Source organism: Wyeomyia smithii, chromosome 1 (assembly GCF_029784165.1).
Source record: "Wyeomyia smithii strain HCP4-BCI-WySm-NY-G18 chromosome 1, ASM2978416v1, whole genome shotgun sequence".
NCBI lineage: Eukaryota > Metazoa > Arthropoda > Insecta > Diptera > Culicidae > Wyeomyia > Wyeomyia smithii.
Window position 1 is genome coordinate 57524961 of NC_073694.1, and position 53142 is coordinate 57578102.

At 38.7% G+C, this 53142-nt stretch overlaps 2 protein-coding genes across 3 annotated transcripts; both read left to right on the forward strand.

Annotated features, from left to right (window-relative positions):
- Window positions 1-12505: 12505 nt before the first annotated feature.
- On the forward strand, window positions 12506-38513 carry LOC129717017 (cytoplasmic dynein 1 light intermediate chain 2). Its single transcript, XM_055666866.1, has 8 exons — window positions 12506-13180; window positions 34678-34868; window positions 34936-35139; window positions 35422-35621; window positions 35808-36037; window positions 36104-36215; window positions 36275-36463; window positions 36624-38513. The coding sequence occupies exons 1-8, from the start codon at window positions 13104-13106 to the stop codon at window positions 36897-36899; spliced, it is 1479 nt and encodes a 492-aa protein (XP_055522841.1). The 5' UTR covers window positions 12506-13103; the 3' UTR covers window positions 36900-38513.
- An 11185-nt stretch (window positions 38514-49698) lies between these two features.
- Window positions 49699-52600, forward strand: LOC129717023 (uncharacterized). Of its 2 annotated transcripts, none has more exons than XM_055666873.1 (3): window positions 49699-50229; window positions 50963-51236; window positions 51301-52600. In XM_055666873.1, exons 1-3 carry the CDS (start codon window positions 50110-50112, stop codon window positions 52596-52598), a joined length of 1692 nt encoding a protein of 563 aa, XP_055522848.1. In that variant the 5' UTR covers window positions 49699-50109; the 3' UTR covers window positions 52599-52600. The 2 variants fall into 2 exon arrangements, with proteins under 2 accessions (XP_055522848.1, XP_055522851.1); XM_055666876.1 differs by having other exon boundaries at window positions 50995-51236.
- Window positions 52601-53142: the final 542 nt, after the last annotated feature.

Consider the following 53142-nt stretch of genomic DNA (forward strand, 5'->3'; position numbering starts at 1 on the left):
CATTGATTCTGGTACCAGCGTTTCTGGTACCCACTTTTTGGTTGGTATGCCCTAAAACAAGTGAAATAGAGTAAACGTCCCATTTTGTCGGTAGACTTATTCTCGAGTAATGCTTAAATCCAATAAAGGGGTATATTCACTCTGTGGGTTCTAAAATATTGAAATTTTCTTTTCAACATTCTCTTATATAAACCAAATAATTCGTTCTGAATTACTTGGTCTATAATTCAGGCCCGAAGCTACCTTATGGGCTAGGGAGGGGGGGGGGAAGGGGCTCACCCTCCCCCACGCGATTGCTTTGCCTTTTGTGCAGTTTTCCTATTTCGTATAAATGCAGCGAATTCATTAACTTTACATACTTTTCAGATTAGCTGCTGTATATTTAAGCTAAATGTATTACTTTCAAATTACTTCCTTCATGAAAACATCAGAAAAATTTCTTTGCCCCACCACACAAGACAGAGTAGCTACGGCTCTGCTATAATTCTGTCGACTGTGCTTGGGAAAGCAATTAGAGATCGAAATTGGCGTATTGACAAGGCTTGACAATTTCCAATAAAATAATAGTTCGAATAATAAAATTGAAATTTTCTGCATTTGGGAGCAACGAAAACTAACTGGTTTATTAACATTTAAAATTAAACATATTCTTAACTTTTTCCGGTTTTAAATTATCTTTTATTTATTCCAATGTAGCAACTCCGTGTCAAATAAATGTTATGTGAAGAAAAAAAAAAAAAAAATTCCAATGTAGCCGAACTTCCTCAGAGACGTAGCTCTACGTCAGAAAATATATTTTAGCAATAAGATACCACGCTAGTGTACAAGTGACGTCTATTTGTGGTTCTAACATTTGATACTTTTCCAGTGGCGGGTAGATGTCGTTAGCTGTATTTTTATCTACGGTGGGTGAAATTGTGTGTTGGCATGACGGCTGAAGCGGTTTTTAGTTTTCTGAATCGGTTCTTAGCACCTAGAACGGTTCTTGGTACCTATCTTGATGGAAGCCTTCATTAAAAGATTCGTTATTATAACTCATACAGATTCAATTTCGTTATCAAAAGCGTATGGGAAGATACAAAATCGTATCGAAATTGGTTATTTGGATCTCGTGTTGATAGAATTTTGTAATTTTTTAGTTATGCTCTTCTGATCGGGTGTTTTTTAGATTCGTCGCAGTTGTGGAATATCTCTCATGGAATTAGCCCAGCCGTATATGACAACAGCAGTTCCACAAACATTGTTCACCCCATTCCTTCTCAGAAGTCTAAAAATGTTTTTGATGTGAGGTCTAGACCATTTTAAAAGACGTTTCAAAACTTGATTCATGAGTTTCGACAGGTAAAACTGAACCGACATAACGCATGTAAAAGCAACATCAATATCAGCAGATTTCATGACACCTGTCAGTTTATAAAATGGTCGATTGATTCTTCGCAGTAAATAATTTTTTCAATACTAAATTACTTCGGGTTGTGATTTAAAAAAAGTTTATAGCACAGACAGACTAACATACCAATGATAAGAAGTGTGTAAAAAAGTTAATGTGCGCAAAAATATTCCTTCCGAATCATTAAAATTATTAAAATTCCCTCGTCATGCTGAATGGTAAAATAAGGTGTGATTTGGCTACCGTGACCGTGAAGCAACTGCATAGCATATCCGGAGTGATTCGCGATTACGGCGCAACTAACAAAATGTAAACAAATGGTTTTATTACACTATTGGTTTCGAAAAGACTTACGAAATTCATGGCAAGAATCCTTTCTTTTGTATAAATCGATAAAATTATTCAAATCAAGCTTTTAGTGAAGGGCGATAAAGCAGTTTACCCAAAACAAAAGATACTTTGAAACTAGGCCCTTTACATTGTTTTGAAGCAACGGGCTTATTTGCGAAATATTTCGTAAACAGGCGACAGTAAAGGGCAGATCAACTTTTGTTTTCAAAATAAAGGCGCATTTAAAGGGGCGCAACTGAAGAAAAAATAAAAACAAGGCGAAAGAAAGATGGGCGTATCTCGTTGTCAGAATGCTTTAAGGCAAAATAGAGGTGGGCGTATCTCGTTGTCAGAATGCTTCAAGGCTCATTACAAAAAGGTTAGAAGAGAAGCGCAGATTTAAGCCATAAATGCACAAATTTAATGTAGTATTGTTAGGAAACTATAAGCAAGGTTTATTTTACGTCGATTTTTGGTATTGATGTTAATGTTAGTTACTTCCTTTGAAATTACGATTTGAAAATGTACTTGCAAATTTTCAAACTGATATTCCCCAATGTTTATCTTTTGCCAGTTGCGCCCTCATCGCAAATCACTCCGGATATATATTTCAACTTCAGTGCCAAAGGGAGTGAAATGTTCATACACTAATGAATATGAAAGTTGTTTAGCGACGGTAGCGACATCACACTTTACTTTACTATTTAGCATGACGAGGGGCCTATGTCGGAGAATATTTCGTGGCACATCTGCACAATTTTACACACTTTTTCAGACTTTTTGTTCATCGCTCGTTAGTCTGTTCTTTGTGCTTATAACATAAAATGGTATCTCTAGTGCATAGAAATATCTGCAATGCTTCAGCCAGATCAAAAAAGGTCCGGAAACTATTGTATGGAATTGATCAATAACAATAACAAAAACAAAAACAATAACAATAACAATAACAATAACAATAACAATAACAATAACAATAACAATAACAATAACAATAACAATAACAATAACAATAACAATAACAATAACAATAACAATAACAATAACAATAACAATAACAATAACAATAACAATAACAATAACAATAACAATAACAATAACAATAACAATAACAATAACAATAACAATAACAATAACAATAACAATAACAATAACAATAACAATAACAATAACAATAACAATAACAATAACAATAACAATAACAATAACAATAACAATAACAATAACAATAACAATAACAATAACAATAACAATAACAATAACAATAACAATAACAATAACAATAACAATAACAATAACAATAACAATAACAATAACAATAACAATAACAATAACAATAACAATAACAATAACAATAACAATAACAATAACAATAACAATAACAATAACAATAACAATAACAATAACAATAACAATAACAATAACAATAACAATAACAATAACAATAACAATAACAATAACAATAACAATAACAATAACAATAACAATAACAATAACAATAACAATAACAATAACAATAACAATAACAATAACAATAACAATAACAATAACAATAACAATAACAATAACAATAACAATAACAATAACAATAACAATAACAATAACAATAACAATAACAATAACAATAACAATAACAATAACAATAACAATAACAATAACAATAACAATAACAATAACAATAACAATAACAATAACAATAACAATAACAATAACAATAACAATAACAATAACAATAACAATAACAATAACAATAACAATAACAATAACAATAACAATAACAATAACAATAACAATAACAATAACAATAACAATAACAATAACAATAACAATAACAATAACAATAACAATAACAATAACAATAACAATAACAATAACAATAACAATAACAATAACAATAACAATAACAATAACAATAACAATAACAATAACAATAACAATAACAATAACAATAACAATAACAATAACAATAACAATAACAATATCAATAACAACAACAACAACAACAACAACAACAACAACAACAATAACAATAACAATAACAATAACAATAACAATAACAATAACAATAACAGTAACAGTAACAGTAACAGTAACAGTAACAGTAACAGTAACAGTAACAGTAACAGTAACAGTAACAGTAACAGTAACAGTAACAGTAACAGTAACAGTTACAATTACAATTACAATTACAATTACAATAGTGAAATCCTGTAACCTTGTTTCTTTAAATTCGAGTAGATTTATGTGATGATTCGCTCGTTGGGTGTTCCCTAGTTGGGCTGTCACCCAACTAAAAGCACTCTAATGTCAGAATTCAACGTCATTCAAATGCATTTCAGGGGTCCAAAAAGTGAATAAAATATTACTAAAATAAAATTATATTATGTATTGTAAACAATTTGTAAACATGTTTAGTTATTACGCTTAATCCATTCAGCATTGATAAGTTTGTTTCTTAGCGCTATTAGCTGGATACTTCGTGCAGATCATATCTGGCATAATCAATCGCGTAATTTGAAAAGTACATGTCATACATTTACAACATTTTGTGTGTAATTTAAAGGTTTATTGTTCGGTTGTTTGTTCTTTTATTTCTTCAACGCCTTCACCGGAAATATCCAGCGTAGCGATCCTCCATTTTCTAGGCAAGAAGCAGAGTGATGTGCTTGCGCTTCATCGTTTTGCTTCTCGTTGGATTTTTTGTATGAAAAAGTATTGCCTAAATACATAAAATATTTACTACAGCAGCAAGACAGATGAGCAAAGTTCATTTTCTTTGACAAAGATTTACCGCAATGAAAACGAAAACGATTTGCTAGTTGGGTGGCAGTCATGTTCTAACCAACGAATTTCGGCTTTACTTTTATTTGAAATTCTGAAAAAAATCACCTTAAAATCCATAAAAATAGATATTATTGTACATTAGGGTGGGGAATCGTTATATGGGAAAAACGAAACTTGATAGCAGAAAGCCAGAACCAAGTTTTTTTTGTTCTATTCGAAGTCCCAAACAATCCTAAATTTATCGGAAGTCGATTGGTTTTGCCTTCGCTTGGCGCATTGCATTTCAAATTTATATGGAGATTGGTATGGAAAAACAAACTTTTTTGCATTTCCCATTCTAAAGGGCTCAAAATGGCCCAAACCTAAGCTGACCAACCGTACGGATTTTTTCCGGACGGTCCGGATTTTCAGAGGTGGTGTCCGGACTAAATTTCTGTCCGAATTTTTTGAACTGTTCGGATTTTCCCAAGATTTTTAACATTAAACATACTAGAATTAACTATCAACGCTTTTGATCAAGTTTGAATGCACCTCAGTTTTTTTATGGGGATCTGACAGCAGAGATTCGATCTTTCGTTAAAATGTTGCAGTTTCCATAGAGTTCTCCAGGTGCGTTTGCCAAGTATGATGACAGTTCTACAAGGTATGCTATTCACGTCGATGCATTAGTATTAGTGATCGTTATGAACTTTTTCCAATTTTGTATGAAATTTGAAATAATTTTGCATTTTAAACTAAACTTATAAAACATACTTTCCTGGAAAGTTATAGAAATGATGTTGAAACATGTTCTATTTGTGGGGAATACATAAACATGCTGCGGTTTAAGTAAAATATGCTGTTTTTCATCAATTTGCCGGTAACCTTTTTGCACTTTTCGTTATTTTCTTGTACTCTAATCGCTTCTAAATAGAGTCGCTTATGTTTTATACAGTAACAAAAGTCATGAGCTATGACAATGACTAAGATTATGCTCCAACTATTGAAAATATAGCATTTTTATATATTTTATTTCGACATATTGTCGCAATTTTTCACACTAAATCTAAATTAATATCAATTTCTAGTGTGTTTCAACTGGAGATTCACTCTCCAACAAAAAAAATCAGATATAAAACAACATAAAACGAGAAATTTCCAAAAACGTTCTGAATTCCATACAAAACGCGAAATTTTTCATAACGAGATTTGTTTGTGTGCGTGGATAGACAAAAATGTAGCATACCTTTTAGAACTGTCATCATACTTGGAGAGTTCTCCAGGTGTGTTTGGATTAGTGCGATGTTCACGATTTCTCGCGTAATTTTTTAAATCGGCGTAAGTCGCAAAATGTAAATAAACGGGGTTTTCATATTATAATATTAGCTAAGATGTAATTTCGGCAATAAATTGATGGTTCTGGCAAAAATAAACTTTTCGACACTTTTAAATAATTTTGGCAAAACGACCGAACAACCCTACCTGCAATTTTCAACCTACACCCTTTTGTTAGCATATCGACGAATATGTGAAATGAGCTGTCATGTCAGATAGGCTCTCATAATTTCGGCGAAAGTGAGGCGATCATAAAAATAAAAGCATCATTCACTTACACCATTTTGATTTTACTCATGATCTGTTTCGTGTGGCTGCTGAAAAATTTTAATACTTTCTATCGGATTTTGTTGTTAGAATAGGAAATAAAATCTGAAATGTTTTCCGGGTTGGAGATGCTTCAAGGTACGTATTATTGTGGTAGTTGGTTTTTGTCTTGCAGTATCTTTACAAGAATAAAGTTAATAGTAATTTATTGACATTTATTATTGTCAACTAGATGCAGCCACCCAAATGGAAAAGAGATGTCTGTCGGGTAGTGATCCGACAAGTGAACGGAGTTTCGAATTGGATGTAAGAAAGTCGAGAAATCAAAAAAGGTGCAATGATCACCAGTATGCCAAGCAACCGGAATCGTCATTTGTGCACACCGGAGCTAATGTGATGTACACAACCTTCCCCTTTGGATCAATATCAAATTCGGGCATTGTAAAACGGTTTCCGTTTTCCGACATTTTCAGTGAGTATTTCCTTGCTGCACACTTCGATAAGCTTGGTAGTAACTCACCGATATTTAAACAGAAAAACTTTCCGGTACTTTGTGATCTTATAATATTTTCTAGAAGATCGTAGCAACCTGTGGAGGAGGTGAATGCAAATATTTTTAAGTTCATGGTGCTAAAGTGCTTCAAAAGCTAAATAATTTTTCTGTTTTGAGCTGCCGTCTTCAATGTTTTCTGTCTTTCCGGTTTTTCGTAGTTGTCTAGTGATAAGGCCTGCATCTAGTATAATAGCTAGTTTATTATATCCCCAAAAATCGCGGGCTGCTGCTGCTATACCTATAGCTCTCCTGTTTTGTGTGGATGGAAACCTCTGGAAATTTGACTGCATTGATTGTGTATGTTCGGAAAGACCAAGAAGAAGACCGGAAAATAGCACGTGAGCACAGAAGGAAAGTGCAGTGCATCATTCTGGATTTGCAGTCCCATGATCTATTCATCTATTTCTATTTAAGATTAGGTATAAATATAATTGTATTCACACAATACAGCTGTTCTATCTTTAAATACGTTGCATTCATTAAAAAAAACCTGACTTAGTAGCGTTAGGCAAAATACCGACAAAAGACCGAAGCTTGAAATAGCTTGTTTGTGTTAAATCCAAATTTCAATAAACATTATCGGTAGATTCCTTCTTAAGTTCATTATTCAGTTGGTGGCCGTCTTCGGCTCGTGTTGTTTGCATCTCCTTGCTGTACGTCCGCCCGTGCTTCGAGAAACATACACAATATTTAAACTTTTCAGTACAGTGACGGCATCTGATAAAAAGAAATTAAAATCAATTCACCTGAATTAGATAATCATGCGAACAACTTTTACGAATTGGTCACAATATCCGAATGTTTCAGCCGATGCTCCTTGCTGTGTGCAGCACACGCGCCAGGGACATTCCGGGCACTTGATGGGGCTTGCATGCATCCGAAAATTTGAACGACATTGACTAAACGATGTAATTACAATGACGTATATGACATCATGATTTTCAATATGACACAACATTTTGACGTAAATAACACACCAGCTAATTACATACCGTTACGCTCAGACGCATGTAAAGCGCTACCTGACATTATGACTTATGAAACGACGTATTTACCTCTGAAAGAAGCAAAACGTTGCATAGTTTATTTTTGCTGAGAATTCGTTTGTTTAAAAAAAAATTAGAATCTGCAAGATAGTAACGTTGAACATTAGTTTAAGGTACCGTTTAACAGTATCCACTTGAATGAATACTGTTTCGTTCTCAAATAGGATTTATAATATTGAGAGAAAACATTCAAAGTTGATTCTCTCAGTTCGATGCGAATGTTAGATTGGTCTATTTGAAAAATTACGCGAGATTTATTTTTTGTTAGCTGTAAGAATTTTTTGTCACCTGTGAGAACTGTCATCTGAAAGAGAGCATAAAAAACTACCGAGTTTGATTCACACTCTCACAAATTTCAATATACAGTGTAAAGCGGGCCGTGTCGTAGTGTTTGTGTGTTTTCGCTTGGAGAACTCTATAGGTTCCTTTCAAGTTTAATGTTGACATTCGTTCAGTTTACGAACATCGAATCACCACTTGCGTTTTCAGAAGAAGAAAAAAAAGTAACGTTTTGGTTCCTGAGGCGTTTAGAAAATTGCAAATTTTTATGTAAAGAGCCAGAAGAAAATGTTCATTTAACGACCACCTGAAGAAAGAATTTCCTTTCCTGAAAAAAGGAAGCACAGATTGTGATATTGAGTGTACAATTTATAGTGCGCGAATCAACATAGCCTCTGATGGAAAGTCAGCTATCAAAAAACACATTCTTACTAGCAAGCATCAAAGACCCAACCGAATTTATTGAAGAAAATTGCATCGCAAGAAAAGTATACATTCCGGCAAGATGAAAAAACTATTACATTTTAAAAACAGGTTTTAATCTCTAATTTTTATTCTGTTTTCATAAAACTTTAAATAAAAGGTATAACGTTTGACAAAAGTTTGGGTTTTATTAACTGACTATCCAATAAGGTTGAGTATTGACGAAATGGTCCGGATTTTTTTCACTCAGGAGTTGGTCAGCTTACCCAAACCATAGGTTTCATGACTCAGATGGTAGGTTTTTTTATGCCTAACAACTTGGCCGAAGACACTTAAGAGCTAGGGTGTCCCAAAAAAATACTAGAGCTGTTCAAAATTGAGTATGTCGAAATTTATGTTGCAAATCATTTTTTCTGCCAACACTGCCAGTGTACCGGCGTCAGTCAGATTTTCATCTGAAGTAACCTCTGAAACACGTTGTAGACTCTACCTACGCCTAGAATATTTACCTAAATTTGTTTGCTTGATCCAGTTGAGTGTATGAACTCGTTACGACAGGTTACTTCTGATGGGAATCCTACTGACACCGGTGCATTGGTAATGTTGGCAGAGAACAAGATTTTCTGCATTTAAATCGACATACTCAACTTTGAACAGCTATTGCTCTTTTTAGGGACATCCTAGCTCTTCAGTGTCTTCTGCAAAGTTGTTAGGCATTTGAAATACTATACTTTAACATAATGTAGTGCATTATTACAGCATTATTGAGCTTTCTAGAAAGGTAAATGCTAAAAAGTGGGTTTTCCCATATAAATTTTCATACAAATTTTTAATGCAATGCGCCAAGCGGAGACAAAACCAATCGACTCCCGGTAAGTTTAGGGGGCCCCAAAAGGAACCAAAAAAACTTGGTTCTGGAAAATCTATCATTTTTCCCCACCCTATTGTACATAGTCATACCACTAACATTTAGCATTACTGTTTATTGTATTTTAGCATTACTGTTTATTGTAAATACATCAAATATCATCGTCCAAAACAACAAAAATATGTTTTTTTAATTTTTACCACGGAAAAGGGGGGTTGCAAATTTTCAGGCATTTTTTTCATTTACAAGACAATGACAATGTTTTTCATGATAAATTTATTGTCGGTGGTAGACTCAACAACAAAAAAACGTTGTTTAAATATGGTAATGACTACCCGCATAATATATAATCATAAACGGATGACAATCCATATGGTTGAACGATAGCCCATACAGTCGTGACTTTATCCCGAACTAGTTATTAAGCAGATTTTATAGTAATTGACAGGCTTCGGAATGGTCACGGTAGAACCTCTTTTTACTGCTCGCTGTCTTAATACATCCTTGAACGAGCATGTCAAACGAGCACCGCCACCACGTGGTATTTTTCCTCAAACGAATTTGACATTTTTTCTAGAAATGAGAATTACGCACGTTGGGCGCGAATATTTCGGAAATGTGAATCTCTTTGATGGCCGAGTGTCGAATGACCATCCCTTTCTTTGTTTGAAAGGCGACAGTTTTTATACATTTACGAGCGAAAACCGACCGCGATGCACGATGAGGAAGCGAGACCAAATGAAAATGCTGACCGTTTCGAAGCCTGGTTATTGATTCTACGGGTGGGAAGTTCACAGTAAAAAATAACATGTTTTTTTATAATTACAATAAAAAACAATGTCCATTCTCGTTTTTTTTAAATGTTGAAAATCATTGATTGAGTGGAATTTACAGATTATACAGCAAAAAGAGACATTAAACATTCGAATCGACAGTAAGCATGAAGTAACATATGCTTATTTTTTATGGTGTCCCGCATAATCAAAAACCATTGCTGAAGCGGTAAGGATTTTAACTGTACTTAATCAAAAACATCATATCAAGAAGACTGGGAACTCTGCCTGGGATTGAGCGACAGTTTTAGCAGCGCAGTCTTTCGAGTAAAAGTGGCACTGATGCATGCTAGTGTGCGTGCTGGCGATGCGAATGCGAGCCGAACGCACAGGTTGGACCACCACATACGCCCACTCTGTCTTCGCAGCGATGCAAACCTCCACCTTTAATAGAGGGAGTGCGCTGTTTGATTTGACGCTTGTCATTTGTATGGGATCGATCCAAAGATGCCAGTCTTCTTGATATGATGTTTTTGACTTAATGTAGTATGGTAACTGTTCGTGATAATGTCCCTCATCAGTTATTACTGTACTAAACTGAGTGACTTAAACTATTTATATTCAGTATCCCCAAATAGGATAGTGGGCACTGTTTGTCCGCCACACCTTCAACTAGTCAGCCTATACACCAGAGAGACGCCGAGACACTCACCGTTAAGGCAGCTGTCAACATCAAAACGGGCGATCTGTATAATTTTGCATTGCCGTTATCCGTTTTGATGTTGACAGTTGCCTTAACGGTGAGTGTCTTGTCATTTCTCTAATGTATAGGTTCGCTACCTTCAACGGTTGAAGCTCCATCGAAAAACGAAGAGATCCAGTAAACGGTGTAGTCGCAGGTGTTTGTCAAACTATAATGAAAGGTAATCAAACTGGTCACAAATCTTTCGGCTTTAGTATTTATACAATCCTTTTTTCTATCCAGTATCTCCGAGCAGAACGATGTTGAAGTCCACATTGCACGACGACAAATGCAAAACAGCGCCCCTCGCAGCCTGGAAGAATACAAATATGACCAGTCACAAAAAGAAATGTGCAAGATGGTTGGCAAGTGATGATATCTGCAGCTGAAAAACAAAAACATGATTTTTTTATATTCAAAACAATATCACGACTATTCCACGAACGGTTATCAGAATATCAATCAATATAAATATACCATTCATGAAATGATACCTGAACAACTGGAAACTACTGCAAAATAACATATTCATACTATTTGAAGAATAGTTTTAGTACAAAATTTTGGATTATTAGTTTACCATATATATAGTATAATATCGAAAAAAATATGTTCGGGAAAATCGCTGTTTCTGAATGGTAACCATACCTAATGCCTAGTTCACCAAATGGTTATTTCTCAGTTTACTATAAACTAGATGGTCAAAACTGAAGCTGATATGGTATGTAAATGGTTATGTGACTGTTTTATAAATGGTTAAGATAGTATACGGGAAACAATTCGTGTATGGTATTTGTTTATACGGGTACCTAAATCAAATCAAATTCTAGATTTCTTTTCTAGAAAATATTTCCTTTAATCTCTCGAAGCAAAAGCTGCCTTTCTAATGGTAGTTTTGATTTATTTTATTTGGTTTTTACATTTTCGAGATAATCAATATAACATAATTTATTATTATGTATGTATGTATAACAAACGCCAACAAACAGTCTAAAGACCTTTTTAATTTATTTCGTCGGCACATGTATTGTTTACAACATACTGTAATAGAAAACTCACTGTTCTAAATGAGAGATATTAAAAATTAAAAAATTAAAAATGGCTCGATTATCCGGAGGATTCGATTATCCGGAGCGAAATGTTTTTCAAAACTCCGGTTAATCGAGTCCGACCTGTATAATCATAAACGGATGACAATCCATATGGTTGAACGATAGCCCATACAGTCGTGACTTTTTCCTGTACTAGTTATTAGGCAGATTTTATAGTTATTGACAGGCTTCGAAATGGTCACGGTAGAACCACTTTTTACTGCTCGCTGTCTTAAAACATTCTTGAACGAACATGTCAAACGAGCACTGCCACCACGACGTTTTTTTTCCTCAAACGTATTTTGAAATGTAAATCTCTTTGATGCGCGAGTGTCGAATGACCATCCCTTTCTTTGTTTGAGAGGCAACGGTTGTTTCACATTCACGTGCGAAAGCCGACTGCGATGCACGATGAGGAAGCGAGATCAAATGAAAATGCTGATTTTGAGTGGAATTTACAGATTATACAGCAAAAAGAGACACTAAATATTCGAATCGACAGTAAGCATGCAGTAACATATGCATATTTTTTGTGGTGTGGAGTATTCATTGTTCTAAAAATCGTTAACAAAATATAACGCCAGCGCCACCGTACAGTTGAACAGCGAAACTTAATCTGACATTTCCATGACGTGCGCTCTCGTGAAGAAGAGACAGCAAAGAAGAAACTACGACGACGTTGAAGGTGTGTAATGTAGAAAAAAAACTTCTGCGTGAAAAAAGAGCAGTGAAACGGGTCGGTCGCGGATTGTTCGAATAAGTAGTGACAAACGGCAACGAAGAAAAATGTTTTAATTCAGCTAGTGGCCATCACTATCCTGCTGGAATTGTTTTATTGCTTACGCTCGCGAGTTCCAGCTAGGTTTCGATTGTGGTGATAGGGGCTAATTGTTCCGGAAGTTGATTTTTCAGTGGCTGCTGCTTGGAGTGAAAACGCGAAGAAAACCTTCCCGACACCTTCTTCCTCTTTGTGTGTGCATCATCAGCCAGCATCAACGATTTGATCTCGTTTGTGTGTTTGACTGTTTTCTCAGTGGAATTCGGCGTTAAACTCGAAGGGCAAACTCGGAAGGGCCTGCAAGCGGTTCGTTTGAACTCCGCTGCGAACTGCATCAGAAAATCTTTGGCTTTTCTTCCTTCCCAGCTCAGTGCACTCCAACCTAGGCTGTTTTGATCAACGGGACGTTGCTACTGCGCTAGGAGTTTTTAGGTTGCCCAAGAAGTAACGTAATCGTAGCATCGAAAAATGGAGATTCTTGCATCTCAAGTGAACGGATTAACAACGCCCCGAAAGAAGGATATCGATCCGAAAGAAAATCTTTGGTAAGTACCGATGTTTTAACTATGGATGACGCACCTGTTGTGTCGATGTGTGCACAAGACTATCATCTGCTGATGGGGCCAGACGTGGAAATAAAGAATACGTCCCATATGTCGTCTATTGCGGTTTCACAATTTACGCAGGCTTCAGGGTGTTTGCTTAGTCTAAGAAGTAATTTCCAGTGATTTTCTATTGTTTAATAATGTTACACGAACACTTATATGCATTAAGCAGTGGTTATGCATAAGTAATTTTCTTCTCGCCCCATATTTGTTGCTGTTTCCGAGCTGCTTACTGGTGGACTCATTCGAAAAGCCACGATCACATTTTTATACATCGATCAATCAAGGGGGGAAGGTGAAAACAGTGAAAAAGAAAGAGAGCGATGGCGCGTACACCTACCACAGCTACAGTCGAACCGTCCGTGTCGTGATTGCATTTTTTGGGGTTTCCTATAGGCTGAGCAGCTAGCCAAAACCCTGCCATGCATAGTGGCTGGTTTTTGTAGCAATATTTTACGAGGTGCATTTTGATTTTGTCTGGCGTGTCACCAATCGATAACATATTTAGCGCCTATCAACCTCAATGCATTCCAAAACAGTCCCCAAGTATGTTGTCATCGATGATTCATAATCGGCTTCGCGATAAATTTCTTCGCCCCCTCCCAACGCCTCCTCATGCATTTCTCCTAAGCCCACCAGTATCGGCAAATCTGGTTTCTCCTGTTTGCGATGAAAACGAGAGCAAAGAATCTATCACCTGTTTATACAGCTGTAAATATTTACACTAGTTCAACAATTAATTTGTGTTGTTGTGCGTACACTTTATAAATTGTTAAGTTTCGTGTGTCTATAAAGCGGTTTTATGCTAGAGATGAACAATTATGTGGTGCATCTGTGAATAATAATACATAGTGCAAGTGAGTGTTTCGGTCGAGAACTTCGCACCAGTGTGGAGATAGGAAGAATTGGAAGAGTGTTTGTTGCATGGATTAAAATGTTGTTTAAAAGTAACGTCAGCATTATGCGAAAATAAACAAAAGAAGTAGCTCTTCTTATGCACAGGAAGAGAAATACATATTTTGTTCTTAAAAGCTATCGTTGCGCTAGTTTTGATATATGTCCAATGAATTTCCTCGAGAGTACGCTTTTTATAACCGTATCACCTTCTGAAAAAGTAGATCGATGCATTTTAATGAACGCCGAAGCGGACGTCAAGTTAGACACAAGTACACCTCCAAGTCCACAGTTTTCTTATGCTTTACAGGGACAAGTGTCTCTTTCCTAAGCTGTTCCCAACAAGAAACTTAACTGCATTATACTGTCAATATAATCCTAATTGATTTGAGAGCATGTACATTTTGAACTAATTTCAAATCATACCGATCGGTATTTATACAACTAGCACTGTAGAGTGACCTCGAAAGTTGCATTCCTGCAATAATACATCCTCCCATTACAAATGCTGGTCATAGTTTTGCCTTCCATTGCCAACAGGCCAATCAAACCGTATCGACAAAACATGGAGAATTATTTGTTTGCCAAAAACATTCGTCAACCGCTCTGCGCGCTACGCTATACACAGCTATAATACCTTGTTGAATGATTTCGCATGAATGACGTAATGTTTGCTCCCTTCTCACCCATCCACCTTGAAGTTTTTCCATCGCCAGTTTGTTTGCTCGGAATCATCTTTCGTCTCTTCTGGTCCATACTAGGATCCATAGCAGCTAGGCACAAATCACCGTTCGGAGAAGTACTTTTTGGTTTATGAACCGATAGCCCTCATTCATTGCAAATACTTCTGCGATCATCGTCGCAGGCGGTGAATGGATCTGGCCTTCAACTGGGAAAGAGCGCGAGTAGAGGGAGAGCGAAAGAAATGTTACGGTACTTATCGGTTTGCACTTCCGTCGCGGCGCTCGTCGCCTTCCAATTTAATGCAGTTCACCGGCTTGGATTAATTGATTTACGGTGGCTTGCAAACATTCCACACTACATCAGTACCATTGCACCTCATAGGTACTTCAACTTTTTTTTCATTCTTTTGCTTTTTCGTTACGATCGATAATATTCACATGTTATTTAGTGGCTTATAGTTTTTTCTCAAATAACGCAGCATGAGTGTAATGTCAATTTGGGGACGGTGAGATATTCAGTGTCACAATCCAACACGGATATCAAGGGATGCGCAAGGAGCGAGTGTTTTGGTTTATGCCCAAGAACTACAAAATTGGATTGGTTTATTCAAGAATATCGAAGAGTTTTTATGAAACTGCGATAAGTATCATTCAAATATATTAAAATTTTTTTTTTTTTTGATGTTCGAAATGACTAGTCGACTAATTTCAAGCGGAATTTGACTGAGATCAAGCTGAATAAGCTGTTACTCAACAAAATTATTTGTCATGATGTCTCATCGTCCATAAAGATACACTGGTTTGGGGTATTTGAAATACCCTCATAAAACTTTGGGGTCTTAAGCTGGTATTAGACGAAGCAAATATTTGCTATTTTTGGTACGGATTTTATTTTGTGCAAAATAGCAAATATTTGCAAATAGCAAATATTTGCTACGTGTAATGTCCGCTTTAGTCTTGGCATGATATTGCAGCTCTGGAGTTTGCTTGAACACTTTCTGCTTTTTGTTTGTTTTCTCTCAATGTGCTCTTTGAAAATAAGTTTTTTATCATAAATTAGTCCCAAGTACATAACCTTGTCAGACCAACTTAAAATAACCCCATTCATCTTGACAACGTGAGTATTGTTTGGCTTGAGGAAAGAAGCTCTAGTCTTATCAGATCAACTTGAACTGTCCTACAGTACGGTCGCATTTTACCAACAGCTCGAGGCTAAGTCTTAGTCTACCGAGAGATGTTGAAATTTTGTTTTTCGCTTTCAACAGGCAATCTTCTTGAAAGACTACCTGTTGAAACGCAAAAAAAAATTTGTTTTCAACGTTAACGAGTGTTTAGTGAGTAAATTTGGTTTGAGATATTTCTAATTAAATTCTATAGTGAAGTGAAAGTGTAGTGAAGTTTTCCAGTTATGCCTGGAGAAAATAAAAAAGCTCGCTTTGATGCGGCTTCAAGGAAACGTGGGGCATCTCTCCAAGTGACACTGAAATTTCGACTAACAGGTATGATATTCTTTCTTCCGTTGGGGATCAAGAAATTCAAACTTCTCATACTGAGCATAAAGCCGTTGTTGCGATAATTGATTGGACACCAAAATTCTGCTAGCTGTTACTTACAGTTTCAAAGCTGCAATTTATTCAAATTCATTTCGAGCTTACAAGGCTAACTAATTAAGTACTCACATTTTAGTGTAATTACGGTGTGTTTTTAACAGCAATTATCCTGATCGGTTTTTATGAAAACGATGAATGAGTGACAATTTATTGATGGCCAAATACTCCTTGGGCACAATTAACCTTTATATTTATGCTAGTGTTCTATTCAATTTCATTTATTAATTTTTAGAACCATAACGTATCAATTTTATCTAACTAATAATTAAACTAACTTCTGCGCGTGGTTGGGTAATCGAAAAGTGCGGGTGTGATCAATTTTGTTTCAACGGTTGGTGTTACTGGCTTGGTCTGTCACTTACGCCGAGGAAAGTGCCGGGAGCACTATCATTCGAAGACAACCAGGGGGTTGTCGCAACATTCCCCGACCCGTGTGACCCGGAACTTGTCTGGACATCTAAGATTGCTAGCTTCGCAGTTGGGCGTAAGATGATACCTGTTGCTGTTTGAACATTGGCTTTCCTGACTTGGCCATCTGTGCCTGTGAAAACCTCCGTAATCCTTCCCCTGCACCATCGATTTCTCGTCGTATCGTCCACCACGACAACAATATCTCCCACCTGAAGTGGCTTAACCGGTTCGAACCATTTAGAGCGTCTGGCTATAACCGGAAGGTACTCTTTAGTCCAACGGCGCCAGAATTCGTCAATCATCCACTGAGCTAACTTCCAACTATCCCTCAAAACGCTGCGATAGTTTGTTGGTTGTACTGCTGGCTGGTTTACTCCCTGCGTTCCATACAGCAAGAAGTGGTTCGGCGTAAGAGCCTCTTGATCCGCCGAATCGAGGGCGATATATGTTAGCGGGCGTGAATTTACGACTGCTTCGGCTTCAAGAACAATGGTTTCAAATGTTTCTTCGTTTGGGTGCCGCAGTCCATTTCCAATAGCAAGCATAGAAGTTTTCACCGATCGTACCATTCGTTCCCACAGTCCGCCCATGTGCGGTGCTGCAGGTGGATTGAAAATCCATTTTGTGCGTGCGTTTGTGAATGTTGCAGCGCAGTTTTCATTGATTTGCTTGATTTCAATTTTTAATTGTCGATTTGCTCCGACGAAACAGGTGCCGTTATCACTGTACACTTCAACTGGCGCGCCGCGTCGTGCCACGAATCGTCGGAATGCCATTATGCACGATTGCGTCGATAAAGTGTGTACGACCTCCATATGTACAGCTCGGATAGTCAAGCAGGTGAACAAAGCCACCCAACGTTTGACTTGGCTTTTGTCCACTTTTATCAACATCGGACCGAAGTAATCGACCCCAATGTACGAAAACGGTTTTATAAATGGAGTCAGCCGTGCTCTCGGTAATGCTGCCATCCTGGGGATCCGGGGAACTGCTTTCGCGTTTTTACATTTTTGGCATGCCCCAGCAACTTTTTTCACCAGCCGGCGTAAAGCAGGAATGTAGAATTTTTGCCTTATCTCGTTGACAACCGTTTCATTGTTGGCGTGAAGGAGACGTTGGTGATAACTGTTTGTGAGAAGAAAGGTAATCGGATGCTCCTTCGATAATATGATGGGATACTTAGCCTCATACGGGACGTATGGGGCAGCCCCAATACGACTGCCCATTCTGATGACACCCGACGAATCCATAAATGGCGAAAGTTTATATAGTTGGCTTGATTTGTCCAATATCGATTCATTCTCTGGCACATTTTCTGTATTTAGACGTATATACTCTCTCGGGTACGCCTCCATCTGCATTTGTCGCCATAGCAAATTTTCGGCTGCTTTAAATTCGTCTGAAGTCAACATTCCTCGATGGTTGATACTCTCGCTGTCTTTCTTGAAGAGTTTCGTCGCTTTGCACACGTATGCTGCTGTTCGTTGCAAGCGATGCCAGCTGGAGAAACGGTTCACCTTGATGATTGGATCGTGTAACTCCTGCCGATGATGATACAAGTACTGTACTTGTTCTTCAGCAGTTTCTTGTGGCTTCCTTTGAACTGGCCATTCCGACTCAGGCAGGTGAAGGAAATTGGGTCCATTGAACCAGAGACTTGTTTTGCTGAGATCGGGACCAGCTTTCCACTTTGTAGCATCATCTGCTATATTTTGTTTTGATGGAACATACCTCCATTCATCAATCTTGGAACTGGAGAGAATTTCTCCAATACGAAATGCTACGTATTGATGGTAGTTGAATGTATCGGAATTTAACCAAGAAAGTACTGTGGATGAATCCGACCAAAATACTCTTCGAGTAGTTGGAAGCGTCAGATGCTGACATACATGCTCCATCAAGCGGGCTCCAATAAATGCTGCCTGTAGCTCCAATCTTGGTATTGACACGGGTTTCAAGGGAGTGACTTTACTTTTAGCTATGATGAGGGAACACTGAACTCCACTTTCGCCTAGTGTCCGAAGATAGATAGAGCACGCGTATGCTTGTCGGCTCGCATCTACGAATGCGTGAAGTTCTGATTGCTTTGTTTTATCCATTCGAGTGCAGCCCAAAAGACATCGCGGAATTTCTATTTCGTTCAAATGTTTCAGGTACCCTCGCCATGCTGCCCAACTATCGAGCAAATGTTCTGGAATTAATTCGTCCCAATTTGTGCCAGCTCGCCAGATATGTTGCATCAGAATTTTTCCGTGGATTATATAGTGCGATAATAATCCTAACGGGTCGAAAACACTCATAATAATCCGCAGTACTTGCCTTTTTGTCGGAATTTCTAACTGGTTATCTGAACCGGAAATTTCTGCTTTTGATGGGGATGTGAACGTAAATACATCGCTACTGGGAATCCAAAACATTCCCAAAACTCTTTCCGACTCCGAATCAAAGTTCAAATTTTTGGTCGATATATCCTGAACAACTCCAAGGTTACGTAACACTTCGGTTGAATTTGATACTAGCTGGTAAAGCTCAAATCCTCCGTTGGCGTGAATATATTTCACCTGCTCCATCAACTCAATTGCCTCGGCTATCGTGTCAACGCTATCGAGATAGTCGTCGACATAGTGGTTGTCAATTATTGCCTTCGCGGCTCGTGGATACTCTTGAGAAAACTCTTCCGCATTTTTGTTCTTTACGAACTGTGCTATACAGGGAGAACAGGATGCTCCAAATATCGCCACGTCCATGACGTAGACCTGCGGAGGATCTTCGGGATTGTCACGCCAAAGGAAACGCAAAAATTGTTTATCTTCTGCTCTAATAGCGATTTGGTGAAACATTTCTCGCAGATCTCCACCAATCGCTATACTTCTCTCTCTGAACCTTATCAGCACGCCTATTAGCGAGACCATTAAATCGGGACCTTTAAGTAAAAGATCGTTGAAACATAGTCCTTCAACAGTTGCTGCCGCATCCCAAATTAATCTTATTTTATAGGGTTTCTTGGGATTTTGAACAACCCCTAGTGGTAGGTACCAGGTGTGATGCTGGTTAACTGAATTTTTTTCACTGTTGGACGCGCGATGTGCATAGCCTTTTGCTATGTAACTTTTAACCAATTCTTTCACCTTAGTGTACAAGTCTTGATTCCGCGATAAGCGTTTTTCTAGGCATTCTAAACGCCGGAGTGCTAAGGAATAGGTGTTGGGTAAATTATATTCATCTTTCTTCCACAACAGTCCTACTTCAAACCCGGTTGGGACACGAACCGTTGTTTTTTGTAGAATTTGAACTGCTCTTTTATTATCTTCTGATTCTGGTTTGGATGTGATACACGAATCTTCGATGCGGAAAAATTGTTTCATCAGATCATGCAGCATTGTGTTGTCAAGAACTTCATTATTTTGAACCGTGTGGAGGTGCAGATGTTCTTGATCTCTGGAACCCAAATGCCGACCGTAAATGCTCCAACCCAACCTCGTTTTAGCGGCTATGAGACCTCCACTACCTCCCTCTCTTATCTTCAGCGTACTGATTAGTGTCACATTATCGACTCCAATAATGAGCTTTGGTCTGATATCGGAGTAGCTTTTTATGGGCAACCCTTTAAGGTACGGATGCATATGACAGATATTTGTATATTCTAATGTTTGGCTCGGCAATTTAAGTTGTTTAACTGTTCGTACGTTCGACAAAGTATATTGTTTTTTCATACTTTCTCCGGCAACACTCAGTTGAATGCGCTGTGATTGTTCTTCCACTCTCGTTACATCACCTGTCCAGCAAAGATGCAATGGTTCCTGTGGACCTTTCACTCCCAGCAGTTCCGCAGTTTCCGCTTCTATGATCGTCGATGTTGATCCGTCGTCTAGAAATGCGAACAATTTAACTTGTTTACCGTTTGCATGAAGTGTGACTGGTAGATAACGCAGGAGCGAACACGCCTGCAGGAAATGATGGTTTTGATGTACAATATTGTTCCTGTTCGTAGAATTATTTGGGAAATCTTGTTGATTACTCTTCGGGGCTGTGGAATGCAACAGCGAATTATGACGTAACCGACAATTATCAATTCCGCATTCTCGTTTCGATCGACATGGCCAAGATTTGTGTGGTACTAAACAAATGCGACACAAATTCTTTTCACGAATGGCTTTCCATCGACCCTCTATGTCTAATCGTTTGAATGAAAAACAATCTGCAACGAGATGTCCACTTTTATTACAATAGGAACATGTTTTTACTGGTTTCGATTCTTTAGAATCTTTAGAACATATCTCTTTGTCACCTGAGCCTGTGCTCGTCTCTGTATGGTGAATGAATAACTTTTCCTTTGAATGATTTTCCCTCTTGTGCTTATCTTGCCTTACATGCGTCGCATGCATGGGATCAACGTGCATCGTCACATCGCTTGCCATTGCGACCAAATCCGTCATAAATTCTGCGAACGTGCTCAAATTCACGTTTATTTTCGTTCGCTTATAGTTTGCCCACTCCAGTTTGAAATTCGGTGGCAATCTTTCTACCAACTCGTAGAGTAACATGGGATTTGACAAATGATGATGCTGTTCCGCTACCACCATGTGGTCTACTAGATTTTGTACTGCCATGCCATATTTAATCAACGTCTTGAGGTCATCTGCCCTCGGAGCTGGCACGCTACGCAATTGGTTGAGTAGAGCGTTTATAATAACCTCTGGTCGGCCATACAATCGCTGTAGAGTGGCTATTACATGAGGAACCGACTCAGGAATCAGGAGTCGGCTCCGCACGGAGTCTAACGCGTGACCCCGCAAGCATCGTTGAAGACGTGCTAAATTTTCTGCGTCGCTGTAACCACATACGTCAGTAGAGTTGCGAAATGAGCTGTAAAATATGGGCCAATCTTGGGGGTCTCCCGCAAAAACTGGTAGTTCTCTTGATATGACCTGTCTAGCTGCTATTTGTATTGCATTCGGTCCAACTGAGTTTATTTGATTGATCTGCCCCGACCCGTGAGAGACTACCGTACTTGGAATGTTTACGCTCCAATCAGGAGGAATTCCTGGCGCCTGTGTTTTACTTAGTGGTGGAGCAGCATTCCTACCAAAATTTGCGAGCGATGCTGTTCTTGTAGACGAGTTGATCGTTGGGAAACTGCATGATACCGGCCAATCCTGCCCCGATGATGGCACTGTGAACATGGAACGATTCGCTAGAGGTGCATTGTAATCCCCTGTCTCGAACCTATATGTTTGGTTCGTATTTGTCGGCATTGTTGTTACATTGTGCAACGGCTCCAATCCATACTTTGGCTGGGTGTAATACTGCGACGGCTCCAACCCGGGTGGTGGATGTGAAACCAAAGGAATATTGTACGAAGGCACGGGATCGATCGTATTTATTATTGGCGTTGTTGTTTCACGACCGTTGTCATTTCTATAATTGTAGTACTCTGCTCTCGTGATACCTCCCGACGTTGACTCCTCATCAATATTGGGGAGGGTTGGCCTCGAATGTCCTCTTGGGTTCAATCTATGTGTATCAAAATGTGAAATTGATAATACAGGCAGCACCTGAGCCGACGATATAGTTGTCATAGCGTTTGTGACTGATTTCGGTGGTAACACTTGTGGTGATGAATGAAAGGTAAAATCATTTGCTTCTACTGAAGCGATCCTGTTAGAAACTGGTGTTGGCACTATTGGTGCCGATAAAACATTTCCGACGATGTTGGAAACCGGAACATTTTGTCCGACGATGTTGGAAACCGGAACATTTTGTCTTGTTGAAGGCACTGTTATTATCGAGTCGACTGCGACAACTTTGTACTGCATTTCAGTTCCCGACGACGGTGTCGGTACAAGCGTATATGATGTACGGCATCCAGCCTTGTGTTCTACTATAGAAACGGTTTGTGATTGAGCGGTTGCCTTATCGACGCTCGGTGGAATCTGCTGGTTAATTTGCTTAATGAACGACGTGGTAGCATTACTGTCTGCTCCTTCTGTCTGTCCTGCTTTTTCAACCCACGACGCAGTATTTTTCCTAACTACTCGCTCACTAACTGCACTTTTCTTACTGGAATCATCTTCTTTGTGATTAAGTGCTGCTTGAAGTAGCTCAAACTTTTTCTTCATAAGTGTTTCCTCTGCTGCCAAACGCATTCGCCGAAATTTTTCCTCCTCGTCGATTTGCTTCATGTGGAGTAAATTTTCTTCTTCTAATTTCTTCATACTTAATGCCAACTGCATCGAGCTACGGCTACTGTGAGATTTTTGACTCGAGCGCCTAGAGACGCTTGATAACAGTTCATCTTTCTCTGCGCACAGCTTACAAACGAAACTGCGATCAGGGTCACATATCGATTCATTCACTCCCGCGCAGCTAAAGTGCAGGAAATGATCACAACGGTCACACTGTACCAAATCATCGTCCGAGTCCGGACGATCGCACAAAGGGCAATGCTTTTCGATTACTTCTTCTGGGTTCTGAGTAACATTGACTCTAGAATCTCGATTTTTATTCAAGCAATCTTGACACTCGAAATTGCGACCCGTTTCAGATATCAAATCGCCAGCTTCTGTGCAACAATTGTGCACGAACTGATCACAGCCGTGGCACCGCAACAAAGCATCTACCGGATCGGTACGCTCACACACAACACACTTCCTTCTGTTTATCTCTCCTGGTCCTGGCATATTCGAACAGACCGTCGCTTTGGGTTTCGTGACAAATAAAATCTTTGAAGAATGTTGCGATAATTGATTGGACACCAAAATTCTGCTAGCTGTTACTTACAGTTTCAAAGCTGCAATTTAGTCAAATTCATTTCGAGCTTACAAGGCTAACTAATTAAGTACTCACATTTTAGTGTAATTACGGTGTGTTTTTAACAGCAATTATCCTGATCGGTTTTTATGAAAACGATGAATGAGTGACAATTTATTGATGGCCAAATACTCCTTGGGCACAATTAACCTTTATATTTATGCTAGTGTTCTATTCAATTTCATTTATTAATTTTTAGAACCATAACGTATCAATTTTATCTAACTAATAATTAAACTAACTTCTGCGCGTGGTTGGGTAATCGAAAAGTGCGGGTGTGATCAATTTTGTTTCAACGGTTGGTGTTACTGGCTTGGTCTGTCACTTACGCCGAGGAAAGTGCCGGGAGCACTATCATTCGAAGACAACCAGGGGGTTGTCGCAACAGCCGTTATGAAGAAGGTTAAAGTTCCACCTATTGTGGTATATGTAGCAAATTTTACAGCATTTCGAACAGAGCTTTCATCGTTTCTGTCGAATGTGAAAGTTAATTTTCAAATTGGCCGCCAAGGCGAAATTCGTATTTTGGCCGAATCTCTTGATGGCCATAAACATCTTTTACAGTATTTGACTGAAAAGATGTATAAATTTTATTCTTTTGATGCCAAAAACGAGAGACCGTTTAAGGCTGTTTTGAAGGGTCTTTCAAATGACCAAACTATTGAGGAAATTAAAGAATGTTTGTCAGAATCACTTGGTTTTGCTCCCAACCAAGTAATTTTGATGAAACGAAAGGCAAATGCCAAAATTAATCAAACTGGAATACACCAGGAAAATTACTAAGTACATTCTGATCGTACCAAAGTAAATAATTTGAAATGTTTGGAAAAAGCACGTGTTTTATTTAACGTGCGAATAAAGTGGGAAAATTTCAAGAGACATGGAGACATCCATAATCTTACTCAATGTCGGAATTGTCAAGCCTATGGTCATGGAACTCGAAACTGCCATATGGCAGCAAAATGTATGATTTGTGGTGACACTGGTCACACGAAAGATATCTGCCCCGTGAAAGAGACCACTGATAGTTTCAAATGTGTAAATTGTGGAGGAAATCACAAATCTAATTTCTTTAATTGTCCTGTAAGTTCAAAAATTATTGCTTCCAGACAACGTAGGAATTCTAAGCAACCTGTTGTCAATGTGGGTATACAAAAGACTTTCAATACTGTCCAGGCATCACCAGCACTTTCATTAGCAGGTGTGTCTGTAGGTAATAATTTAAATTCAGATAACAAATTTCAGACAAAAAATCCTGTTCAGGCAACACCAGGCTGTTCATATGCCAATGCCCTTACAGGTAATATTTCAAATTGAAACAGTAACAAACCATTCGTGTTTGGTGCTGAAAAGTCAGCCAGTATTGATTTAGGTAGTCCAACTCCAGAAAAGATTGAATACCTACAACAATCCATGCTGCAGCTAATGTCCGTTTTGTTGATCTGTAACTCGATGTACGAGGCTGTTCAAGAAGGTATAAAATTTACAACTAATATTGTTATGAAATTGAAATTCAGCAATGATTTTAAATAATGCTGTAAATTTTCTAAATTGGAATGCTCGCTCTTTAAAAGCGAAAGAAGATGAATTTTTCAATTTTTTAACAGTCCACGATGTGCATATTGCAGTTGTGACTGAAACGCTCTTAAAGCCAAATATTAAACTAAAAAAGAACCCAAATTACATGGTTCATAGGTTTGATAGAATTGATGTTGCTGGTGGTGGAGTTGCAATAGTTATCCACCGTCGAATAAAACATCGTGTTTTACCCCATCTTGAAACCAAAGTTATCGAGAGTTTGGGAATTGAAATTGAAACAAGTATTGGCATTTTATTTATAGCCGCAGTGTATTTGCCTTTTCAATGCACTGGTGAGCGAAAAAATTATTTCAAGGGAGATTTGCAAAAACTCACAAGAAATAAGTCTAAATTTTTAATTATCGGTGATTTTAATGCGAAACATCGATCTTGGAATAATGCTCAAAGCAATTCCAATGGAAAAATATTGTTTAATGATTGCTCGGCTGGATTTTATTCAGTTTTATTTCCAAATGGTCCTACATGTTATTCTTCTATTAGGAATCCATCTACAATTGATTTGGTACTAACAAATGAAAGTCATTCATGCAGTGATTTATTAACTCATGCTGACTTTGATTCTGATCATCTTCCCATAACATTTTCTATTTCCCATGAAACTATTTTAAATCCCACTAGATCTGTGTTAAATTATCACAAGACTAATTGGGATAGATATCGTTCTACGCGTGGGAGTCCCCGTGGTGTTGATGCTGAGGTGGAGATAGATGGGGAACGATTTGAAGTGGTTGACGAATTCGTTTATCTTGGTACGCTTGTGACATGTGACAACGATATGAGCCGTGAAGTGAAACGACGAGTTGCAGCTGCAAACAGGGCTTTCTACGGACTGCGTAACCAGCTGAGGTCCCGTAGTTTGCAAACTCGCACAAAACTAGCGCTGTATAGGACGCTGATACTCCCGGTGGCCCTTTACGGACATGAAGCCATCACCAGGCCGCACATTTCTCTACCTAACTCTAGTTGTTTACGTTTTCTGAGTTAAAATTTGCCCCAGTCGTTTACCTAATTAGGTATAAAATTCTTGGGGTTTCGCTATTTTCTCCACAGTCCAAATAAGCACTGACGAAGGCACTATCTCAGTGCCGAAATACGTTTTTGCAAGTGAAAAGTGATAGAATTAAATAGTGAAAGTGAATAAAAAGTGAAAAGTGTAGTGAAAATTTTTCTATCAAGACGCTCGAACATAAGTGAATAAACATGAAGCATGGACGCTGAAGGAAGCTGATCGACGAGTGCTCGGAGTTTTTGAGCGTAAAGTTCTGCGATCGATACGTGGCGGTTAATTGGAAGGTGGAGTGTGGCGCAGACGCATGAATCACGAGTTGTACCAGGTATACAAACATGCTGATATAGTGATGGTAATACAGCGGGGCAGGCTTCAGTGGGCTGGACACGTAGCCAGGATGCCTGACGAGAGAGCCGGCGAAACTATCTTCAGTAGAGAACCAGGAAGAGGCCGTCGACTCCGTGATAGGCCTCGCACGCGGTGGATGTGCACGGAGGAAGAAGATGCACGATCTGCCGGTGTACGGGGAGACTGGAGAACGGCTGCACAAGACAGAAGAAGCTGGACATCTCTAATTCGTTCGGCCCTAGACCGGTGAACGGTCCGTTAGCAAAGTAAAGTAAGTATCGTTCTACGATCGAAGAAAATTTGAATGATAATATTATTTTACAAAATACTGCTGACATTGACAGAGCATTAGATAATTTTAGCAGCTTAATACTCAATGCCCGGAATTTATCAGTTCCTAAGGCTCGAGTGAAATTTAATGCACCAATTATTGACAGTGAACTTCAACTTCTTATACGTTTGAAGAACATACGGAGACGTCAATACCAAAGATCTCGTGATCCTGCTTTGAAAATTATTTTTCAAGAATTACAAAAGGAAATTAAACATAGACTCACTCTCTTGCGAAATGAGAATTCCATGAGAGAAGTTGAACAACTAAAACCTTATTCAAAACCTTTCTGGAAACTTTCGAAAGTTCTTAAGAAACCTTCGAAGCCCATTCCAGTCCTTAAATATGGTGATTGCATTTTTCTAACGAATGAACAAAAATCTCAAAAACTTGCTCAGCAGTTTGAGAGTGTTCATAACTCCAATTTGAACGTAGTAAGTCCTATTGAAAATGAAGTAAACCAAAAGTATGATCAGATCACCACCCAAGAATTTCTTTCTGAAGAGGTATTGGAAACAAACTTGAATGAGGTGCGAACTATTCTCAAAAAATTCAAAAACATGAAAGCACAAGGAGATTATGGGATTTTCTATATCCTTATTAAAAGACTTCCCGAAAACTCTTTAAATTTCTTGGTAAAAATTTTTAACAAATGCTTTGCACTAGCACATTTTCCTACGAAATGGAAAAATGCCAAAGTCACTCCAATTTTAAAACCCGAAAAGAATCCAGCTGAGGCATCAAGTTATCGACCAATTAGTTTACTTTGCTCTATTAGTAAACTTTTTGAAAGAATAATTCTTAATAGAATGATAACACATATTCATGAGAACTCAATTTTTGCAAATGAGCAGTTTGGTTTTCGCCATGGGCATTCCACTACTCATCAGTTACTTAGAGTAACAAATATGATTCGAACTAATAAATCTGAAGGCTATTCGACTGGAGCAGCTCTACTAGATATAGAAAAGGCATTCGACAGTGTTTGGCATAAAGGTTTAATAGCTAAAATGTCAAATTTCAGTTTTCCGCTTCACCTTACAAAAATGATACAGAGTTATTTAACTGATCGCACTCTTCAGGTTAACTATCTAAATGGTAAATCTAATAGATTGCCTGTTAGAGCTGGTGTGCCTCAGGGGAGTATCTTGGGCCCAATCTTATATAACATTTTTACTTCTGATCTTCCTGATTTACCACCAGGTTGTGAGAAATCTCTGTTTTATGACGATACAAGCATTTCCGCAAAAGGAAAAAGCCTTCGTGTTATATGCAGTCGGCTACAAAAAAGTTTATATATATTTTCTTCATACTTGCAGAAATGGAAGATGTGCCCTAATGCTTCTAAAACACAGTTAATTATTTGTCCTCATAAGCCAAGAGTTTCAATTCTCAAACCCACCCATAACCACGTTATTAAGATGAACGGTGTGGTCTTAAATTGGTCTGATCAAGTTAAATACTTAGGGCTAATTTATGATAAAAATCTTACTTTCAAGGAGCACATTGAAAATATCCAGTCAAAGTGCAATAAGTATATCAAATGTTTATATCCTCTTATCAACAGGAATTCTAGACTTTGTCTCAAGAATAAACTGTTAATTTACAAACAAATTTTTAGGCCAGCAATGTTATATGCAGTTCCCATCTGGACAAGTTGTTGTACAACCAGGAAGAAGACACTTCAAAGGATTCAGAATAAACTTTTGAAAATGATTTTGAAGCGTCCTCCCTGGTTTAGCACGAACGAGCTACATAGGCTCACTAATGTAGAAACATTAGAAAATATGTCAAGCCAAATCATCAACAAATTCCGACAAAAATCGTTGCAATCCTCAATTGCAACGATTAGCTCACTTTATAGTCAGTAAGATAGTTTTAAGTTTATTTTAAGTTTTGTTTTATTCCTTTTTTTTCCTTGACAAGTAGGTTTAATAATTTTCCTACAATTACATTAACTTAACTGCGAAAGCTAATAACATTCATTAATATAAAAAAGCGTACAAATGTATATGTATATGTATATATATATATATATATATATATATATATATATATATATATATATATATATATATATATATATATATATATATATATATATATATATATATATATATATATATATATATATATATATATATATATATATATATATATATATATATATATATATATATATATATATATATATATATATATATATATATATATATATATATATATATATATATATATATATATATTTATATATATATATATATATATATATATATATATATATATATATATATATATATATATATATATATATATATATATATATATATATATATATATATATATATATATATATATATATATATATATATATATATATATATATATATATATATATATATATATATATATATATATATATATATATATATATATATATATATATAGTGTTGAAATTTCACCATTTGTGGCAGAACACACAATACTAATTCTGAATAGATATTAGTACATAAATAAATCATTACAAACATTCCTCCCCCCCCCCCCCCCCCCCCTATAAAAAAGCTCTAGTCTTATGGAGAAAAATTAGCGTTTGAGTTTTAGAAGCATTGGGAGAAATTTTCCACTTTTGCAAGTAGGAAGAAAAAATATCTCTAAACTTTTCTGCAAACGACTGCATATGACACGAAGATTTTTCCTTTTACGGAAATGCTTGTATCATCGCAGAACAATGACTTTGTGCATCCTGGAGGCAAATCAGGAAGATCTGAAGTGAATATGTTGTACAGGACTGGACCCAAGACTGAACCTTGAGGCACACCTGCTCTGACAGGAAATCTATCAGATTTTGAATTTTGATAAACAACCTGCAGCGTTCGATCAGTAAGATAGCTTTTTAATTAAAAAAGTAAGATGATTTTGTAATCTGAATATCGTGTGCTAACCAAACCAGTTTAAGTTTTTTAATTAATATTTGACTTTTAAGTGTTTACAAACAGTGCACTGAGTGAATCAAGCAGATTGTTGATTTCTGTAGAATGCTCGTACCTCAGATTTGATGTCCCTTATCAAATTCTGTACAGTGGTCTTTGTCTTTGGACGCTTCTAACCAACAATTCTCGAACTTTACCTTGTCACGGGGTACCTACTCTACTTTCCTTTCAGAGTATGTCCTTGTCAATAGTCCATTCAATTGACTACAGTTGGGATAGTTTAGTGGGTTGATGTTTTTTTTTAACGGACATTCTGGCCAGAAAGGAGGGAGAAAGCAATCTCTTGTTTAATTTACCGTTCTAACATATATTAGAGAATTGTCCCTTTTGTACAGACTGAAGAAGATCGTAATTATGTTTGATCGTAATCAAAGTTTCTTCATCGCAACAGTTGTTTTCGCTATTAGTACAATCTTCCCAACCGTTTCAATGCAGAACTGTGGCATAGGCAGTGTTCTTGAGTTTTCCTTCACATATCCCACAAACATTTTAATTGATTCTCAGCTTATTAATCTATTATCAAATGAATTTTAGCTGATTTAAGGCTCTATAAGCTGTTCCCTTATTGTTTGTTTGGATGACTAATCGTCCATCAAGATGCACTGATTTTGGTTATACGAAATACGCTCATAAGCTTTCAAGCTCTGATACTGGCGTGATGCCGATGCTCTGGAGTTTTTGGGACATTTTCTGCTTTTTTATACGTTTTTAAATCATGTCTGCGCTTAATCCGCTGGATTAACTGAAAATCCCGAATAGAGGCGGATCTGTTTTCCGAAATGTAATCCTCGACTTTCCGGTCCAATTCAGGGTGGTTCGGACCAGGTTATCGACCACTTCCTGGTATATTCTTAAGGGAACATTCATTAACGAGCTTCCCGAATGAGTTTTAGTTCGTTTTGTGATTCGGATAAATTTTATTCCCTTTTCGGGGCACCAGATGTGCGAGTCTTTTTTTAAATGCTGTTTCGAACAAATCGTTTTTTTCCTCCACTTGAAAGGCTCTAGAATAGTTTTCTATATGTTAGTAATAAGACACCTTATTCATGCCCTTCTTGGCAGCCCCGTACAAGTCCTCTCTCATCTCTCCAACTCTTTATGTAGGTACTTTAAAATCTTAAAATGTGGTTTTCTAGAAGTACATTATTCTATTCGAATCGATATCCAATTTTTTAAAGACTTCGACGCCATTTACAGAACATCGATTGTATTATTTCAAATGTTTATTTTGTAATCGCAAATCGCACAAGGAACCATGTATAGGGTTATTTGGGGTTAGTTTGCCATCTTCAGTGTACAACAGTTCGGTAGCCACCACTTTGTATGAATCGATAACGGCGCCGGTCACGCCCTTACGATCGTTAGGGTAAGAACGGATGTTGAAGGAAGTGTAACAGTTGTGTTGTTGGAGACCGAGGTTACCTCTGCATCTCCACGACTGCGACTGAAAGGAAGGGTTGGGTCACTGTGGTAAGTGACTTAGTCGGAAGGCAACGGAATGCGATTCGGGAGGCGCGAATTTGGAAGTGATTTAATAGACACAACGGAAGTGGTCTTCGGCAAAACGGTCAGAAGAGTTTATCTCTGCATCGCCGCAACTCCAGTGGAAAGCAAGGTTTGTGTTTTTATGTCACCGTAGTAATGGACGAAATCGAACAATGTTACGCGCGAAATTCGTTTATTACGAAAACGAATGATGAGTTTCGGGCAAAACACATCGATCCTCTACTTACAACGCGCGCGAAAAAGCATCTACCACTCGTAGTATCCAGCTGAAGCAAACGAACGTCGGTCGACGCGGTTCTTTTGGAGGTATACATCGCGTTTCCGTTAATCACGATATTTATCGACCGAATGAAATCTTCGGTTAACCGGTCACCGCTTAATTCCCACCTGTCGACGCAGACACTCGGAGACACGACATTTCACGCCGGTTCTCTCTTTGTTGTCGATTGCCTAATAAATAGGAAATTGGCAAAGTTCAATGCATCTAATTATTTAAAAAAATGCCGATGTGCCTATGAAACGAAACAGAGTTCGAAGTTCATTTGCAAAGTCAACAACAACATCAAAATTCTGTTGTCATGTTATCAATGCTTGATTCTTCATTAGTCCAATACTATTCTGTTTAATTGAAGTAAAACAGTATGATTTTGATCAATTTTGATTGTTGGAAAATATTGATCAATTCTATTATTTCACGTTCGCGTTTTGCTTTAATACCCTTAAAATATTATCATTAATAAACTATCAATGCTTCTCTGATTAACTCAAGCATAGGCACAACCCAACGAATGTTTTGTGATGGGATATTCATGTTGATTAGCTCAACTTGGGTTTCTCACCCCTCGTTCTGATACGCCACCAATTGCAACGAAATCGATAAAAAATGCCACTCTACATCAATGAACAATCAAGGATTGTAACGGTATGATTTTTTTTTGTATAGGGTATTGGGCAAAAATGCCACTTGCGACAAGTATGCCTTTTGCAGCTGGCCCTGATTCCTGTACACAGATTACAAGATGCTCGAACTCATTGATAGAGTTGAGCTTCTTGTTGGTTGCAAACCTGTACCCCAATTCGGTACTACATGGTTGATGGAACCAGTGACCGTTTTTTTTTATTATGGTCGTTGAGAGGTAACTTCCGAAGAAGTTGACCCGATGGAGCAAGAGCCCCGCAAATGCAGAGCAAATGCGCTGAGCTCTCCAATTCAGCGTTGCAGAAGCGGCAAGTGTCGATTAGGACTTTGTCGATCTTCTACAAATGGGTGTCCAGTAAAGTAGCATGCATAAATGACGTACATTTTTAAGGGTTTTTTTTAGATCCCTCTCCCCTCGTAGCGTTTCGTCACAAAACAGACCCCTCTCTAGATAACCACTTAGCTTTATAACAAAAAGTTCCAGTTGGTTTTCTTAGGATCCCTGAACTGTTCTCTTCTTAGAGGAGTAGCGGCTCAGCAGCACGAGGTGACTTAGGTTTCCTCTTTTCATTCGGCTGTGTCTCCGGCTCGGGAATACTGTCCGCCAGGTTCTCCTCTTCCCCGCTAGGTGAACCAAGTATAAATGGTGAAACCGAAAATCCAGCGATTCGTTGTCGAGTTTTAAGTCCTTCTCCAGTTCCGTCACCTTGGTATCGCCTGTTGCGTGCAACCTTATGGGGCTCCACGCCACGGGTGTGAAGTTTGTTGTTTACTTTCAGTTGAATTCAGTTTGATCCCACGAATTTGTCACTGAAGAAGGCGGTCACTGCGTGTTACGGCACACTACCGCAGAAGTCTATAATTGTGTGGAAAAGCGCAGGTTGCATTTCATCTTTGCTTAGGGGTGTGACCCTTAAATTTTTTACGCACCAGCCATAGTTAAGTGCTATTACAACCATGCTCCTTTCCAGGGGCTTTGGACTCTTTGCTTCGGTTTTTGAGTTTATTCGTACAGGCTGAACGAAACCAAAGAGAACCGTCACAGGCAGAGTTAGTGAAGATAGTGAAGTACTCTCGATATTTCAATAGAAGGAATATGTTTGAATATTCCAAATAAGGTTTGTTCTACTTAGTATTTGGCCGTTTCCTTTTATTAACTACAGCGCCTCTAGTTGTCGTACCGAGAAACTAATGACAGCGCTTTGATCTGGGAGGTTCATGGTGAAAATTTCGTTAGGATTGGTACCCGCGTTGAAAAGTTTTCCAACATGTAACGTAAGAGACGAGAAAAAATTGTGAACACCTACGTTGAAAACTCAACAAGGTCAAGAAGAATGATCGTCAAGGCTCTCAAACTACCGAAATCGACTGTGAATACCGTGCTCAAACGTTACCGGGACACTTTGACAGTTGATCGCGCTCAACAAACCAAACGTAGAAGTGGAACATTGAACCGGAAATTACAAGCGGAGGTCATCAGGGCAGTCCGGAATAATCCTGGAGTCTCCCTCCGTGATTTGGCGAAAAGGTTCAATGCAGCATGTAGTACAGTTGGTCGAATCTGTATGCGTGAAGGAAAAAGAAAATTGAATGAAGCCAAAATATTGATCACTTCTCCAGATGAAAGCTATTTCTTACGATGTAGGATAGGGAACATATTCTAAGCAGCTTCAGGAACCGCCCATGTATTCAGACGAAATACTCGGAATGTGTTGGGTGAAATTAAAACAGTAGTATATCAATCTGTTCTTTATCGTTTTCTCTGTCAGAACTTGTTTTCAGATTGTAAAACTAAGTTAGTAAACTTTAGCAACAATCAATTGAAGTTACCAATCGAGGGACACTATTCCAATCACCCCACACCAATTTTAAGCAGTTTACATCTGTTTTGCAGGCGTTTTTTTGCAGCACCCGAAGTGACTCCTGAATGGCTGCAATATAGGTCGATTTGTTTCAAATGCTTTTTGTTCACAGATTTCTTCGTGATTAACGGTATTTTTTATATTCGTAAGACAGCTAGACAATCAAAATTTTCGTTTCCATCATTGAAATTGTCGATATTGATAAAAAAGCAGGAGTTTGAGGTCTGTTATCTGCGACTGATTAAAATAGGCGCTACTGCTTAAGATTGATAATTAATCGAACGTTAAGTTTGTCCATCTAGACATAAGTAAAATCATAAGTGGTCCTCATCTACGCGTAGAAATGCTTGAATGACTTTTTCAGTTTTCTAATTGAAATAAATAACATTAAGGCTTTTTTTTCATTTTGGCAATAAATTTTCATTCAGATTTCAATGCGTCTTTTCATTTTCCACTCGACAGGTCGGCTATCCTAAGTGAAGTACAAACACAGAGCAGCACCAAACTACCCTCGAATAAGTCAGTGCTAGTACTGGGCGACAATGCCAGCGGTAAGACGACCCTGATTGCAAAACTGCAAGGAGTGGAGGACCCGAAGAAAGGTTCCGGCCTCGAGTATGCCTACATTGACGTGCGGGACGAGTACCGAGACGGTTAGTAGTCGCGGGGTGTGGGTGTGTGTTAAACACGATGTCTAATTTGTAGTTCTTTTGTTGTTAGATGTGACCCGCCTAGGCGTATGGATACTGGACGGTGATCCGGGCCACAACAACCTGCTCAAGTATGCGCTCAATGATTCTAATTACGCACACACCCTGGTCATCCTGACGCTGTCAATGACGACACCGTGGAGCTGGGTAGACCAGCTGCAGCACTGGATAAAGATACTGGATGATCACATAGCGGGACTGAAAATCGATCCGGGTGAGTTATTTTATGTGTTGTCAGTGGGTGGAACGAAGGAGGACGTAGAAGTGATAATCCCTGCATTCTATATGCGTTAAATGGCGTTTAAACAAAGTAAGTATCGTCTTACTTGTTCCACTTGTCAACAATTCTGGGAAGTTGCAAACTGCTTTCGATTCCGGCTGGTGTCAAGTGAGCAGGTATAGATTTCAAAAGCTCATGCAAATGAATGAAACGAAGGGATTTAGCTTTGTTGCATACATTTCAAGTTATGGTATTCGTGATGTCTTATCGTTGCAGAAGAAAAGCAACAGTGTTGCCAGCGGCTTGTGACAGTATGGCAAAGTTACTGCGACACAATTGACGAGCTGGACCCGGGCTCTCCTATCAAGCGTACCAATCGTCTTTCCTCCGTGGATGATGACCTGGATGCGCTGCCCCTTCCGGAAGGTGTACTAACGACCAATTTGGGCTTAGATGTAGTAGTTGTTGTGACGAAAGTACGTGTTTGTTTGTTTCTGGCTTTATACTAGTTGATACCATGCTATTGCCCTTATCTATTTTAACTGCATTGAGATTTGCGACTGATTACCAAGTTCTCGATGTATACTAATAGTACCAACAGTAGTCAGATTTTGTCGATTTACGTTCAAAACGTTTAAAACGAGTTTTATTTAATGTTTTAGACCGACTACATGACCACCCTGGAGAAAGAGCTCGACTACCGGGATGAGCATTTCGACTTTATGCAGCAGTGGATCCGTCGCTTCTGTCTGGTTTACGGTGCGTCGTTGTTCTACACAAGCGTGAAAGAAGACAAGAATTGCGACCTGCTGTATAAATATCTAACGCATCGGATCTACGGGTTACCATTCCGTACACCGGCGCTTATTGTGGAAAAGGATGCCGTGCTAATGTAGGTTACAGAGCTTCAACATTCAAACGTCTATTAACTGTTTTGTTGCTTATTCCTATTTCTCAGACCCGCTGGTTGGGATAATATGAAGAAGATTAATATATTGTACGAAAATATGCAATCATGTAAGCCAGATGACTACTACAATGATATTATAGCACAACCGCCTTCAAGAAAGGTAAGGCAATGAAACTAAAATGTCACGCGGGGTTGTAAATTTCGTTTTATAATTAACAGACTGTCTCCAACCGTGAGGTGGAGGTTCAGACGGAAGAAGAACAAGCGTTCCTCACGCGACAGCTGCAGCTACTGCAGCAGGGCCAGACGCCAACGCGAGGCGAATCCCCGATGCGATCGCAGGGCAGCGCCGGTAAAGCAACCACACGGACTCCGGGTTCGGCCGGTGCACAAGGTTCACCTAAAAAGGTACGATTCTTTGTCAATGGCAATGTAAAGTTTAGCAAAAAATTGATTCAAACATTTGCTTTTGTTAAAGCGTTATGGCTGGTTCATTAATTTTCAATTTAGCTGTTTAAAACTTTCAAAATTTATGCAATATTCTTATAGTTTTGTTGTTTTCCCACAGGTCGACGGCAAACTAAATCCTTGCACACCGAGCGGCGAGGGCGTACTCGCTAACTTCTTCAACTCATTGCTGCTGAAAAAATCCGGCTCACCCGGCGGTGGCGGAGCCAGTTTACCGGGCGTAACGGGTATCTCGCCACGGGCAACGAACGGTGGTAGTGATCTGGTAACAGCGAACGATACCATCTCCATGCGAACAGATGCCGCCATGGAGCTAGACCGCATGACGCGTAGCGTCAAGAAGGATCTGGACTTTTCGGATCAGTCGGACTGCTAAACGAGCGCTCCCTGGGATCACAGATCCACCGCATAACGGTAAGACTTGTTGCGAGAAAGCGAACGAGAACGGAAAGGCAATTGTAAAGACCGGATTTTGCACGTGTCGTGTGATATGGCTTGTAAGCTCTACATATACTCTGCGCTGCGGTATTGTTTGTGTGTGAATGTGAGCGCTTGTACGCAAAACAGGAAGTGAGGGCCTGCTAAAAAGGAAGCTGGAGTGCGAGTGTTTGATAAAGGGAACGGTTTGCGATCCACAATTCGCCGTACAGTGGAAACGTGGAATGCATATCGAACCATTTTTAATAGTTAGTTAGTGCGGTAAAGTAGAGAGAATAAGTCGAATAGGAGAGTTTAATAAAAAAAAAATGCATATTTAAAATGTTCTTTCTGCTCTCGTCAATGGTGCTTCTTTCTCGGCTTTATACCGGGCTGTAATCATTAAAGAAGACGATATTACAGTTCATTTTCCGTGTCACACCGTTGTAAGCTCCAAATCTTTTATCTTAGTTTAGATGCGACGATCATCAAAATGTACTATCTCCGATTTAGCAAACTTAATATTTGTTTAAAGCTAAAACAACTAATCCTGCATTTTGTAAAACGCATACCACTCTCTATCAGAGCATGCATACTCCAAACTAAATCACTTACTGCAGTGCACCTAGTTGCGAGGATAAAAAAGAACAGATAAGCCACCCTGCAATGCGTAACGCAAGTGAGAGAACAAGAAAACATTACCTATTAATTAACTTATATCGAATTGATAACGATAATTTGCAGCTTACAAGACGATGAGCTGATAAGTAGAGCAACTTAACTTATAAACATTTATCCATTGTAATTCCTCATTAAAAAAATAACACAGGTAAAGCTAGGACAGATTCCATAGGACAAGAGAGACAGAGAAGATTTATAATCTTATTTTAACTTTTTGTCACTTTCGTTAGATATTGATGAGGAGATCGGTTTATAAAATGAAATTTAGTATTCTGTAATAATTTGATATTTCTTCTGTTCTAAACCCAATCGAGGCAACACATTTAGTAAATGGGCTCGTTTAGCATTACATAAAGGTAATTGAAAACATCAAATAGTTGCCACAACGGTAAAGCATTGTTAGAACGTTCGATTGAACATATTTTAAATTGATGTGTATGTTACAAAATCGGATCGGCAAAACGCGAGGGCTTCCGCTATTGTTCCTCCGACAGGAAGCTCGACACTATTTGTTAGGTAAACAAAAATTCTGCATTGTTGTAAAGTTCTCACTTATATGATTTTAGAAACAGATTTTTTATTAGCCTTCGGATGTGCTGTATATGGCATTGGTATCTGTAGCAAAAAAGTGACGCTTTTGTTTATGTGGAGCCTATCCAAACTGAACTATTGGACCATCATCCTCAGCGTATCGCATGAAAAACAAACTTTACCTACGTTGAATAATTGAAAAAAGAGAAAAAACTAAAGCAAGAAAAACAGTCAAACCTCTATTACTTAGTAGGCTGACACTAAAATTTACTGACAAATTTAGCGCCGAGGAACAATATTCGGGATGATTTAGAGTTATTAACTCGTACGAAAGACGAAAATGAATTATTGCAAAAAACAAGTTTCACTGTAGTGACTACAGTTTTGTTTCTGTGTCCGAAATCCTTAAAATGGTTTCTAAGTACAAATCACAACAATTTTGGTTATCACATTCTCATATCAGTACACCTAGAGATCAGCACAACATACCAAATTACAGATCTATGACGTTTTGATCGACGGAAAACACTTCAAGGAAATTATCGACGTGCGAACCTATATGGCACAAACGTCGATTCTGACCACTATCTCCTGATGGCCAAAATGCGCCAAAGACTTCCGGTTGTCAACATCATCTGCTATCGTGGCCCGCTGTGGTATGATCTGAAGCGCCCTGAACTTCCCGAAGTCATCAAAGCCCCTTCAGAGAATCCTGGAGCAATGTCAACGCAGTTATTAACAGCGCAGCGGAAGATGTTATTGAGTTCGTCGAGAATATTGACGTAACGGCTAGTTCGACGAGGGCTGTCAAACTATTTTAGACGAGGAGAATGCAGCGCGAGTATTGATACTGCAGCAAAGGGCTCGTCAAAACGGGTCAAAACATGATGTGATATAATCAGAAACAAAGGCAACAAATCCGTCTTTTCTGGGACTTGAAGCGCCATCTGGAAGGTTTGAAATGTGAAAAAATGGAGCCTGTTCTCAAGAAACACATAAATTCTAGAAGAAACTCAACATAACGAAATTTTGGGACAAGGATAAAGGAATATCGATGGATGAATAGCGCAGAGACAAAGACCAAAACCGCAGAAGAAACGCCGTCTCTCGCTGCTAGCAATAAGATTTATGGGAAGTTATCAAACCGGTTTGGTGGATGATCGATGGACAACGAACCAAATTTTTTCGCTATTACAGAACCTGACACAACCTACTCATTGATTTCAAGGCCGCTTACGATACGATCGATCGCATAAAGCTATGAAAAATTTTTGACGGAAATGGTTTGACTGCAAAACTGACAAGCCTAACCTAAGGATGGTGTAGAGCAGCGTTTCTCAACCTGGGGTACGCGTACCCCTGGGGGTACTCGAGAGCCTTCAGGGGGTACGCGAGAGAAAAATCAGTAATGGCTGACAAAGCAATTTTTCTTTACAATACTTTATTTGCTGTTCAATCATGCTTTTGAATCATAACTGTAGCAATCAAACACACCATAATACAATTTTAAACCTGTACTAGACTTCCCCAACATGATCTACCACTACTCTCTCCCATTCTGCGAGAACGTTCCAAGCCAAAGAGGGTACAATCGATATAAAAAATATTGCCAAGGGGTACGCGGACAAAAAAGGTTGAGAACCGCTGGTGTAGAGTGTTGCTAGAAGATTTCGGGTGCGCTATCAAGCACGTTTGACTTCGACAAGGCAACGGTCTTTCCTGCTTTCTGTTCCTGTTCAATATTGTGCTTGATGAAACGTGCGACCTTCAACATGCGTGACACGATCTTTAATAAATACAACTAGTCCATCTGCTTCGCTCTCGACGTAGGCCTTGTCGAAAAGACGTTCCTGGCGTTTGCTGAACAGAACACCAAGCTGAAACGTGAGGTTTAATTGAAGGTAAACACATCGAAGGCCAGATATCTGCTGACAGGAACAATCGAGCGCGATAGTACTCGCATAGCCAGCAACGTAGCAATCGGCGGAGATGAATTCGAGATGGTGATAATTGGTAACATCAGACAACAACTGCTGCAGAGAAATCCGCAGACGTATTGTAGCTGAAGGCGTGCCTACTACGTACTTCACAAGACCTTGAGGTCTGATAAACTTCGCTCCATACCATGTGCATCATGAATTTAGAAGACGTTTGTAAGACTTGTAGTCCTGTACGCGTATGAGACATGGTCATGTGGGATAGCGGAAACCAAAATTCTTATTGCGGAAGTCAAGGTCGCGGTGAGGTACACCCAGTATCATTCACTCCAGCATATCTTTGAAATTACCTTACCTTACCAATCAGACGAAGGCCTGTGTGGCTTTTGCTGTATCAGAGAGCCGACGCCATTGTACTCGACCCATGGCTGCTCGTCGCCACTTTTGTAGATTGTGTAGGCTGCGGAGATCTTCTTCCACTTGGTTGATCTACGGTGCACGCTGCGCAGCGTTCCTATTGGGTCGATACCCAGAACTATTTTGACTGGGCTTTCGTACGACATTCTTACGACATGCCCAGCTCGCCGTAGCGTTCCGATTTTAGCCGCATGGACTATAGTGGGTTCCCCCAGCAACTGATTCAACTCCGAGTTAATTCGTCGTCTCCATGTCCCATTTCCCATCTGCACCCCACCGTAGATCGTACGCAGCACCTTCCATTCGAAAACCCCAAGGGCACGCTGGTCCTCCACGAGCAAGATCCATGCTTCGTGGCCATAGAGGACTACCGGTTTAATGAGTGTTTTGTAGATGGTCAACTTAGTGGAGCGGCGAATTTTATTCGATCGAAGCGTTTTCCGCAGTCCAAAATAAACGAGATTCACGGCCATTATCTGTCTTTTAAGCTCTCTGCTAGTGTCATTGTTCGCGGTCTCTAGTGAGCCCAAATACACAAACTCATCTACCACCGCAATTTCGTCACCGTCGATTAGAATCCGTGGTGAGCAGGCTAACAGAGTTTTCCCTCAAGCCTTTACTTCTCATGTATTTTGTCTTAGACGTGTTTATGACTAGTCCGACCCTCTACCTTAAGTCTGCTGTACGTTTCCGTCAACGCCTCACAGTTGGGTGCAATAATGTCAATGTAGTCGGTGAAGCCAAGTAACTGGTCGGACTTCCTGGAGATCGTAACACTCGTATCCCCGCCCTTATATCACCTTCCATGGCAATGTTGAAAAGCAGAGAAGAAAACCGCAACCTTCGAGAGCGTCCCCGAAACTCGCACTGCACACATCACTCCATCCATCGTCGCTCTGACCAATCGTGTAATTTTGTCCGGAAATATATTATTTTGTCCGGATATATTGTACTCGTAGCATTACTCGCAGTACCTGCCGCAGTGCAAAGATCTAGTCCGTGGTGACGCGGGCTCCCATGCAGCCCGGCTGATATTGCCCCGCGAATTTCTTTGCAATAAGTGATACGGGAGGCATAGAAGCTGGGAGAATACTATATAGGCAGTGTGATTGCACGATAGTTGCTACAATCCAGCCTCTGCGCAAACTGTTCAATTTCTCGTAGAACTTACGGGTGTCGCCTACGCAGTACAGGTGTTCCATCGCTTCGAGATCTTGTTCCTCCTGCTGGCGCTTTTTCCTTCGAAGGCCTGAGTTCTGCCTGCTCCGCGCACGTTTGAATCGTTCTACATTCGCTCTCGTGCGGTGCTGCAGCATTCTCACCCGTGCTGCATTCTTCTCCTCTAAGAATGTTTTCATCCGACTACCTATGCGTTGGAATTTCGCACAAGTCGATTAGACATTTCCTGGGCAAGACGGCCACGTGAGAGTGGTTGATGTTCGGACTAGGGATGTTACGGATATCCGCATTCGCACTGGCATAGCGAGAGGGGGCGGGGGCCGGTCCGCCCCGGGTGTCATCCTCTATGGGGTGACACCCATGAGGAAAATTTGCATACGTGTCACCTTCAAAAAGGTGACATTCGTGAGATTAAATCCTAGTTAAAATAAATGAACCATTCTAATGAAATCGAGTTTGAGATACCTAATGAACATCAAAATAATTTACATCTTGTTTGGAACAAACTGTGATTCATTTTAGAAACCCGTTTCAAAATATGCCATATTGGGCCTTCGGTTGCTCAGAAAACGGCTAATTCCCAGAAGGTCGATTTTCTGTCAAATTTTTTTTTCTTCATTCTTGCAGCAATCGATTGGAAAATTATACACGCATCTGCCCAAATGCAGAAAAATGTTGTTTGAATCTACGAACTATTGCACTATTGAAAATTGTCAAGCCTTGTTGAAATAAAAATAACGTCAACAACGTCAGTGCGTCTTGAACTGTCCTACAGATCAGACGTGTTTTCGGTTGCTTGTGGACTGGTTTGACTGCCTATAGCTTCAAAGTTTGTGTTTTGTCAGTGTGTCTTTTAAAGACTACCTAAAAATTATTTCCCATCAGTCTTTCTCAAGACTACCTACTTTTGAATTTAACATTTGTTTTCACTTTTTTGTATCACCTGAAATGGCTGGACGAAAAAAGAAACCACGCATCGCTGCGGGGAGGAAAAGAGAGGCATCTCTTTCTGACACTTCGAGTGTCTGTAGTGACAATCCTTTTGATATTTTGCCTGAGCAAGAAGCTGGTGAAATGGAAGTTTTTAATAATGAAACTATACAAAATGTAAAATCTTCAAAAAGGAGAAAGTTCCACCTATTGTGGTAACTATTTCTTCTGAATTTAATATATTCAAAAGGGAACTTTTATCGTTTGTTTCTGACGTTAAGGTTACCTATCAAATTGGCCGTAGAGGTAAATGCCGCTTATTAGCCGACTCAATAAAGGGTCGTGATCGTCTTGTTCAGTATTTAACTGACAAGATGTACAAATTTTTTACATATGACACCAAGAACGCCAAGCCGTTCAAGGTTGTCTTGAAAGGTCTCACCAACGATCAAACCGTTGATGAGATCAAACTTACTTTAATAGAATTACTTGGCATAGCCCCTACCCAAGTAATTCTAATGAAACAAAAATCACGAGGCGAAAACAGTCAGCGAACTGGAATTTCCCTTGTAAATTATTTAATTCATTTTAACCGCAGTGAGGTTAATAACATAATTTTTTTTGAAAAAGCACATGCTTTATATAACGTGCGTGTAAAGTGGGAAGTTTATAGGATGTTTGGCGGAGGTGAAAAGCATATCACCCAATGCCGTACTTGCCAACGTTATGGCCATGGTTCCAAATTCTGTAACATGGACCAAAAATGTCTTAATTGTGGAGACTCTTCTCACAAAAAGGACACATGTCCTGTGAAAGAGAGTGAAAAATTTCGCTGTGCGAATTGTAACGGCAACCATATGTCGAATTTTTATCAATGCCCAGTCCGTTTAGCAATTCTTAAGGCAAGGCAAGGTAAACAAAATTCAATTTCCCAATTAAAACAAGCTTCAAAACAAAATTCTCCAAGCGTACCAGTGACGCATAGTTTACCTACTCCTCTGCATACCCGTTTAACTTATGCACAGGTTACAGGTAGTTCGAACATTATACCGCCTTGTGTTGGTAGTTCGAAAATGACCGTTAATATGGGTAAGCAAAATACGCTAGAAAATAATTGTACACCTATTACCCCAGCTAATATTACTACCGAAAATATTTTTTTATAATGTCAACTGCCTGGGGCCTATTACGGCAGGTAAACTTTCTTTTCTGCAACAGGCAATGTTCGATCTCATGAACGCCATGTTGCAGGCAAAATCAATGTTTGAAGCCATTCAAATAGGTACCAATTTTACAATTAAAATTGTTTCTAATTTAAAATTTAGCAATGATTTTAAATAAACCGATCAAAATTTTAAATTGGAATGCTCGCTCATTGAAGGTCAATGAGAATGAGCTTTTTAATTTTTTAACAGTAAATAATGTGCATATTGCAATTATTACTGAAACATTTTTGAAACCTAACATGAAATTAAAATATGATACCAATTACGTGGTTCATAGATATGATAGGATTCAGGGTTCCGATGGTTGCAATTGTTATTCATCGCCGAATCAAACATCGTGCTCTTCCCCATCTTAGATTTACAGAAAGAGATTAAACATAGATTTACTCTTCTGAGAAATCAAAATTTTGAGACTAAAGTTGAAAAATTGAAACCATATTCAAAACCCTTTCGGAAGCTGTCGAAGATTCTTAAGAAACCTTCAAAACCTATTCCAGTTTTAAAAGATGGTGAACGTTTTCTTGTATCCAATGAACAAAAGGCTCAAAGACAGTTTGAGAGTGTTCATAACTCAAATTTGAATTTTGTGAGTCCAATCGAAAATGAAGTCACACGTCAATTTGATTTAATTTCTTCCCAGAATTTTTTACCTGCAGAAATATTTGAAACTTACTTGAATGAGATTAAATCAATTATTAAAAATTTCAAAAATATGAAAGCACCTGGTGAAGATGGAATCTTTAATATGCTATTCAAACATCTCCCTGAGAGCACAACGGAATTTTTAGTGAAAATTTTTAATTGCTGCCTCAAAATTGCATATTTTCCCAAATTATGGAAAAATGCAAAAATTACTCCAATTTTAAAGCCGGATAAGAATCCAGCTGAAGTTTCAAGTTACCGACCAATCAGTTTGCTTTCTTCAATAAGTAAACTGTTTGAGAGAATTATTCTTAACCGAATGATGTCACACATCAATGAAAATTCAATTTTTGCAAGTGAACAGTTTGGATTTCGCCATGAGCATTCCACAACTCATCAATTGCTCAGAGTTACTAATATGATACGCAGAGCCGGATTTATGGGGGGGCCCGGGCCCCGGGCCCCCACATTTTTGGGGCCCCCACAAATTGATAAAAAGATTTTTTCTCTTTAAAAAATGAGATTTAATCAAAAGTTCGATTTGCAGTAAGAAAATTTGATCAGACCATTTCAATCTGACACTTTCTTTCAGTGTTATTTTTTAGCTAGCGCCAATATCACAACTACATCCATAAGAGCTCACCTTGGATCAGGGTTGCCACATTTATTTCTGTATTTTTGCTCGAAAATGTCTGTATTATCTGTTTCACGGGCTAAAAAATCTATATAAAAAATCTGTATCCAGCAAACTAAAAATGTTGCATGAAAATCTTCTTCCTTAAAGAATATATTGAAACAAATCACCATTTTTTGCTTTGGCCTAATTTTTTATTGGTTCCAAACTTATAATTAGGCGAGTTAATCAAATGTAGTAACTGATCACGATATTGCTTATTTATCTTTACGTGATGTTCATGCATGTTTTTGTTAATTTAATTCTAGTAGCTCCTGCTTGGTTAGCAACGTAGCTTATAGCTTTTAAAATTGAGCTCATAAGCTTAGGGGCCATGAGATTTCTGGCTTTAGACTTGCTGCAATTATATATTGAAAATATGCGTTCTACAAAAGCCGAAGAATGTGGAATTATTGAAAAAATTCGCACAAATGATCTCAGTAACGGAAACATGAATTTACCATTGGCATTGTGGCGTCCAACTACTCAGACCAAGTTAAGTCATCTGTTTCATCGAATCTTCCGGTCAAAAAGTTTGTTCTTAGCGAGTAAAACTCGTTATTCATGTCTTGTCGATCAGTTACTGTTACGAATTTTGGAAATCAAATCATTTAAATTTTCCAATTTCACGAATGTTTAGAATTGAATAAAGCTACCGTTTTTACAACAGAATCGATAAAATCGAACAGCTTTGCAATTTGTTTCACAAATTTTAAATAGAAATCCCGTCAAATATTTCGAAACGTTATTTTCCGCCTTCGTCCAAGCCTCATCCCTCTTCTTCTGCAACGATACTAACATAAACAGCATCAGGTTTTTTCACAAAAGTTTGAAAGTCGTTGAATTGAATTTAACCTTCCAAAAAATTGATTTCATTTCGAATAGCAAAAGATTCTGTAAAATCTGTATTTTTGACAACATTTTGTAATACAGATTCTGTATTGCTTTTTTAGTTCAAAAATCTGAATATGTGGCATCCCTGCCTTGTATTCTCTTGGAATGACACAGATTAACACACCATTTGAATCGAACCAGCGCGCATGGGAGATAAAGCAGAGAAAGAAAACCCACAATTTTTTTAATGCATTGCTTTTGCTAACTTGTCCGAATCAGGAACACCAGATGTGCTTTGCAAAATGCAGATTTTCTGAGTTCGTGTGCAGATTTTATTGACCTGCAGATGTGTGTAGTTTTTTCCTAGTTTCTGTAGATTATTGTCAGAGTCGTCTTATATTTGCGCAGTCTTTCTCAAATTTTGCGCAAATTTTTGCCTGTGGCTCGCAATTTTTTCAAATTAGGTTTTTTTTCAGGTGTCAAGAAAAAAAAAATCGAAGATGAAACTAATTAAAAATAGGTTGCGTACGACTGTGGAGAATGAAAGGCAGTCTTAGCATTATTAAGTTTCGAGTACGAGTATACTGAAGGAGTTAAATGTTGATTATTTAATTAATAAGTTTTCTGCAAAACAACACGAAACTTGATAACTTTTCAATAGCAAATAAATATTTTTAACTCGTACGATAAAAAAAAGGTTTTGTTTTATTTCGGGGCCCCCACTATAACTGGGCCCCGGGCCCCCACAATCGTAAATCCGGCCCTGATGATACGAGCTAACAAATCTGAAGGTTATTCTTTCCTTAAGCCAAACAATAATCACGTTGTCAAGAATGGGGTTATTTTAAGTTGGTCTGACAAGGTTAAGTACTTGGGACTAATTTACGATAAAAAACTTATTTTCAAAGAGCACATTGAGAGTATACAAGCCAAGTGCATCAAATATACGAGATGTTTATATCCTCTCATTAACCGGAATTCTAAACTTTGTTTAAAGAACAAAAAATTAACTAATTTACAAACAAATTTTTAGACCAGCAATGCTTTATGCTGTACCGATCTGGTCAAGTTGCTGTTCAACAAGGAAGAAAACGCTCCAAAGGATTCAGAATAAAATTCTGAAAATGATTTTGAAGCGTCCTCCTTGGTTGGGTACACTCGAATTACATAGACTTACTGGTGTTGAACCATTAGAAGCTATGTCAAATAAAATTATCAACAATTTTCGACAAAAATCGTTGCAATCCTCAATTGCTACGCTAAGCTCTCTTTATAGCCAATAAGTTAGCATTTAAGTTAGTTGTAAGTTTACTTTCCTTTCTTGACAAGTAGGTTTAAATCCCTACGAATGATAAGTCCTAATTGCGAAAGCAAACAAATCCTAACAATTAAAATTACAAATTACTAACAGTGTTGAGATCGATGAAGAAAAAATAACAGTGTTGAGAAGTCACCATTTGTGATTGGACACACATACTCATTATTTACTAATATTTATCATAAATACTTAAGCTACTAACAAATCCCCCTATTAAATAAAAAAAAACGTCAACAACGTCAAACAGAAGTGAATAAAAAATAACGTCCTCCGATTGATCGCTTGCTTGCTGTGTGTGTATGATATGGTATGATGTGTGTATGATATGGTATGATGTGTGTAGGTGTGTATGATATGGCATGATGTGTATGTGTCTGTATGATATGGTATGATGTGTGTGTGTGTGTCCATGATATGGTATGATTTGTGTGTGTGCTGTGTATGGTTTTTAACTCGGCGCGTTCTGCTAACTGCTGAATCCGGTTCACGAAATTCACAACCCTTCATTAGTAGACATTATAACTCATTACCCAAGTAAAATTATTGGTTTAATACAGTCAAAAAAGCGCTATAAAACTTTGATAAGACCAGTTGTGTTACTAGGGTAATGAAACACTCAATGCATTTGTTAATAGTGTACGTAGGTCTACGTCATTCATGCGGTCGTGTCTTGGATACAACCTCCTACTTTTTTCGAGATAACACCAGATCTCGACGTTTTATGCATTTTTAAAACATTTGGCATCGAAAAAAAATTTGATTTTCCCAATTTCCTGTACTTCCTTGGTAGTTTCTTGAAGGTCGAAAAATCACAATTTTGAGCGCTTGGAGGTACCCCTAAATTATGTCCGATTGGCTGGAATTTTGCACAGATCATTTTCTTGGACCAAAGAATGAACATGGTCGGTTTTAGAAATTTGACATGACCCTTTTCGCTGCCACCCTAGTGCAAGTATATCACAAATTAGCTTGATGTGATTCGACTGCTAGTTTGAGGTGGGTATTAATTCTGAACAAAACAAATGCCTAGATCCGCGGTTCTCAACCTGGGGTACGCGAAAGCCTTCAGGCAGTACGCGCAAAAAATCAGTAATGACGGACAAAGCAATTTTTTTCTTATCACTTTATTTGTTGTTCAAATTTATTCTCAAAACATGACTGTAACAATCAAACAAACCATAGTTTAATTTGAAATCTGAACTAGACTATCACAACATGATCTACCACTACTCTTTCATACTCTACGAGAACATTCCAAGCCAGGGGGTATTTAGATCCATTTTGCATCTTGGATGATGGTATAGGTCTGTTTGCGATGTCCAAGGTGAGTTCCAAACTTGTGTAAAGATTTGAGTAATTCGTAACCAGATAGCGCTACAAATGACGCCAGCCTCGACTCCAGTGAAAAAAAATATTGTAGCAAATAGTAGATAAAGTATTATTACTTTGCACAATTTCTGATTCGTTGGGTTCCCGTATGTCTCTTATTGGAGACTTTTCCCAGTATCTTTTTAATATTTAACGGTCGTTTTTAGAACGATGAGAAGAGATGTTCTATGCAGGCGTAACCAAGGAGGGTTAGGGGAGGACAACGCCATGTCTCTCACTCTTGATATTAGCTCAGAATGTTAGTGATTTGGTTCAATGGCCTGTCATTTTTCCTTAAATCATTGAAAAATTATCTTGGTTCTAGTCATTCGTTCTAACTCAGCTTAGCTTAGTTCTCAGTGAGAACTTCTCACTGTACATGTCAATGGTTGCTACTACGTGATGGGTCCGAGCCACTCAAGATGCACAATGAATCAACCAATAACGGCGCCGGCCACGTCTGGTTAGAATATCGTCGGTTTCCATAGTTCTAGTCATTCGTTCTAATTAAAAAAATACCGTAAGCTGGGACGAGATTGTGCCACACAAACCCATTGTATGTCAGCCATCTCATGGCGATCACTAGACCAATCTTTATTGAATAAATTTCCTCGAATACTTAACCAAGAAAAACTAGTCTTCTGATCCGGAAGATATGACTGACTAGCTTCAATAATATTGTAAGGCCTAGCCCTCCCTAAGTCAAACCTGAATGGTAAGTTATGACTACGTCTATTGTCAATGTAATAATACAATACATGGTGAGCTAAGAAAAGACGGATAGTTACAAATCTACTAGAAAAAGCAGAAATTTTGATTTTTGTAGCCAACTACAACGCTGCAACGAATTTGTCATTCAAACAAGAATGAAATGGACAATCGAACTGAAATCTGTTTGAATAAATATTATCGGTGAACAAAGCCGCATCAGTCACGCCTCATCACTCATCACCATCGCAACCAGTGTCAAAGTGATTGGAGGAGTGAATCGTGGGCAAACCTGAAGACCTGAAGGTACATATTTACCTGGGTGTTGCTGCCGTCTTCCTCAGAACAAAAACATCACTAACTGGCTTCAACTGATAACGACTGATAACCAGATAACGCGGTTAGCTGCCTCGTTTGACGGAAAATGGAACTACCGAAGCGCGAGTTGGCGATGTGTGAAAGCGGTCTTAGCCTGTCTGTTCCGGAGCGCCTTTGGGCGCATACACACTTAAGTTCACGTACGACAATAATGACGACGGCGCAGCAGATAATGTCAACGCAAGGCACTCCGGCAGTAACATTTGAGTGGTTCTACTGAACTGTTAAGCCAACGATACGAGCTGGCAATTTTGACGACTTTCGTACGAAATTTAATTCGGTCATGTAGAAGGATATGCGTTGTGAAAACCCGTTCGAGCAACCTAATATTAAGTAGCTAAAACTTTATGGTTGTATCCCGCGAAATGGAAGCATTCATCAACGAATCAGTCGAGCCACGAATCTTTGATTTGATAGTGTTAATTCTACCGAAATGGAAGTTACTGCTTTATATATTTATGATGAACGTAAGAATTTTGCTATACTTTTGTTGTCTATCTACGGGTTTAGGATGTGCCATATCGTGGAGTGTGTCACGTCGTGTGTTGCCGCCTACCCTTACGTACTGAGCAGATCAAACACCTAATCTAGTATTATACGGCTATCGATAAGATAAGACTTTTTCACTTGCAACCAGGAAAAACTTGCCTCAAGGTGTCATAAACATATTGGCAAGCAGCGAATTCTTCAAACGCATTTGTTTCCTTAAACTCACCCTCATTGTCATCATAATCACCATAATTTCTATAGTAGTAGTAAGATTTTAAAGCCTTTGAGATATCGTGATAAGTTGCACCACTAAAATCTAAACTAACAGCTTTATTTTTGTTTACATTCAAGTCGTACTAAAATATCGGAAATTCGTTTTCTCATTTCCGTTCGAATCAATTAGAACATTCAAATTTTCTTATAATATACATAAATATATGTAGTCAGAACCCAAAAATATAAAATAACAGATTAACAGTTTCAACAGTCAGTATTAAGGTTATCTTTAGGTTATCAACTTGATGGTTATAAGGGATAAGTTTTTTGGCAAATTCCAGAACTTACTTGCTCCTGAATATCTAGACCCTCCGATTCCTCACTTCCCAAACAAAGACTCTGCCCACGACCATGACGCTGAACATCGCTTCGCCTCTTCTACTAGCATTACCTTGCCCTAAAACCCACTACCTCTACTGTATACTCACCATTCAGGTCATCATCTTCTCCCCAATCTACTTCTTCAGTGTGATCCTGATCGACAGCTGGGGAGAGCAGCAGCTAATCTGTCCGTCGGCCGCACTGTTTGGATTCAACCTGATCCACCGCGCGCTGTTTATGCGCTACAACCTCAGCAACACCCGGTCGATACTGATAGGAGTGGTAATTCTGGGTACAGGAATCTCAGCCAGCGGCACGGTCGCCATGTATAGTGCGGATAGCGGGGGAAGTTTTCTACCTGTGGTATTACTATACAGCTCAGTAGGTGGTGAGTTTGAGTCGAATATCAAGAACAACAGGAAACCTGACAGTGCATTTTTTTCCTTCTCAAGGCTACGGATATCATCTAATATTCTCCAAAATGTGGAAACTACTAGCAAAAATCTTCAACGCAAAGAAGGAAATGTTCGTTATCAAATTTCTCCATTCGTTCGGACAGTCGGTGACGTTACTTTTTCTGCTGGTAACCTTCCATTATCCTTGGACCGATTACATCCTCGGTGCTCTTTTAATCCTCTTCGGCGGTGTGCTGTTAAATATCATTCCGATAACAATCCTGATCGTGAATGAGAAGAATTATCTCAAGCTGGATCAAGATTCGATGGTTCAGCGGACGGAGAAAGGGAACGAGTCGTTCTACAACGATGTATCGAAAAGCTACGTAAGTTCAGACGAGCAGCAAGCGGTTGAACCGGAAGCACTCCAAATACCGATGATGAGCTGGAAAAATCCAGCAAACTATAGTCGGCCGGAGGAGGAGATCCAAATGCCAATCAATCTCGAAGATGACCTTGATGAAGACATGCTAAACCGAGAGGGTAAATATTTCAATTCAGAGGGAGTGGAAATCTTAGAAATCATCATCGAAGAAGACGAAGAAAACATAGCAGCGTATGAAGCAGCTACAGCAAACTCTGTGTTCGCTCGCAAACTCAACGAGAAGGATCAGTGGACATTATTCCATCAGCTGGTGGAATCTATCACAACTTTCTACCGAGGTTTATACCTCAAGCAGCATTTCAACACGAAAATAGTGACGTCCGTTCGGTTCGCATTCACCGAGATGAAATTCTACAGTTGCCTGTTGCTGAAGTCTACAGATCTGTGCATTTTCATTCTCTTCCTGACGCTACTACCGCGGTTTATGTCATACCACTATTACTATCGAGGGAAACCCCGCCAGATGCTGCTGATGTCGTTTGTCATCATTTCTTCCGCTTGGGCAGGCTGCTCGCTGCTGCTACTCTGGTGTGATATTAAATTTCGCAAGCAGCAGGACAAGCTGCTCATCTTCAGTGTTCTGTTTAAAACGTTCGGTTACTTTTGCGTATATTCGACCCGATCCAGCTTCTGGACTGTATCCGGATGTGTGCTGATAGGCGTTGGGCACGCTATCAGTTGTTCTTACCAGGATTTGGTGATTAAGCGCAAGTTTAATGCGCGCCAGTGGTGCCTAACCAAGAGTGCGCTCTGTCTTACCAGTGGTGTCCTGGTAGTGTTGTTGGCCGTTTTGGTCAATGTAGCATACGTTTACTGTAGGATAGACAATGTGGTGCTGTCGGTTCTGTTGGTGTACTGCTTTAGTGGGAGCCTCTGGCTCGTATGCAATTATAAGATTATATTTCGATAGAAGTGAGTGTTAGATAGTTGCATCCGAAAGTCTCAAGAAGGGATAGGTTCCTGACCTCTGCGTTTAGGTTAAATCTGGTCGCTAGAAAAGTCTAAATTTTGCCTGCTAAGCTACGTCTTCAGTGATTTGCTTCTTGCAAACTGTTGTTATCAATACCGATCAAGTACTTCTTATTCGTTTTGGTATAGCAATCACTGAAAAAACTAAAGGTATGAAGGTGCTCCAGAGGGCCGAATGTCGTATATCACTCGACTTAGTTCGACGAGCTGAGCATTTCCTGTATGTATGTATGTATGTGTATGTGCAACTTTCTTTTCTCACTCACTTTTCTCAGAGATGGCTGGACCGATTTTCGTGAAATTAATTGCAAATGAAAGGTGTAGTTACCCCATAGGTTGCTATTGAATTTCATTGTAATCGGATTTTTGGTTTCGAGGTTATGTATCAAAATGTAAAAATCACGAAACATCAATATCTCAGAAACTGCACAACCGATATTAACAAAACTGATGTCAAATGAACGGGCTATCTTCAGAACTCTTAA

Excerpts from the sequence above, each read along its gene's own strand:
- LOC129717017 (XM_055666866.1), top strand. The coding sequence starts at position 13,104 with ATGGAGATTCTTGCATCTCAAGTGAACGGATTAACAACGCCCCGAAAG. Across the intron at positions 35,140-35,421 it reads GGGACTGAAAATCGATCCGG|AAGAAAAGCAACAGTGTTGC; the intron begins GTGAGTTATTTT and ends TTATCGTTGCAG. Across the intron at positions 35,622-35,807 it reads TAGTAGTTGTTGTGACGAAA|ACCGACTACATGACCACCCT; the intron begins GTACGTGTTTGT and ends TTAATGTTTTAG.
- LOC129717023 (XM_055666873.1), top strand. The coding sequence starts at position 50,110 with ATGGTTGTATCCCGCGAAATGGAAGCATTCATCAACGAATCAGTCGAG. Across the intron at positions 50,230-50,962 it reads TTTATATATTTATGATGAAC|GTCATCATCTTCTCCCCAAT; the intron begins GTAAGAATTTTG and ends CTCACCATTCAG. Across the intron at positions 51,237-51,300 it reads ACTATACAGCTCAGTAGGTG|GCTACGGATATCATCTAATA; the intron begins GTGAGTTTGAGT and ends TTCCTTCTCAAG.